Raw genomic sequence first — 72,089 nt, 5'->3', positions numbered from 1 at the left:
GTTCCCTCTCCCAGGACCAACAGAAGTTGCTCTCATTTGCCCCCTGACTGGACCCCAACAGCCACAGAGAACATGTCTAACCCCTGGTCCATACTGGCTGTTGGTGCTACACCAATGGGACCCAGGGTAAAAAAATAAGTGGTCTGTGCTACAAACAATGGCCACAGAAGAGTTATCCATCTGTGAATGAGGCAATTTGCTGGCCTGCTGTGATGGCAAAGGCTGTTTGCTTAACTTTTTCTTGTTTGGGCAAAAAGAAGGACTGAATGTGGGACTGAAACTATTCCATGCTCAAGCCAAAAATGGTACCTTTCCTGAGGAAAGCAAGCGTGAAGTGCCAGTAAAAAACAAGTGTATTCAAAAGTCACTTTTTCCAAAAGCAAACAGTAAAAAGCACATTAAAACACCGTGTTAGACCCATAAAGTAAACTAAGCACAATTTCTCCACAGAAAAAAGGGTTTACAGTTACTTTAAACAACTTTTAAACTGACAGGAAGAAAGAGTGTTCCTGCTTAAAAGTACAATACAGTCCTGTGACAGTTTGTTAAAACATGAACTCCTAACTTTAAAATATCTTTCCTGAAGAGGAAAGTTTTAATAGCACACAAAAAATAAATAATGGAAGTCCCCCCCAAAGGGAACTTATCTGCCCAGCAAAGGAACAGCACAAGCCAACTCTTGATCCTCAAAAGTCTCAGAGGAGTGTAGTCTTCGATGGCAGTAAAGCTCTGAAGGGCTTGGTACCTAAAGTTGTCCTTTAGTCAGCTTAGCTCAAGTTGCCAGACAATTTGGGCACATTGAAGGTGCCATGAAGCTTTGGAAGCTGGCCAGCTGTCATATCCTTGACAGGATATAACCTATATATATATATATTTATACACAGACACACAAACATTTATATTTACATACACATATACACACACGCATATGTAAATATACAGTGGATATAAAAAGTGTAGACACCCCTGTTAAAATGCCAGGTTTGTGTGATATAAAAAAATGAGACCACAATAAAACATTTCAAAACTTTTCCCACCTTTAATATGACCTACGACCTGTACAATTCAAATGAAAAACAAACAAATCTGTTAGGGGAAAAATATAAAAAAAAAAAAAACGTACAATAAGCTGGTTGCATAAGTGTGCACACCCTTAAACTAATAGTTGTTGAAGCACCTTTTGATTTAATTACAGCATTCAGTCTTCTTGGGTACACACCTGCCATCAATTAAAGAAACTCTGATTAACCCCAAATAAAGTTCAGCTGTCCTAGTAGGATTTTCCTGACGTTTACTCAGTTGCCTGCTACAGCAAAAGCCATGGTTCGCAGAGAGCTTACAAAGCATCAAATGGATCTCATTCTTGAAAGGTATCAGTCAGGAGAAGGGTACAAAAAAATTTCCACAGCGTTGGATATACCATGGAACACAGTGAAGACAGTCATCAAAAAGTGGAGAAAATATGGGACAACAGTGACATTGCAAAGAACTGGACATCCCTCCAAAACTGATGAAAACTGGTCAAGGAGGCTGTCAAGAGACCTACAGAAACACTGAAGGAGCTACAGGAATTTCTGACAAGTACTTACTGGTTGTGTACTACATGGGACAACAATCTCCCGTATTCTCCATATGTCTGGACTATGGGGTAGGGTTGCAAGACAGAAGCCTTTTCTTGCACAGAAAAACATCCAGGCCTGGCTAAATTTTGCAAAACAATACATCAAGTCTCCCAAAAGCATGTGTGAAAATGTGTTATGGTTTTATGAGACCAAGGGTGAACGTTTTTGCCACAATTCCAAAAGGTACGTTTAGCGAAAAAACAATACTTCACATCACCAAAAGAACACCATCCCCACGGTGAAATATGGTGTTGGCAGTATCATGCTTTGGGGTTGCTTTTCTTCAACTGGAACTGGGGCTTTACTCAAGTTAGAGGGAATTAGAAACACTTCCAAATACCAGTCACTTTTGGCCCAAAACCTTCAGATGTCAGCTAGTGGCTTCACTAGACGAAAATTAAAGTTTTGGAATGGCCCAGCCAGCGTCCAGACCTAAATCCAATAGAAAATCTGTGGAGTGACCTGAAGAGGGCTGTGCACAAGAGATGCCCTCACAATCTGACAGATTTGGAGTGCTTTTGAAAGGATGAGTGGGCAAATATTGCCCAGTCAAGATGTGCCATGCTCATAAACTCCTACCCAAGAAGACTGAATGCTGTAATTAAATCACAAGGTGCTTCAACAAATTATTAGTTTAAGGGTGTGCACACTTATGCAACCAGCTTATTGTACGTTTTTAATTTTTTTTTCCCTAACAGATTTGTTTGTTTTTCACCTGAATTGTACAGATTAAGGGTCACATTAAAGGTGGGAAAAGTTTTGAAATGATTTATTGTGGTCTAATTTTTTTTATATCACAAAAACCTGGCATTTTAACAGGGGTGTGTACACTTTTTATATCCACCTTATGTGTGTGTGTGTGTGTGTGTGTGTGTGTGCAGATATATATATATATATATATATGAAGGGGAGTGCATGTCCTCCCTGTGGTCGTGTGGGTTTCCTCTGGGTGCTCCGGTTTCCTCCCACATCCCAAAGACATGCTGTAGGTGGACTGGCCACTCTAAATTGGCCCTAGGTGTGAGTGTGCATGTGTGTGCCTTCTGTGGAAGGTTGGGCGCCGGGCTGGCAACTCGACACTGTAAACCTCCACTGCCAATCATGAGCGGACAGGTGATCCGCTGTGGCGACCCCTAACCGGGAAAAAGCCGAAAGAAGAAGAAGATATATATATATATATATATATATATATATATATACACACACACACACACACACACACACACACACATATATATGTAGAAATAAATATGCTTGTATTATTCAATATGCTGACGACGCTACTCTTGTTTACTCTGCTCCCACACCCCAAACTCCAAGATAAACTGCAAAAACTGTTTCTTGATATTGAAAATTATCTAAATGAACTTCAACTCATCCTAAACCCAAACAAAACTAAATTAACGATCTTCTCTAACAGGAAATCCAAAGCAAAACCACCTCCTCTCTCCATCTACTTCACTAATGGCACTATAATATTACCAGTTAACCAAACAAAACTACTTGGTGTCACGATAGACAACAACCTAACATTCATTAAACACATAACACTCACAATAAAGTTCACATCAAACATGGTGCTCTATATAGGGCCAAACCTTACCGTACTCAAAATGCCAGACTAACCACAGCCAGATCCCACCTCCTATCTACTCTCATCTACTGCTCTCAACTTTTCACTAACCTGCACAAGTCTGATTTACATCTATTTGATTCCTGCTATAAGAAAATAGCAAAATTTGCTGCTAATATACCAACGGGACCCATAATTGCCTTGATCTTCAAAAATTACACTAGCTTGAATTTCCCAATCAGCTCACCACTGCCCACTCTATTATCCACAAACCTGAAAACTGCCCTGCACTCTCCAACCTACTGCAACTAAATACTATCCTTAGGATAAACTTATACTCAAGGTTACAAAGTCACATAATTACTTTGGTGACTTTCTCTTCTCCTTAAAAGTAGCCAAACAGTGGAACCTATTACCCAGAATATCTTAAAAAACACAGATTGTCATAGCTTCAAAAAAACTCCTAAAGGAATGCCTTACTCAACAATGGGTATGCTCCTGTAATAATCCTGGCTAGTTTCCCATGCCTTTGATCAAATGTTTTCTATTCTACTATCTTCTTGTCTTACTTCTACCAAATGAAAATATCACAATGGTTTTTAGTTATATGTCTAATGAGTTTCATATTACTGTCTGTAATAAGGCTTAAGAAATGTAACATTTTCTGTTTTACATTCACCTTTTTGTAAATTGTGATTGCTGGCAACTGTCAAACTTTTTGTATATTGTTTGTAAATCTTTCAAAAATGTTTGTAATCTTTTTGTACTGTTGTTATGGAGCTTAGCTCCCCAGGTCTCCGCTGAAAATGGGCTACTTGGCCAGCCAGACTCCACCCGGTTAACAAATGTAAAATAAAAATAAATAAATAAAATGTATGTATATATGGCTTAGGCTACTGCAGCATTGATCAATATGAAGAACATCTACTGTTCATGGTAATTTCTTACACAACTATACAATGTCCTTCCATGGATCAGTGTTGTAGTATTTACAAACTGATGGAAGGACTCCAAACTCTGCCTAACAGGACAGGGAGACAGATTGAAAAGCGGAGCTAAGGTCTGAGAGTCTTTGAATGATGGGTCTAGCAAATCCAGCACGAACCCTGGAAAAAAAAAAGATTAAGCTTAAGTTCTGTAAAGGTGTGGCTAGGAGACCAAGTAGCTGCTTCTAGAATGGATTTAGAATCTAGTACTTTGAAATAGGCTTTAGAAGGTAGGGAACCATAAAGGAGTTCCCCTTCCATGAGAAAGACATGGCATCCACATTTCATGCGGGTAATTCTGTTGCCGTTTGTTTTGTGCATATCCACAAAACAAACAGCACCAGAATTTAAGACTTAAACCTTGCCTGTAATATAAATGGGACCTGCTGGAGAGATAGGTATGTATCCCAGAGACTACCCCGTCTATGGAACAGGATCTCCATCCATGTGAAGCAGAGTTCCTCCCTAACCCAACTGAAGTGCAATTTGGACAACTGGATGGGAAACCGGAAATTCATCCCTGGTTTGGCACCTAGTTTCTAATGGACACAGGCAACTTGTAAATGGTTCATCTCCCAGGCCCAAGCTTACACTTATCAAGGGTATCAGAACTTGTCAGAGATTTGGGATGCCTTGTGGTCATTAGCCTAGTAAACATCTATGAACCTATGCCTCTGGATATGGTAGTATGAAAAAGAGCAATTGAGGTGTCTGTTCTGAGAAGAAGTAAAGCGATTTATTTGACTACCCCATGGATGGGCAATATGCAGGAAGATCTATCAGTTTAACATTCATTTTTAAAAGTCTGCCCTGGATCTGCTCAAGAAGTCTGTCCCTGTGTTTCTCTCTGATGGAATGTAAACTGCGTGCAGAGAAAATATTATGGTGGATAATAATGTCCCAAGCAGTCATAGCTAATTTGCAGATACAACAGGACACTGTGTCTTCTTGTTTGTTTGGATACTACATCTCTGTGGTGTTGTCTGCATAAACTCAAGGCAAGGCATGGGATACAAAGGTGATTCAAAATCAAGATAACAGCCTTCATTTCCTTGATATTTATGTAGCCATTTTTGTCTCTGTTTGAACAAACACCCTGGACTTTTATGTTTTTGGAACTTGCCTCTGCCCCCATCCCACCCAATATCAGGTCTGAGGAATCTGTGTACATATCTCTTGGCAAGGGAAAGGAACCAGAAAAGGCACTCCTGGATAGACTGAGATGAGACTGATCCACCACAGAAATAAGTTCTTAAAGAAAGCAGAAGAATTGGGAAGTTCAGAGGTGGGAGTGCTGAGTTCAAAATGACTTCAGATACTAATGAATCTTCCTCATATGGAGTATGGCATAAGTTATCATAGGAATTATTGAAGCCATGTATGCCAGGAATCTAAAAATCTCTCTTGCTACGATAAAATCCAAGGGAAGAAGGGACTGAAGACAATTTGTCAAGAAGTGAACCTTGTCTTGAGGAAGAAAAGCAGTCATTGTTAAAGAGTACTGAGCTTGCATTCAAGGAATACCTGGTTCAAGGATGGAATCATAAGGAACACTCTGAAGTTCAACATGAATGTCAGAAGGTGTAAGAGCTCTATTGTGACAGATGTTCAATGTGTTAAAAACAACTCAAAAACCCCATGGAGCAAGCTACGAGTTTACCATATGTTAACACCGGTTCAAATACTTTTGACCTGAACACACACATCTATAGCTCTTTACACTTCCTATAGTTCTGATTTTTATTTATTTACTTTTATTTTACATTTGTTGACCAGGATAGTCCGACTAGATACTTGTCCATTTTCAGCGGAGACCCTGGGAGAAAAGCTCCATACATACATACATACATACATACAGAAAAACTGTTACATTAAACAAGTTAAAGCACTGTTACAGATACAATACATAGGATAAAAGTCATTCATTCTGTCATATGTAAATTTAATTTGTTATAGAGTAATAATCAGGAAGCAATGTAGGGGTGGCCAAAAGACCTCTTTAGCACATGTTTATATTGCCAGAGTAAGTCAGGATTAGAGCACGGATATAGCCATTGCCTTTTAAAGTACTGTTTTAGATTTTTTTTTTTAATTGGGTTACAACAGGTTCTGAAGTAAGCTCAGCAGGAGGTGAGTTCCATATTTTGCCAACAGAGTTGGCATATAGAGAGTCTCCAGATGAGTTGTTGCTTTTGAGGGTTTGGACTAGTAATTTGTTGGATGAGCTAAGTGTCTTGTGCTTGCTGTAAGGGGTGATAATTTTTGTAAGTACGGGTGTGTTTTCAGGTTGGTAGAGAATTTTCTGTGCTGCTATTAGCTGATTGTGCTGACGTTGGATAGGAAATTCTAGCCACCCTAGATTCTTTAGGTTCAGACAGTGGTGTGTTCTGTATGCTGCTCCAGTGGCAAATCTAGCAATATGATTAAAGCAACTAGAGAGTTTATTAAGGTCAGACTTACTCAAGTTCATGAACAGAGGGGATGCATAAAGGAGGGTGGAAAGCAGATGTGTATGGGCAATTACCGTCCTAGCTACAAGAGTGAGGAAAGGTTTGATCTTGTATAGTGAGCCAAGTTTTTTATTAACTTAATAGTTTGATTAATATGTATATCAAACTTGAGGTTATTATCAACTGTTATACCTAAGAGCTTGGTAAAGGGATCTGGGACAATGACAGTGCCATTGTTAGATTTTATAGTAAAGTTTGGAGCGGAGGCTTTTCGAGTGGGGGAGAAAAGCAGTAGCTTCGTTTTGTTAGGATTTAACAGGAGACATCGATTACAGAGCCAATTTTCAACAGTATTAAAAGCATTCTGGGATAGAGTCTGCAGACTTGAAGGGGAGGTGGCACAGCAAATCAAAGTGGAGTAATCTGCATACTGAATGCAGGTGGCTGTTGGGATGACTGTGTACAGGTCATTAATAAAGATAGAACATAATAGGGGTCCTAATATAGAGCCCTGAGGGACCCCAAGGGTGATAGGCAGAAGGGAAGATAGTTTGTTCTGCCTTAGTACAGCCTGCTGTCTACCACTCAGATGAGATTTGACCATTGGATAGCTTGGACATCTAGGGGAATAGTTTTGTGTGTGTATGAGTAGTTGGTGTTTGACCATGACAAAGGGTTTGGAGAGAAAGAGGGCAGAAGAAAGCTGATTGTTGTTTCGGTTTTGATTAATAACATTAGAGAAGGAGAGAAGGGCTGTGTTTGTACTGTGGAATGGTCTGAAACCATGCTGCGAGTTAGCCAGGAGATTGTGCTGAATGAGACAGCTCAGGAGTTTTGTATGGATGCAGTTCTCCATAATTTTAGCCAGGGGTGACAAAATAGCTATAGGTTTGTAATTTGGCAGTTCAGTGGAAGTGCCCCCTTTGTGGAGTGGAATAACATGGGATGTCTTCCAGATTGAGGGGATAGTGGCTTCTGATATAGTTCTATTGATCAGGATAGAGATCGGGTATGCTATGGCATCCGCAGTTTTTTGTAGATACTCAGCTGGGAGGAGATCTGCTGCAAGGGTGGTAGGTTTTAGTTTCTTGATTAGGGCACGAATAAATGATGTGGAAACTGGTTGAAAGTTTAAGGGTAGTTGAGAACTAGGTGTGGTGGCATTAAGACTTGGGCAACTGGGAGATAGTTGGCTAGCTAGTGTCTGGATAGTTTCTGTGAAGAAACTATTAAAGGAATTGGCAATGTCTTCTGAAGGTTTTTGGATGGTAGCCGAAGGAGTAGGAGTTGTGGATTGCCCTTGGTGAAAAAGTTTATTTATGCCTGCCCAAAACTTTTGCGGATTGTTTAGATGCTTCTGTTGTAAATGGCAGTAAAAGTTTTTTTTTATCTAGGGTTTTAGATTTTTTAAGTGTTGTTCCTTAGTTGTCTAAAGGGGGATTTTGTGGTATGCCAAGTGGTCCAAGCTTTGTTTCTAAGTAAGATCATTTGTCTGGTTTCTTTTGAAAGCAATTTTTGATATAGTTCTAATAGAACGTGCAGGTGCATGAGTATCAAGGATGGCTAGGAATTTGGTGTTGAAATATAATACAGCTTCTTCAAGTGGAAGATGTTTTAGGACTATCCAGTTACATGCTTTCAGTTCATTTTGGAAATTAACGGGGTTAAAGTTTTTGTTGTTTCTAATTGTTTTGTAAGTATGTTGGTGGGGGATGTCAGTCTTATGCCTGATTATATAGGTAAGAAAATGGTCACTTATGTCTTCAGGTCGGGTACCGGCCCTATACATGTGGGGATGGCAATTAATGAGTATCCAATCTAGGATAATATCTTTGTTGTTAGGACTACTGATCCTAGTAGGGGAGGCTATGATCTGAGTAAATCCGTACAGATTTACATGGATGGTCGGAGATTCTGAGGAACAAATATTCCAGTCGATGCTGAAGTCTCCTACAACAATGGTTTCTTGAGGGTAGTTACTAGACAGCCAAGAGTGGATATCTTTTAGGGTGTTTGCGTTATTAGCTGGGGGGATGTAGACACAGGCTATGTTAATACTTTTGTTTTTATTAATTTGAAGCTTGGTAATGGGAATTTCAACATTAACAACACGGGGTGGTTGTGTGGAATCAAAGGTCAAATCTAGAGTAGTTTTGTAAAGTACAACTACCCCTCCTCCCTTCCGAGTGGCACGGTCTAACCTTAGTATGTATTAACCTGGGGGTAAAACCTCGTTATCTGCCATTGATGGTTTTAGCCAGGTTTCAGTAAGACAAAGTATATCTGGGAAATGTGTATCTAAGAGTGCATGCAAGTGGTGGGCCTTATTATTTAAGCGACTAATATTTAGGTGAATGACCAGGAGTGAGTTCAAAGGTCTATTTAAAGTTCGTAAGTTAGTGGGAATAGTAAAATTGGAGCTAGGATCGACTAGTGAGGATGGGCCAGGGTTTGGATGAATGTCCCCGTCCCTTGTGAAGTTACCATGTAGTCTAATTGTGAGCTTCAGGAATTTAAATAATAGTATTAGGCAATTCTTCGTTTTGGGGTTGATATATCCAGATCTAATGGGTTGGTGGTATTTTGTATCCAAGGAGTTAGTCATAAGGGGGATTATTAAGTGCTCTAATTTAATTGTATTACTGGAGTGATGGTTTGGCTTCTTGGGTAGTAGTAGCCTAGGTAAGGCAGATTTTCGTAGGTGGTGAGAAAATATAGAATTATCATCAAGAGTAGTAGGCAGTAAATTGGCATTCATTTGAAAGGTTTCATGGCCAATAACAGAGGCATTGTCTAGCTATTAGCTTTGATTTTTGCCCAACTTGAGTAGAGGGATAATTAGGATAGGTAGGTAGGAAGGGTCCTGATAATGCCTGGAGAGTTGTTGATTGATTCTAAAAAGAGGGGGAGTGGTTTTAGAGCTATAAATTTAAGACTAGTAGGGGCGGGTGAGATTTGGGGGCAGGACAGGGAGCGGAGCGAGCCTGAGCGCAGTGGGGCTTAACCTGACCACAAGATCTGTTGGACCTGTATAAACACACAAGTACAATAAGACTTTTTTTAAATACTTTCTTACCCTTGTTTTTCCTTTCAGTATACAATTTTTACATAGTATACTGTTAGTAATCACTTTTTGCAGCCTTTTCGCACATTAAGCTTTCTTCTACCAATTTTCTACTATTTTTGTAGTTTTAGGGCTGCTTAGAAAATTAGATATATTCACTAGGAAAACCTTAGTGATGGATATAGGAGCAACCCAGTTTAGTATTTTAGGGCTGAGTGCAGGACTTTGAGGGATTACTGGTAGTGCTATAGACCCAGTATGGCTAAACATAGTACATACAGACAGGATTCTCATACATATATGGTTAACTCCACACACACTCCCTGCCCTGGTATGAAAGTAGTCATATGACATGGATAGTGCAAGTGGCAGAGGACTGAAGGATGCCAAAACTGGCACCTTTAGACAAGAAGTGGGTGTATTAACTTCTTATACTAACTTTGAGGCTGTGTGGTAAATCACATTATAGATGGAAGAATGAGATAACACACCAAGCTGCAGCTAAAAGCAGTTTAAAAAAAAGTTAATTGCAAAAATCATCAGCAAAATCTTCTTGCTCACTGTACTTTGGGACTTCATTGCTCATTACAGTATCAGCTCTAAAAGGAAGACTTAGTCCAGCTATCACTTAGTTAATCATGCAATCAATCAAGGATCAAGATGTTGACTTGAGTCGTGAGACATGATAGGTAATCAAGTTATCAATTACAAATGCATGGGTTATCAAACTTAAATCGTGAAGCACACAAGGAAGATCAGTTAACTAAGCAACAGTATTCACATATATACACAAGAGTAAACAAGTCATATTTGCTGACACAAAGACATTTGAATCGATATTTTTCTGGAAATCTTATGACTGATCAAAAATAGCATTTAGTTTCCTGGCTTGTAAATATGAGTATGTGATATTTTGCAAGAAATTTCCATTATTTTTTTTCAGTACATTGTACACACCTTAATCTTATAGACAATTTGCCTAAATAGGTCTCGGAGAATTACAGCTAGGCTCCCCCTTTTTAAGCAAGCTTTCTTGATGCATAGGCATTTTGTTGAAAAGGTCACAGCACAACCTGCATCAGATTTGTGAGAAAATATACCAGTTTCATATTTTACAGCTTGAATACAAAACTCTGAGCAGTCAAAGAAAAATTGTTAAAAAACACTTATTAATCTCACTATAAGAAGCTATCAAGCATGATATCTAATTATTGCAGATTCATGCTCTTGTGCTTCTGTTATTTATTTTACTGTTTCATGCCCTACCATGAAGGCACAGAGCTGATAAAATGGGCCCTATACAGAGCAGAGATGGAAAGATCACTGCTGGTATATTAGCATAAGAGCTGTTGTAGAGAAACTCACAGAAAGTATTGAGGAAGTTCTGGTTACTTTGCAACAGAGCAGTCTCCATAGCAATCACCAAAAGGGATTCATGAACAGAAGGAGCTGTCAGTCAAATATGAGCTAACTTCATGACTGAACTGCAAAAGGATGCATCAGGGAATACTAGTTCATGCAATCTACCTGGACTTAGCAAAGTCTTTGCTCATAAAGGAGGCCCCAAGGAAAACTGCAGGTCTGGGGTAAGACACACTGATGAATCAGATGGCAGTATGACTGAAAGATTTGTAGTGAGAGGGATGGTGATAGGAATAACAACAGTAGCCAAGCAGAGCACTGCAGGGTCTGCACTTGGTCCATTCCAACTCAACGTGTTCAATTTAGACATGCTGGAAAGGACAGAGAGCAAGAAAAGCCTATCTGTTGATAACAAAGGGTGGCACAGCAGTGGGGTAAGGGAAGGGGGAGTTTTTACAGGAAAGATTTGGGAAGGCTGGCTATCAGAAAATATGTGTTTTCTTGGATTCAGTACAATATGATACAATACAACACCATTTTCAATCATGCGTTAAAAGTCACTTTAGACTATCAGACCTTCTAACATGAAACCTCCTAAAACATGACAATGGCTTTCCTGAAACACTATAAGACTGTCACCGTCTTTTTATACCTGTAAGTACTTTGTTTAAACTATTTACCACATTTTCAGAAAACCAAATTGTTTCTAATTATCTTTCCTAAATATTCTTAACAACTTACTCAGTATGTTAGAGGTTATTCTTTTTTTTTTTCAAACACTCCCACAGGAATGAATCCTTTGTAGTCCTGTAACCTGAATTAGGTTTCAGTACCTGTAAGTCACAGAAAACAGCTGAAGTCTTTGTGCTCTTTCTTCATTTGGTACCATATTCAGACCGTTCATCATTTTAGTACAGTTCTCCTGTAATTCCTCGAGTGGGGCCTGGGACATGAACATGTAAATGTTCATCTTCCAGGCCCCTGCCTGTAAATGTTTCACCTCCCAAGCTCCTGCTTACACTTATCAAGGGTACTAAAACTTGTCAGAGATTTGGGATGCGTGACTAGGCTTAAAAAGACCCTAGTGGTGCCTAACACACATCTATGAACCTATGCAGTGTTTTGTGTTTTGATATATGGGAACCCCAGACACTTGACACATACTTACATTTCTGGCTTTATAGTCATGCTGCAAATTATACTCTCCACATTGATCTCTGGATTTGATAAATCTTTTTACACAACTTCTGATTTTATCACATTATTTGACAATATTATCTATGTGATGACCAAAACTTAATTTGTAATCCATCTCCTCTTTAAACATGGACACGTGTTCTATCCCCTTACCACAATCTTCTAATAGTTCTGTGTATGTAATGGACCAAAAGTCATACACTTGGTTTTCTCATTATTAATTGCCCTACTGTTTCTCCTAGCCGACTCACATAAGGCCGATAAGCACTACTGGAGTTTTCCTTGATCATCCTAATAGGTTATATATTAACGTACTTTTAAGGTCATCTGCATAAAAACAACAGATGTCAGAAGAAATACTCCTATCATAAATGTATACTTTTAAGAGGTTTGGGCCAAGGACAGATAATTGTGGAACTACATTACTATACATGATACCCTTCCCCATACTGAAGACTGTACTCTGCCACTTTCAGCTTTGTATCCAAAGCCTGATCTATTTTGTAAGTGATCTAAACATACCTATCGTGATCAATGTACCAATCAATAATTCATAGCTGACTTAATTGAAAGATGATATAAAGCTGTTATATACCACAGTAGTATGAATGCATATTTGAGTTGCTACAATAACATTATTCTAAAATGAATTATTACAGGTGGCGACTATTAGAATAAGTGTGCTAGTATATTCTGGACTAACCAATTGTTTTTAATTCATTATATTGGATAGTAAAGTAATTGGTTTATAGTTACTAATCTTTTCTCATGGACCCTTCCCTTTATGTACAGGAAAGCATAGAGCAAACTTCCAATCTTCAGGTTTATCAGCACTGTTATAACAATTCCTGAAAATACACTTTAAGGGTCTTGCTAGCACTCCCCATGGTGCTTTTAAGTTTCAAATTGTAATTCCACTTGACCATCAGGTTTTCTTATAATATGTTTTTAATAGTGTTTTGATGGCATTTTCTGTGACCTTAAGAAGGCCCACACTATCATACACTATTCCTATACTTAATATTTCAAGTTTGCTTACTGATGTTACATGTTAATACAACATGTTTTTTCTCTTTCTTAAAATGTTTTCTTTTTTTCTTAAACCTTAAAATAAAGTCACTCAGGATAGTCCATTTCCCTATCTCTTTCTCAAACATACTCCCTCATGTTGACATCATCTTCCAAAAACTGTTCTGCCTCTTTATAACTGGCAATGACATTAAATTTAGGCAGTAATGTACAGTTAGTAAAAAATGTTTTAAGAATGAAGCCAAGCAATTCTTCTCAAAACTAATCTAGAAGCAGAGCATCATAAGCACATTTTAAAGTATGCTTAGTCATCTGAGAAACAGCTGTCACAAAAGCATTTAATTAGTTGTTTACCTGAGATGAAGAAAGGTTAACCATTAACTTCTGCATGTTCTCAAAGGACACAAGTAAAAACTTCTGACAGATGAGCTTGGCAATTTAAAATCCTGAAAGTTAAACTGCTAGAAGAATATGTATTTGTCCACCAACTCACATTGCTTTCTCATCTGTCAGAAGGAATGGGGTCAGCAGCGTTAACCTGTTTATTAGCAGCAGACTTAGAAAATGACTATTGGGTCTGCTCTAGGATTGGAAAACAGGGCTTGTGTGTGTTGTATAATCTGTCAGACCTCTTAGGAGCAGAAGGTTGACCATATGAAAGACTGATGCAGTGGGGAAAAACATTTTCTAAAGCAGACAATACATGAGCAATAGGTGCAGCTTTAGGCATTTGCCACTGTAAAAAATCATAATAAAATTCTATGCCACTGAAATAACTTTCATATTAGTTAAAATGTCTGTGAAGAAATTTCGTCTGAAGGGAAATCTGAAGCAGTACTTTCCTCAGAATCCAAATGCTCCTTAAGTACACCAATCCCCCTGGCTCTACTGGTTAATAATTCATGTTAGAATGAGAAGGAACTCTTTCTTTTCTTGCCTGAAGATTCTGAAGGCAAAGAAAAATTAGTAATCAGTTCCTTGGAAAATCCCAGTAAATGTGTCCTGTTCCTTGGAAAATCCCAGTAAATGTGTCCTGTCCATGAAAATAGAAAGAGGATACTGAACAATTTTGCTTACTAAGCACATACTCCCTGAATAAAGCCAGACCCTTAGGAACATTGCACCCTGCATCCATAATCCTCCTCCTAGCCAAAGGAATACCCGACACCCACCCCTTCTCCAGACACTCCAAAAATAAGGAGAAAGTGGGATTCTGGATGTAGATCCTTAAGGAAAATAATAACCGCCATAAACAATATTATACTTCATGAAGTTGCAGAAAGTATTCTAAAACCTAAGCCAACATAGGAATGGAGAAAGGAGTTTTCCAACCAGGATGACAGCAAGTAGGCGTACAACAAATAGGAAAGAGAGGGTAGAATTTACTGGAGAAAACTGGCAAAGGAACCAAGGTATTGGGAGCAAATAACTTGACTGGTAAAGATAACAGTTGGAAGAGGCCAGTAAAAAGTTTGCACTGCAAAGATTGATATCAGAGTGAAAGTAAAGGGATAGGGAGTCTTAAGTGAAAGGCCTGCTCTGGCAGACTTTTAGTCAAATCTAAAATAAAAGCTGCTGCAACTAAAAAGGAAAAATTAATGGGGGTATAAAATATTGCATGATAGCTATAAGACTGTGGATGCAGGGTGCAATGTTCCTAAGGGTCAGGCTTTATTCAGGGAGTATGTGCTTAGACTCCCATAAGTGATCATCTCCCCACCTCTGTTCTAAGGCACTCTAACCAAAAACACAAATTACAACTTTTCAGAGACTGTCATAAACTTACTAACTTTAATATCACTCAGTTCAACTCCATACTAATATTGACTGGTCCATACTTTGGCAACTCTCTCTTGATGACGCAGTGAGCAAATTTAATAGTATTTTCCTGGACACTCTCACCTCCCTTGCCCTATCCAGGAGAATTAGAATCAAACCAAATTATGCTCCCTGGCTTTCCAAAGACACCAGATCCCTTACGCACAAAAGACAATGGTTGGAAAGCCCAGGTTAAAAAAAAAAAAAAAAAAGAACTACCCCCTGTTACATAATTTAGAGAACTACTACAGAATCTTGTCAAGAAACAAATCAATAAGGACAAAAAACCTACTATAAACTCTGCACAACTCAATGGCAAATCCAACCCACCTAGGTTCTGGTCGACTCAAAACAATATTCTTTCTCCAGGCTGCCCTTCCAACCCCTCCCCTTTCCCAAATAAATCTCAGCTAGAGACAGCTACCCTCCTTAACAAACACTTCATTGATATGATCCAAAAGCTCACCTCCTCCAATTCTAACCCTACTTCTCCTCCTACACCCCCACCCTCTCAACAAAAACCTCTTCACCTTTCAACTTAAGTTTAACCTTCACTGACTTCAATATATTAAAAAAACTCACCAGAAACTAGGCTTACTATATCTCAACAAAAAATTCCTAAACTCCAGTGCCAGACTCCCTGGCACAGGCTCTCCTCCTCCCCTGCCTTCTATACACTGTGCCAATTCTAACCAATATTCAGTCCACATCCTTGCTCAAACTTCAACAAACATACCACAAAATAGCTTAATTCATTATGAACTCTCCTTACAACTCACATCACTGCCTAGCACTAAACGCTCTCCAATGGCTTGAACTCTCTCAACAACTCCTACTATCACAATTTCAAATATTGCACACTATTCTATACAAACCATCTTCCTGCCCTGCTCTATCCTCCCTCATATCCACCTACTCCCCATCTCGAACCCTATGCACCTCTAACCAGCAACTTCTAGATATTTACCATCCAAACAAAAAAAGTGGACACACTTCTGTATAAATGCTTTGTTGCCCAAGCTTGGAACAAACTTCCTATACACATTTGCTCCATTACACATCCACTACAATTAAAAAAAAAAAAACTTCACCTTTTCAACACCAAGACTTGCCCCTGTCATGACCCAACCTAATCTCCACTAATTTCTTGTTTCATATTCCCACCACTTGTAAATTTATATTATTTTATCCCCGTTTTTTAAACTAGTACCTACTATGTGTTTACCTGGTTAACTCATCCTCACAATAGTGAAGACTTGAATCTTGTGAAATATATTACCGTATATCTCTTTGGACAAATGCTATTTGTTTATGCACTACATGTTTTGTTCCTAACTTTTTACTTTTTCAGTCTTATATGTCTAAATTTGTACTATCTCGAAGTGTGAATTATTATATGTACTGTAAATGCTTTTAAGTGTGAATTTTAATCTAAAATTTCTTTGTAATCTGGACCTTTTCTCCCCGGGTCTCCACTAAAATGGGCTACTGGCCCAGTTGGACCAACCTGTTTAACAAATGTCAATAAATAAATAAATAAGTATCAATCAGAGGAGGTTAGAAAATATTGGACCGAAAGACTGGAAAAGTAATTTACAAGGGAACAACGGGAGGACATAGGTATGCAACAAAATCCAGAAGGTTTAGGATTGTTGCTTGGACTTTAAAGATTGTTTTCCACAGGTAGACAGCAAATGCTGGAGGTGTGATGGGGAAGAAAGATATAACTGTAATGAGTTGGTAGATTTAAAAAAAATTCTCTACAGAATACTATGTCAGAAATATTTGTGAAGCAAATGGTTGCAACTAAAGAAATTATTCTTTTGAGCTGGGACACAGCATTTAAATTGCCTAGACATAGTAAGGCCTTATTAAATTTAATTTTATTGGCTGTTAAAAAGCAATTGCTAGAACGTGGAATCAAAATCTAAATCAACTGTATCTGAATTACTGAATATTGTAAAAGAGATAAATGAACTGGAAATGGGATCTTCAAAAAAAGAGAAGAAGCAAACTATACTGAAATAAATGGCACTTGTGAGAACAATAAATGCAGAATAATGTTTAGGGGAGGAGTGAGGTATAAGGGCAGTATGTAAAGTGTAATACATTTAAATGAAAAACAATGATAATATGGTTTATTTTATTTTCTATTAGTGTATGTGTGCATAGCTCTTAAGTGATAATTTAATAAAAGTTTTAAAAAAATAATAAAACATGGCTGATTTTTCCATTTTGGGACTTGAAATTCCATGCATGCTCTTACAATTGATGTTAAAATAAATAAAGAAAAAAAGAGATGCCTTACTCGGCAGGGGTGTTTTCTAAACATCAAAGCATTTAGATAAAAGGCCCAACAGAGAAAAATAAGGTGACTTTGCCTTATTACAGGCCCTTCTGTTATTATTGGGTAGAAAAAGCACTTTAGTTAGAGTTGGTTGGGCTGCCACAGGAAGCAGCAACCAGCTGTCTTCCACTGGTTCATTCTCTGCACTGGGTATCTAATGCCTGAAACAGTCTTGATGAAAGTGAAAGAATGAAAGCTGCATGGAAAGACTCAAACAGCATAAGCATGGGGAACATATTTTCTTTGATTAAATACTTCTTACATTAAATTATACTGCAGTCCACTCTGCTGTGTGGCCACCTGTTAACTTGCATTCTCCTGATAAACAATGTCACAGCAGCCAGCTCTGTGTGTTCTTTTTTTATTTATATTTATACATTTATATTTGCGCAAGCAAATGTGCATGTTGCATGTGTGGGGGACAGAATTGCAATGTACATGTCTGACAGCAAAGAACTGAAATACGTTACTGTGGCCATTACTTGTTACACATTCACTCATTTGATCGCAATCAGATATCTGAGGTTTACAAATTCAGTGTAGTAGCTGTAACTGATGAGTGTGTGTGTGTGTGTGTGTGTGTGTGTGTGTGTGTGTGTGTGTGTGTGGGCATGCACTTGCTCATGTACATGGAGAACAAGACTGAATTGCACTGCATGTGTCTGAGCTGAAATACATTACTGTAGCCAACAATTATTTATTTATTTCTTTATTTTATCAAAATCAAACATCTGAGGTATAAATAGTTAGTAACGTGTTTGTAGCTCGTAGGCACATCTGTGTGGAGGATTGCAATGGGTTGTAGTATAGTCGGATAGTCACAAGCTCAAATATACTACTGTGACATTACTCTTTTTTTTCATTCATTCAGTCGATCATCATAAACAAGCATCTGAGGTACACACAGTAAATGAGATGACTGAAACTGGAGGGCACATTTGTGTGCGTGTGTGTGTAAGTGATCAGTAGTGGGCTTACAGTGTACGTGTCTGACAACAATGAGATGAAATATAATACTGAGGACACTATTTATGTATTCTCTCATTCATTTTATCACAGTCAGACATCTAACATTTACAAAGTCAATAAAGTAGTGGTAATTTGTGAGCTCATGTATGTGGCCTCATGCACATAACTTGAGGGTTGAAATGGGTTGCAAAACAGTCTGACACTAATGAGATGAAATACTTTACTGTGGCTATTTTTTTATTTACTTATTCATTCATTTAATCAGACTAGACATCTGACTTGCACACAATAAACAAACCGACTACAACAGTTGTGCACATGACACTTCTATGTGTCTGTTTAAGCACACGGTTTGGGGGGGCTGCAATGTACTGGGTGAAAGCATCAAGCTGAAATTCATTACATTGGCCAATATTTATTTATTCATTTGGTCATAATCAGACATCTGAAGATTACATAGTCAATTGAGTGGATGCAAATGACAGGTAGACAGGCAGTCTGTGGATGAAACTGACTGACCTATATGACCCCTGCTGTCATTAGATCACAGTGAAACAATCACTGACTTGGCTTGACACTGTGTGTTTGAGTAAAACATGTGGAAACACTTCTCTATAACCACTATTATTCAGTACTTATAACAGGATTAATATAAAACTAAAGAATCATGGGTATAATTCCTAGAATGAGTTCACTTATAAGGTTTTGTGGTATTATTGTTAAACCTATTCAGCCACCTCATATGAGTGAAATTAACTTACATTCTAAAAAAATAATTCGCATGTAAAGTGGTGCTGACCCTCCCCATAATATAACCCTACTCAATTCCAGTTAACCTCAACCATTCAGCTGGCTGTTCAGCCCCTCCTCCTTTGAAGTCACCAACTGGTACTAGTAAAAGCTAGCCCAAAAAAGGTTATGGATCTATGTTACTGGAGTGCAGGCAGCTGGATCAGATCCACTGCAATGAGTCACAAATGACTAAGGGGGCAATAAACATTTAAAAGCCCATGGCCTTGTAATATACTTCTGCCAGCAAAATGCAAAATAGAATCACAGCTGGAGTGACAGTGCCTTCATTTCAAGAGCTTACAACCTGAATTCTCTAAAATAAGATGTATTCAGACATGAAAAATATGAAAGCTAACTATAAAGTGCTCATATGCAGTGAAGCATTCATCAGTGTTCCATAAAAGCTGGAAATAAACCACAGGTAGGAAGCAGGGACATTAATAGTGTCATCTGGGAAAAATGGAAAGGATTTAAGATGATGAAACAGCACATAAACAGCAGTGTTACTTCTTTCGAACTTAAAATTTCTCAAACGCTATTTAAGAAGCTGGGAATCCAAGATTCCCTGTTGAATCACATTTAACTAATTTATGAAGATACTGCATTTTTTTACTAAGATAGAAAACAGCCACACTACAAATGAATACATTTGAAATTATACAGACTCTAATCACCAATTATATACTTGTATTACTGTGATCTTTTTGAACCAATCTTTCACTTTAAATGAACTCCCATAGGTAAAACACCACTGCATTCAGACAAAACATCCTCCAAGAATACATTTAGTAAAAGATATATACTAAAAAAGAAGCATGGGAAATTTATTCACCCTGCTGGTATGAAAGACACATATTTAACTGCTGTAATGAATCAATGGTACATATACAGAACTGCCACAGTGTAACATTTTAATTGAAACTGACCAACTTACCTAAATGGATTACAATTTCTAACCAGTCAAGGTTTTCACTCACACCATGTTATAACATTACAGCCCACCTTAGAAATTTCTCTTGCTTTTCTTAGTAGTAGTACGAAGGTATACTACTTTGTAACATAACAGTTACACTCATTATATGCCTAGGAAGAACATTATCTTAGCAGTGTTACATGATATAAAGATTCTCTCAGCATGCTTGCCTAAAACATTCCTCCTATGGTTTTCTCCACTGTTAGTAATATAGTCTAGTACAGATTATGACAACTAGCAGTAACAAAAAACATTCAAAATGTGCACATTATGAGGATGAATGACTGCTGAACTCTAACTGCACCTATGTGATCATGGATTCACTATACAATCTTGAAATACTGAAATGTCGACTTTCAGTATTTCGAGACTGAATAGTCGAAAAACCATATACATGAAAACCCACAATCACGAATACTGCTATCGCAACCATTCACACACACACACACACACACACACACATACATACACACACAAACCAATACATAATCACACACACACATACACCTACCTAACAAAACAAACATAACAACACACACAAACACACTTAACCTACCTATAAGCAGGGGGGAAAGCCCCCTGTGCCCCCCACACCCCCCTACTTATATAGTCTAACTCTGAGGTCGCACTAAACACACAAACACACAAAAAACACCACCGCACACACTCACACACACTAAAATCCCTACCCATTATCCTCAAATACACAACACTTACCTGAAACCCCAGATAAATCCACAAACCGCACCACACATCACACGACACCATGATAGCGACGGATTCGGCATAGTGTAGTTTCGGTTAACTGCACTTTCCACTATTCGGTCTCGACGTATTGAATTTCGACATTTCAGTACATCAAGATTGTCTAGTGTATCCGTGATCATGCGGTTATAAAATACTCAAAACTATCGCCAGAAAAATGGAAACAGGAAGTGCCTGCAGTTTAAAGAAGAATATGGTTCTGTACCCATCAACAGTAGCTTAAGTTTACTAATGTGCTTTCAACAAAGCACCATAATAATAAATAAACATATTCAAAAGATCATAGGAGGTTCTTAGGCTTTTTTAAGGTCACTCTAGCTCTATGAAAGATATGGAGGGGTTGGGTCACCATGAGAGCCTGCAACTCAGATGCTCACCTAGCTGAAGTCAGAGCAATGAGAAGAGCAGTCTTCCATGTCAAGAATCTCAAGTCAGCCTGATGAGTTGGTTCAACAGATGGAAACAAAAGCTTCTCTAGAAAAAAAAATATGATCTCAAGAAGACACCACCTGTTTTCTTGGCAGCTGGGTATGCAAACCACTTTCAGAATTTGTTTTACCTGCTATAAGGAGAAAATGGGGCTTCAAAAACAGACAGAGATGGCAAAAAAGAGTTAAGGCCTGAACTGAATATTTCATTCAGATACTGTAGAACCAGAGGGGCATCTGCCTTGACAGAATCTTGGTTCTCCTTCAGGCACCAAAATAGAATTTTTTTTCCATTAAGCCCCACAAGATCTAGTATCAGGCTTATTAGCCTCCTTTAACTCCTGACACAACATATTCAGGAAAAAAAGGTGCCTTAGTGGGATCAGAATTCTATCACCCAGGCAGTCAGTTGTCTCTGGAGATTGAGGTGGACCAGTGATCCCCTGTACTGTATGAGCAAATCCATTCTGTGAGGAAGATTATGGTAATTGCTATTGTTCTTTTCATGAGAAGTGAGAACGAAGTTGCCTGAGCCAAAAGGAAGTTACCAGAATTATCTTTGGCATGTAGTTTTGGATCTTTGAAAGAAAAAATAAGTTATTTATTTACCATAATGTTCCAACTGTGTTGCCGATCTTCAGCAATTCTTGACCCTTGGGACATGGTTCCAATCCTCAGAACCAGCTCGGCCATTACACAGCTCACGCCAGCCAAAAATCTCTCAAGCTAAAACTCTACCCACAATACCCCTCTCTATATTACCTCAGAACAAGTTTGCAGCTGCATGGAAAGACAGGAAGAGTTATAAACAAAACTGAAGAAGCCATGTCCAAGGTGTAACCTAACAAGGTAACCAGGACAAGTGTCCAATCCTCCAGGAAGTCATAGGAGGGGGAAGAAGGGCGGGATGTCAAGAATGGATGAATATCGACAATACAGATGGAATGTTATGGTAAGTGCATAACTTCTTTATCTGATGTTGTCAATCTTCATCAATTCTTGATGGTTGGGACCGAGTTCCCAGCTACTTTAGGTCCTTGGCAGACTTATGGAAGGATATTCTTGAGAACCATAGAACCAAAGGAGGCTCTTGCCCTGGAGACCAGATCCAATTTGTAATGAGTGATAAAGGTACATGGAGTAGCCCATGTTGCTGCTGCGCATATCTCATTCATGAAAGCCTTGGAATGGAAAACAGCTGAAGTGGCTACTGATATGGCAGAATGTGCACTCACAGGTGCTGGTAACTTGGGATTCTTATAACTGTATATGTATGTAATACAGTCTCTTAGCCATTTCGACAAGGTAACTTTTGAAACAAATTTTCCTAAGGCTGGGCCAGAAAAGGATACAAACAACTGGTCTGATTTTCTGGATTCTTTAATTCTGCAAAGGTAGAAACGTAACTGCCTGTGAACATCCATCAAATGCGGGCAATATTCACCTTTGTTGCAAAAGTTGGGAAAGAAAACTGGCAAATCAATGATTTGATTAATATTGGATTCTGAGACCACCTTTGGAAGGAAGGATGGGTTAGTTCTAAATGAAACTCTAGATTTATGAAAGACCAAATAAGAGGGGTTCAAACATAAGGCTGGAATCTCAGACATTCGTCTTGCAGAGGTAATAGCTATGAGAAAAACAGTTTTCCATGAGAGAAATTTTAAGTGACATGTTGCTGCTGGTTCAAATGGGAAAAATACTAGAGACTGTAGAACAGTGGTCAAATCCCAGGGGACTGTAGGGTCTTTAAATGGAGTTTTTAATCTCAGAGCTCCTTTGAGGAACACTTTACATAATCTATGTGAAATTAGAGGAAGATCCTCAAAACCATCATGAAAATTTGAAATAGCTGCTAATTGGACCTTAATCGTGGAAGCGGAAGCTCCTTGATCAAAAAGCATGACTAAAAATTCTAAAGTTTTTCTACTGGTGCAGTTAAGGCTGTTAGCATATGCCCAAAATGAAAATCTCTTCCACTTGCTAAGGTAGAGTTTCCTGGTGGATAGCCTATGAAAAGCCAGTAGAATTTTTTTATACTGAGGAAAGTAAACGATTCCGTGTGGTGACTAATGGAAGTGGAGGAACCAAGCAGTCAGTCTGAGGTTTTGAAGGTTTGGATGTACCAGTCCCTAAGGGTGAGACAGCAGATCTAGAAATGGATCCAGAATCCATGGATGGTGAATGACATGAGGCCACAGAAAGGGACACCAAATTTGTTGAGGCCAACAAGGTATATCACCTTGCTTCTCAACCTGGCTGTTTTCTTCAGAAAGAGGGGAAAGGGGGGAAATGCATAGATGAGACCTCAGAGACTCCCTCTGAGGGGGGGATTAGGGCAAAGTAGTTACTGCACTTGTTGTTCATGGGTGAAATGAAGAGGTCGCAGCAAGGCTGGCCCCACCAACAAAAAATCTCCTTCATCACTCTGGGATTGAGAGACCACTCGAAAGCCAGAAGTATGGGCCTGCTCAATTTGTCTATAATGTTTCAGCTCCCCAGGATGTGCATTACTATCAAAAAGCGGTTGGAGGATATCGCCCATTGTCACACTCTGACAGCTTCTCAACACAGGGGATAAGATTTGGTTCTGCCTTGTTTGTTGTTGTACCAGACAACTGACATGTTGTCTGACTGAATTGCAATCATTCTTGAGAGAAGGACAGAGTGAAGGACTTGCAATACTGAGAGCATTGCCCTCAACTCCAGAACACTGATATGCAGGTTGGCCTCTAACGGGGACCAAGTGCTTTGGACTGTTCTTCCCAGATAATGCCCCCCACCCCATCTGGGAGGCATCCATGGTCACTATGGCCTTGGGTTGAGGAGAAATAAAGGGATGGCTTAAATGAATCTCTTCAGATTCCATCCACCAGGATAAGTCCTACTTGCAGCAGCTGGTGATAAGAATCGGGTACGTCATTGGATGGGTTAGAATGGGCCATTGTAGTAGCCGCATGTGGAATCTCGCTACAGGAACCAAGGTAATGGATCCCACCATGGAGTCTAAGGCTTGGAGGACTAGAAGTGCCAGAAATTTGTCTTTTCAAAGAATGGCTTGTACCTGGGATTTTATTTTCTGTAACATGTGAAGAGGAAGGGAAGCCATGCAAGAGATAGTGTTCAGACAGGCTCCTATGAATTCTAAATCTTGAGTGGGACTTAGTTGAGATTTTGATGCATTCACAGTGATGCCCAGACAAGCGAACAGCTGTAGAATGAGGTCTGTTGTTTGAAGCAGTAGATACCTGTTGGGAGCGGTGTTGAGACAGTCATCTAGCTAAGGAAATACCCGGAATTCATAGTAGACACTTGGTGAACACCATGGCGGCTGTGGTGTGACCAAAGGGCAGCATTCTGAATTGAAAATTACTGGCTCCCAGCCCAAAGCTGAGAAACCTTCTGGACAGCGTGTCCATTTTTATGTGGTAATATGCATCTTGAAGGTCTATAGAGCACATCCAATCTTTTTCCTCTAGAAAGGGAAGTATAGACTGAACCATGACCATCTGGAATTTCGTTTGCTGAATAAACTTGTTCAGAAGGCTGAGATCTAGAATGGGTCTCAAGTCCCCCATCTTTTTAGGCACTAAAAAGAATCTTGAGTAAAATTTGGATCCTATCTGGTCTGGCGGGACTTCTTGGATGACTCTCTTCTCTAGCAGCTTTTGGATTTCTAAGGCTGCTTGGTCCAGCTGATTGGGTGCAACATCGGGGAGTCTTCTTATTGATCTTGGATAAAGGGTGAAGGGAATAAAGTAACCTCTGAAAATAAATCTCAGCACCCAAGCATCTGAGGCTATTTGTCGCCAGGCTCTTGAATGCATATAAAATCTTCCCCGATAATTTCCAGGTAAGCAATCAGACTCCCTTTCAGCAGTGCTAGAAGGGTTGACCAGGGAAAAAATCTCTGGACTCCTGATTCTGCGGGCCACCTCTGCCTCGGGGTCAGTGTCTTCCATTACATCTCCCCCTCTGCCCTGAGGGGAGCCTCCACCGCGTGTCCTGAAAAGACCCCTGGGATTTTTTGAACCACATCTTTCCAATACTCTGATTCCTAGAGTAGAACCATTGGGGAGCAGAAACATGTATGCCCACTGCAGGCATGATCTTTCTTTGACTCTGGGGCCAAACAAATAAGATCCGTCAAAGGGAGCATTGATGAAGGAAAACTTGAATGGCTCTGCAAACTCACACAGGCACATCCAGGCATGTCATCTAATAGCTGCACCTGAACCAGCTGACCCGGGCACCCCTTCAGCTGTATGTGCAATGAACCTTATGGACAAGTTGGAAATCGACTCCAGGGTCTCTGACAGGGCACCTTATCTTGGACCCCCTCAATACAGCTCCTGCTAGTGTGTCTGACAGCTCCTTGATCAGATCCCTCTGGAGTCTAGTAAAATGTGCCATAAAGTTCAAAGACTTTAAAGTGAAGGTTGATGATGCGTACACCTGCTTTCCAAATCTGTCCATCACCCTAGACTCTCGGTTAGGGGGATGAACAAAGGAACTTTCCTCAGCTAGTTCCTTTTTGTTGGCTGCCGCCACCATCATGGCATCCACTATTAACCCTTTTGGCCAGTGTTGGTGGTCCTCAGGAGCTGATAATATTTTGTCCAGTCTCTGGGGGATTGGTTCTATGGAATCAAGAGCCTTTCAAGCCTGCTAAGCGATTGGTTTGATGAGATCATCAGTGGGCGGGGTCACACAAGAAGTAGATGGTCAAGTACCAAAGGCTTGCAAGTACACTGACTCCTTGGAGGTAGGGTCTTTGGGCTTCCAGTTACCTATCTGTTTAAGAATTTCCTGGATGTCTCTAAATGAGACATCTGCCAGGGGTGATGGGGGGGTAACCCTCCCTTTCATCAAAGTATGTGACTTCTGTGACAGATTTCACAGGAGAATCCAAGTGTTTCTTCTTACATTTTTTCTTCCAAGGAGGCTCTTCAGTGGGCATCTCTGAAGAGGACTCAGAAGAAGGGGCATCCTTTGCAGGGAGATCTTGCAGCCTCGGTGCTCGCAGTCCAGACGTGGAGGTTGGTGGAAGCTCTGGGTAAGAAGGGATCGGGGAATGAAACTCTGACTCAGAACGGGCTACCTAAGAGGTTGCAGAGGCCAATGACCTCTCCACAGCAGTCTCTCCCGAGAAGGGATGGGAGCCCAGAGCTGAGAGAGACAAACTTGGCACAGAGATCACACCCTGCCCCGAGAAGCCCACCAACGCAGAAGCCAAGGAAGTGCCCCCAGTCGCCAAAGTTCCAAGAGCTAAGGGTGACTCCGAATAAATAGGAGCCAACCCCAAACCCTTGTACTTGATGACTGAGTTATGACCTCAGGAATCTAGCAGTTCCAAAGAAACCGAGGGAGTCAGAGCTGACCCCAGAAATGAAGACGGAAGGGCTGTCGGCACCGGAGCAACTGGAACCTGAGGAGTCAGAGTGGGGAGCTCTAAGGCCTCTGAGGAGGTTAGATGAGGAGGAATGGGTGGAGTCCTAGGAGAGTACATCCCAACTCTAGCAGAGAGCGGGATCTGGGAGGAGACAGACCCCTAGCCGTTAGGAACTGGTCCACCAACCTCACTAAGTCTACTTCAGTGACACTTCTGGATGAGTGGACAGACATCCTTGAAGGGGATTCTGGCCTTTTCAGGATTGGCCTGGGAAGCTGAGCAAAGAAAGGGTTAATGGCAGGGGAGTACCTTGTCCTAGGTGTATAAAAAAGTTCCACTTTTGGCACCGGAGTGGGTAGAGCCTGTTGTGATGCAGAAGGAGAGGTCGGCACCAACTGGGAAGCTAAACTAGTCAGTGCCAACACTGGAGCTCTGGGTGCCAAAGTAATGGACAGTGCAGAGGTAGTCTGCTCCGAGAGCTTCAGAACCTTAGCTTTCAGTTCCGAGGAAGCACCTGCAGAGGAAGATTTACGTTTCTTTGTCACAGGTGCCATTAGTCCACAAGTAAAATACAAGGTGGGGAAGCAGTAAAAAACAAAACCAAGGAAAAACAGTCCACTTCCAGAGCCAATAACTAGTCCCCGAAGGTCACAATAGAACCACACTTTAATAATGAAATTGTAAACTCCACACAGGTCGGTCAAGCGCTTTCGTCAAAATGACTTCATCAGAACAAATTTGAATGGCATTTCCTCATTGTTGCTTTAATAATTTTTTAATTGGTTTATTAATCAATTAATCAAATTTATATATCGAGATGTGATTTTAATTAACTTTGTTCTGATGAAGTCATTTTGACGAAAGCGCTTGACCCACAGGTGCCATTAGTGCCAATGGAGATTTCGGCACCGAACGACTAGTCTTAGAACCAGAGACCGTAGGAACCATGTCGGCCTTGGATAAGGCTTCTTCAAAAGGAGTCTTAATAAGACCCTTCAATACTAATTTATTTCTGTGCATTCCTGCTCCAGACGAGAAGGACCTAAACAGTAAACACAGGAGGAGTGCATGTCAGAGTTGGGCATCTTATGCCTGCAGTCTTGGCACTGCTTAAAACCAGTACTGCCGTTATATTTGTCTGCCATACCGACAACTAAAAAAGAAAGGTTAACAGGCAGAACTCCAGCAACACACATACCGGTAGAAAAACTATCTAAAAATAGGGGAAAAAGGAGAAATTTTACCAACTATGGTAAAAAGACCTACTTAATGGTAGAAAAGAGAGGGAAAGGGAACTACCAGTAAAGGTAGAGAAGGGATACCAAAAGGTATAGAGAAAAAAATGCACTCACTCGTAAAAGGTGGGTAGAGAGAAAAGTTTGAAAGGAATTAAGAGATGGACAGAAAAATATACAGGCTAGCTAATAAAGTTTATAAAATTTACTTAGCTGCAAGAGAAGGATTGGCTACAAGGGCGGCAAATGAAATCCGGGGTAATACAGAGAAGGGTATTGTGGACAGAGTCTTGGCTCGAGAGATTTTTGGCTGGAGTGAGCTGTATAACAGCCAAGCCAGTTCTTAGGATTGGAACCGTGCCCCAAGGGTCAAGAACTGATGAAGACTGACAGCATCAGATCTCTGGTTATCAGAAGAAAGAGTGGAAATGATTAACTTTCCAACCACAAGAAAGAAAAGGCATCTCTCTTCCACACCATTGTGCAAAGAATCGTTCAGTAAAATTTCTTTAGTTGCCTGGAAGTAAACAGATTTATTTGAGGAGTTTTCCATAATTGGATTACATCCTGGGAGATGCTGGAGTGTAACTCTCATTCACAGGGGGTCTGCTTTGGAGCTGCTCAAAGTATCTACCACAATTTTCTGCTCTCATGGAAAGTAAAAAGCCTAAAGGGATAGACCACGCTGGCCTGAATTCTCCAGGCTTACATGGCTGGTCCCTAAAGAGTGTAAGATTTGATTCCCCCTTTCTTCTTTGCATACCACATCACAATGATCTTGTCTGGGATCAGTTGAAGAGGTCATGCAGTCTGCAAATGATGTACAGTTTTCACAACATTTAACAGGGCTATAATTTACTTTACTTCTTCCTGAAGTGAGTGCCCCATATGGTCTGCACTTTGCTCCCCTTGGACACAGCTCCACAGGCCAAGTCAGAAGCATCTATGTATACAGACTGAGAAGGAGGTGGACAAGAAATCAGAAGACTCAATTTCAGTTGCATTTGGCCCATCTACCAAGACATCTTCTTCCTGAAAAATAGCAGCCTAAAAAGAAAGAGTATGCTTGTGCTGGGTCCATACTAATTTCAGAAACAACCGAGTTTTCCTCATGTTTGATCTGGTTAAGAAACTGTTAGAATTGAGGAGGCCATGAATCCTAGAATCTTCAGGAATGTTCTTGCTGTAGTCACTGTCTGAAAAGAATACTGAAGAAGCTGATCATTATAACAGATTGTCTTGTCTGGGGGAAAATAGACCATCATTAGAACTCATTGTTTCCTACAACAGTACAGCCATCAGGAAAGCAGAATTCCTGTGTATCCTGTAACAGCATACTCATCTTTACAGGAGACTTCCTTATATCTCAGGAATGAGTATACCCATCAGTGTTTTTATAATCTAATATCTGAAATCCTGGTTCAGAAGCACGCCTAAAACTAGGGCAGAAAAGTGACATCTAAAACCTGACATGACTTAGCCATGCATAGTGAAATGGTCAAAGCAGGAGTTTTCACAAAAAGACATGAACAATATAACCAATTATCCATAATTACATTAACCATGTAACAATGGTATGTGATACTGTCATGTTTAAACTGGTGTTAGTAAAAAAAAAAAAAAAAAACATTAAAACTTGAAGGATAATGTGAAGACATTCTGACATACATCTGCATTTTTGGTAAAGCAGTTATGACTATTAGTTATACGTTTATAACTGCATTAATTTTATAAAAGCAGCAAGACCTACAGGTGAACAAATGGTGCCATCTTATACAAAACATTAAGGCACACAATATCACCACTGATACTTTCCATCTACCATGCAAGGTTTTGTAGATAAATATTGTTCTGAAATCTTGTAAAAATGTTATATGCATAATTTTCATAGATTTTGCAATATCACAAAACAGTAGCATGCTAACCCCTCTTGTCATGCATCATTATAAATCTCTTGAACAGGTGAACAATTCTCCCATTGACATCCTGAATCTATCTTGTATACTTACACAGATACAATGCTTTGTTTGCCCACGGCACCAATAATTCTTGGCAAATAAAATCCTATTTTGTCTTTCATAAACCTACAGTATAAAACCAAGAGCTATAAACAGAGTTATGTGCTATAAGGTCTACAGAAGAAATTTCATATTTTACATGTTTTGTAACTCACATAATTTATCAAATATTACACATCAAATGAAGTGTGTTTTAGTAGATGATTTTCAAGAAAAGAACTTAAGAAGCAAGTAGTTTTCTGGCTTAGAAAACCACAATAAGCAAGGGCATTAATTAGCCTCTTGCAACTCAGGATTATACGAATTAAAGAAGTGTCTAGCAAACAACTAAAAAATATTGTCCTATAAGATAGAGTAATGGATGACTTCTCTAGGTTTAGAAGGAATCCTATGTTTTGTAAGGTCTTTATACAAATAGCAAAGAATCTAGACAACTTTGAAAACAGTATGCAAAAATAAGGCAATTGTCTAACTAAGAGATGATATAAATGCCCTGGAGTATCCAGAAAGCAACTACTAGAGCCAGACACTTTATAAATACCTTTGGAGCTTTGGGAAGATCAAAGAGTAAACAGACAAACTGAAAGAACCAGCAACAAAAAATCTTAAGATACTTACTTGACTTTCGGCTTTTCCCAGTCAGGGGTCACCACAGTAGATCACCGGTCTGCTATTGATTGGCCGTGGATATTTATGGTGTGTATTTGCCAGCCCGGAGACCACACACACACACACACACACACACACACACACACACACACATGCGCATGCACATACGCACACACACACACAAACACACACACACACACACACACACACACGTGCACGCACCTACCTACATGTCTTTAAAGTTCACTCAATTGACACACACACACACACGTGCACACGCATGCACGCACACACACGCATGCACATATGCACGCACGCGCGCACACACACACACACACACACACACACACACGTGCACGCACCTACCTGCATGTCTTTAAAGTTCACTCAATTGACTGAAATTTATGCGAATGGGGATATGGTGGTAAGCATCTTTCAGATCCAGATTCACCATGAATCAATCATAAGGGATGAATCAGAAGAAAAAGAGTTTAGAAGGATAACATCCTGAATTTTGGAATGTTTATATGAAGGTTTAGGTAGGTAAAATCTATCCCTGGTCTCCAAGTCCCTTCCTCTTTGGTGAACAAGATCCTCGAGTAAAACCTTCATCCTATGAAAGAACCTGGAACCAACTCTATGACTCCCTGAAATAACATGGGAAAGAATGGCTGGAAACAGATTAATTTGGTTTAGTGGATGAAGGGGAACTCCTGACATAGGAGGAACCCAATACCATTTGTAACCATTTCGGACGATGTCTAGCAACCAAGCATCTGATGTGATCAAGATCCAAAAGGAAAGATAAAGAAAAAGAATTGTCAATAGATTTGAAGATGATGATTTCTTTTTTTTTGTTGGGGGGGGGGTGTTTGAAGTACAAATATAGGCACTATTTTTGGCTTGTCTTTGATACTAGGTTGTATCCACTTTCTTTTTGGATTTGCCATGCCACTTTTTTTTAAACACTGCTTATCACCTTTTTGTTGAGCAGATTTCCTGAAAAAGGGGCCAGGCCCACTGTATTTAAGAATGAGAGACTGAAAAAAAATCAGTTTTACCCTTCAGACAAGTTTGTCTCCATCAAATTTCTTCAGCTGAAGAAGGAGACAAATAAATTTAATCCATGCCTTAATGTCTTCAGGCAAATTCTGAGATTTTAACTAGGCATACCTGAACATAACCAATCCAGTGCTATCTCCCCTGGAGACTGCATCTGCTACATCATAAGAAATTTTCAATTAATGTTTGGTTACCAGAAAGACTGAAGATATACAATTAAAGAGGAAATACTTAGCTTTTGAAGAAGGAAAGTCTTACAGAACTCTATTCATTTCTGCAAAGGATGCAGGTAGGCACTTCTCCATATGAGCATGTCATTAAATGTACTAAAGGCAAGAGAAGAGTACATACAAACTTTTTTCCAAAATTATCAAATGTCCTTTCGTCTTTATCAGCTAGGCTAAGATTAAATAACTGCTGGCTCTGTCACAGAATAACAAAGAGGAGCTTAATGAATTTTGGCAGTTTGCAAGTCTATAAGGGTTCTTAGGAGCAGGGAGATGACTATTAGGTGAAGTACCACCTGCACTGAAACCATCTTCCAGGACACCTATTACAGGAAGAATAGCTGAAGGCTTAGAAGTGTCTACCAGCATACTCTCATAATGCCTTTTTGAGTGTTTGTGATTTCTGTGACCTCCCACTGGAAAACATATTTTATTGTAGTAGTGGTGTCACAAAGAGAGATTTCTTCTGCAGGTGAATCAGATGAAATATTCTCCTCAAACTCAGATTCTAGGGAATCCAGAGTGGAATCTTGAGAGGTGAAGTCTAAACCAGTTTCTTCCACATCAGACTAGGAATCAAATCAGAAGGGAATGGAGATCACTTCCTTTTATGAGTGGGAGAAAAAGCAGACTGCAAGAAATGAAATGCCTTAAATAGGTCCTTAGAAAAAAGTACCACTCTTCCTTAGATATCTGGAAGGAGGAGTAGTGGGTGGACTGGCATGTTTAGTCTTTTGAAATTTCTTTCTTGGGGTTTCAGAAGAAAGAGTTAACTGAGATGTTGTAGGAATGGACTGAGGGCTAAGCTAGCTCTTTCTTCATCTGAACTCGAGGACTGCCATTCAGCTGCTAACAAGATTCCCCTTCTCAGAAGTACCACATGTCTGGCCTTTGAGGGCAAGCTCTCCTTCACAACCTTAGTGGTGTTCCTCGGAGCATCACCAGAGGGGTCAGGAGTAGGAGATACATACTCAGAGGACTTCAAAATGGTACAGTGTTCACCTCCATCACAGACAAGGTGACAGAAGAAGCAGATGCTTCAGTCACCTGTCTAGATGTCTTTCATTTTTCAGGGTCCAGAGGGGGGACATCTAAGAAAGCAGCACCCAAATCCATCATTTTAGTCAAACCCTTAATGATGCTGCAAAAGCATTAACTTCATGATCCTGAGCCAAACAAAACAGGCAAGTTGTGTGACTGTCTCTATATGGAATTTTACTGCTACATAGAGACTTTTGCTTTTCATTCAGATAAAACAAAACTCCAAATTTTAGTCAAAAATTGAAGGAAAGTCCACAGCAGTGTATTTATCTGCCAAAAATGTTGATCTTGAAGCTGGAATTTTATGAGCAGGGCAACGGAAGCCATTTACATTCTCTGATACAATAATAAGGTTAATTAGGAAAATAAATGAAAGATTGGAGGGAAGTTTCCTCTGTACGTTGTGGTTGAAGAGAGGAACCATGCAGGGATGTCCTCCTTCCCCTTTGTCATTTGCTTTACATTTCAGCCAATGGAAAAGAAAACAAGGGACTCAGAAAATCAAGAATGCAATCGGTATGGTAATCAAGAAAAGTTGGCTTTATTTGTAGGGGATAAAATTTTGTACCTGATAAATACAGAAAATGACATTCTCAGTACTGTGGAACATTTTGAGACAGTTTCAAGTATGTTTTGGAAAACAAAATTAATGTTCAAGACTCTGTGTGGTATGGAAATCCCCGTAGTGTGAGAAACAAGCTTTTCATCAAAAGGGGAAAAATGCTTTTATTTAAATTCTGCTTAAATATTTTAAGTTGCATTTATAGACTCGTGCATTGTACTTTTCTGCTTTTTTCATGTTTTAGCCAAAAAAAAAAAGTTCTCTGCATTTTTTTAGTTTGCTCTGGGACCTTAGTCTTGTGGCTTAATTTGCTGTTGAGGGAAGATTGTGTAGTACTGCAAGATTTTAGAATTGCTTATACACTATACTACTCCACTTATAGTTCCATAAGTAAAATTACTTGTAAAAGGTAGCTGTTTGTACTTGGAACCCTGTCTGGTACCCTAATCTTGTACCTACATTCATAGGTGTGCCAGAACTGTGAACCACTACCAGATATGAGAATCATTTAGTCATGTATTACAACATTTTCTTCATAAACAACAACATTACTGGTACTGCAGAGTATGGTGCCTTATTCTGTAGTGGAATTGCTGTAGTGGCAACATTATGAATTTTGCTACAGGATTTGTTCTTCAGTACTTTTATAGTTGTTTGTTTTCAAGTTTTTTTCTACTAGAATCTTCTGCTTATCATTTATCTAGTTAAAAATTGCATGCCAGTGCCTTTCTGTTTACTTTTCTCCTTTTCCCCCTATTCTTTTTGTCTGTCCCAGCCCCCACTGAGAAATTAAGCTAACATTTCTAATATTCTAACCATAGGACTAGAGCTCCAATATTGAATTTCTCTATAGGAAGCCTGCTTCTTGCAGTTTGAAATTTTCTCCAACCCTTTCATCTTTTTCCAATTGTGGTATTTAAAGGCTGTGTCTCTGGCTCCTGCCTCTGACTTCCAAAGTCCCATACTTCCCTCTTTCATTGCCCTGTACAGACACAAATACTTAGTACATTTTATCAATAAAACTACCTTAGAACTGAAATCTGTAACTTAGTGTGGCTAAAACAAAACCATTCTGGGGAGACAAGCTTAGAGCAGCTAGTTTGTATGTTAAACAGCAGTACTATCAAATCTTAGCACAAGCTAACCTAGTCTAGTATCAAACCTCAGGGACCAGCCCAGGAGACTTTTGTTTAACCCAGTCCACAACCCACTGCAGCCTACCCAAAAACAGGTTCTGACAACATGGATATGGGTAGTATGACACAAGGTAGCAACTGTCTCATGTACACAGGCAACTATTTAATCCTTAAAGGAACAAGCAGAGTATGCAAGAGATGCACATACACAATTTCACTGGAGGCAAAAATCTCACATACAAACAAGGCTGTCAAGAACACACACACATTACATCCACTACACACAGTGTCCACCACATTCATAGGTCAATTTATGCAGAGGCACTTAAAAGCAATCTTTCCAAACCTCAAAGCCCTCCTAAACCAAAACTGCAATACCTACCCTCAGTAATCACTAAAAGCAACACCAAACATACACTTACACAGTATGAACAAAAGATGATCGACTTAAATAATGGGCTTAATTTCTGGTGTCTTTCCAGGGGGAATTCAATATTTGTTAGCATGGGAGGGCATGGTTATTAACAAACCACACTGTTTTGCAAAGAATGGTCTGCACCTGTTTCCCCTAGGCTTCCAAATATTGGCTAAAACTTTATCTGTCCCTTAGAGCCTTTTTAGGCAATACCAAATTGAAAAACCTACCAACATAGCAAATAAAATTCAAAGAAACCTAAAGGTGTTACTGCTCAATGCTAGGAGCCTCAATAAGAAATTCCACACCCTACAAGCTCTTCTCACTCTAGAGGATATAGATATCTGTGCCATTAGAGAGACATTGTTTAAATACATAGAAAGTACTCTGCCAGTGCAAGGCTTTGGTGCTTTCCACACATTTCAACAATCAAATATAGAGATAGAGACAAAAGGTGGAGGAGTCTCGATCAACATTAGCAACAAGTATGACTTTAAGCTGGTTAAATAGGGTAATGTCCTGGAGTTTATCCAGGTACAAATCACTACAGACAAAGTCACCTACCATATCCTAAGCAAGCTATAGTTCATCCGCTATGCCCCATGAATCCCATAGCTCGTACATAGACCTACTGGAGACACTCACCATTAAACAAAATACCCTATTCATGGGATACTTTAACTACCACTTCATAGACTGGAAAACAAACACTGCCACAAACTTGAGGGCACAATTCCTGGACATTATTAACACAAGTACCCTTGACCAGGTAGTGCCCCTATCCAACAGAGGTTCAAACATACTAGATGTACTCACCAATATAGGAGAACACTGCAGCCCCCCTTCCCCCAGTGTCACTTCCTCACTGATGAGGTAGGACCACAAAGCTGTCTCCTTTAAAATAAAAATCAACTCAGTAACCCCAGCAAACCCTATAACAGTTGGGAACTGTTCCAAAGCAAACTACATCCTATTAAGCAATAGTTTGATAAAATTAAATTCCCCTCCTAACTGATGCAGAAATGTTCACAGAGACCCTGTACAACAATGTAAAGAGGAGTATAGAGACTGCTGTATCTACTAGAAGCAAGCCCTGAACAAATTCTAAAAACAAACCTTACTGGTGGAATCCTAATGTTAATACGGTATATAAAAAAGTAAAAAAGTTATGGCAATGGAAATCAAATTATAAACCAACTGTCTCTGAGGTATTAAATATTATGAAAGAGGTAAAAGAACTGGAAGAGGGTTGTCTAGAAAATGGAAGGAGCAAATTACATAAAAATAAATGGAAATTATGGGGACAATACATGGAGAATAATGTTCAAGAGGAGGAAGAGTGAAATTTAAGGTAAGGCAGGAATTGAACAAATTATGTAATGTTGGACTGATAAGTTATAAAGAAAGAAAATATATGCAATGTATAATATATGTAAAAAGAAAACTTAATATATTTTTCTTATAGGTTCATAGGTTCATAGGTAGATACTAGGCTATCTGCCCTAGGGCATTTATAAGCCTAGCCCGAGTGTATTTGGCTTTCACCTCCCTATTAGATTAGCCTACTGTGCCTCTGTATAGTAGGTTCATAGGTTGGTACTAGGCTATCAGCCCTAGGGCCTATACAAGCCTAGCCATAACAATTCCCTGGCTATTTCTTCCCACATTATTTACTTTCCTGGACCCCTGTCTAGCAGGGCGACTGACGTGATCCCTGGGGTGAATTTCCTTTCTCCCATCCAATCGTCAAGGTTCCTCTTGAAGAGGTCCAAAGAGGCACTCTGCTTGACATGTATGGGCAATCTATTCCAGAGTCTGGGAGTCTCTGGGTCAGGAACCTATCCCTCCAGCATGTTTTGTTTATTGTGATGACAAGGTTTAGATCCCTGAGGTGCAGCTCTGAGGGATTGGGATTTCTTTAAGTGTAGCATGTCCAACAGCTCTGGGTTTGACATGGCCTTGTATGTTAAGCAGAGATCGCCTCTGAGTAGACGATATGCGACAGAGTATAGCTGGAGTTTTTTAATGCGGTCAGCGTAGGGCATCTGCTTTAGGCCTGTGATTCTTTTAGTGAGGTATTTCTGAGGCCTTTCCAGTTGTTGCAGATGTCTTGAGAGGTACATACCAAATGGGGCGTTGTATTCTATAATGGGTCTAATGAGGGATGAGTACAGTGGGACAATGACCTCCTTTTTTCTGGATGAAAAGCCCTTCGTGATGAGGTGTGTCACATAGAAGGATTTCCTGACTGTTGTGGCGATGTGGTTATCGAAGGTGAGACCACTGTCCACCTGTGTCCCTAAGTCTCTTATCACACTTTCTGTGTTTAGTGTACTGCCACCTATATGGTAATTCATGGATACATGTTTTTCCCAAAGGATAACAACACATTTCTTGGCATTGAGCTTGAGCCCATGGCTCTGGCACCAAGCATCTGTTTCTGTAAGGCCCTTTTGTAGTGTATCCACATCATTTGGGGATTCAATAATATCTCCCAGTTTGCAGTCATCTGCAAACTTTGTTAGCCAGAGTCCCTTAGTGTTGACCTGTACTTCAGAGAAGTAGATGCCAAACAAGAGCTGCCCCAGGACTGAACCCTGAGGTACCCACTTGTCACACTGAGAAATTAAGCTAACATTTCTAATATTCTAACCATAGGACTAGAGCTCCAATATTGAATTTCTCTATAGGAAGCCTGCTTCTTGCAGTTTGAAATTTTCTCCAACCCTTTCATCTTTTTCCAATTGTGGTATTTAAAGGCTGTGTCTCTGGCTCCTGCCTCTGACTTCCAAAGTCCCATACTTCCCTCTTTCATTGCCCTGTACAGACACAAATACTTAGTACATTTTATCAATAAAACTACCTTAGAACTGAAATATGTAACTTAGTGTGGCTAAAACAAAACCATTCTGGGGAGACAAGCTTAGAGCAGCTAGTTTGTATGTTAAACAGCAGTACTATCAAATCTTAGCACAAGCTAACCTAGTCTAGTATCAAACCTCAGGGACCAGCCCAGAGACTTTTGTTTAACCCAGTCCACAACCCACTGCAGCCTACCCAAAAACAGGTTCTGACAACATGGATATGGGTAGTATGACACAAGGTAGCAACTGTCTCATGTACACAGGCAACTATTTAATCCTTAAAGGAACAAGCAGAGTATGCAAGAGATGCACATACACAATTTCACTGGAGGCAAAAATCTCACATACAAACAAGGCTGTCAAGAACACACACACATTACATCCACTACACACAGTGTCCACCACATTCATAGGCCAATTTATGCAGAGGCACTTAAAAGCAATCTTTCCAAACCTCAAAGCCCTCCTAAACCAAAACTGCAATACCTACCCTCAGTAATCACTAAAAGCAACACCAAACATACACTTACACAGTATGAACAAAAGATGATCGACTTAAATAATGGGCTTAATTTCTGGTGTCTTTCCAGGGGGAATTCAATATTTGTTAGCATGGGAGGGCATGGTTATTAACAAACCACACTGTTTTGCAAAGAATGGTCTGCACTTGTTTCCCCTAGGCATCCAAATATTGGCTAAAACTTTATCTGTCCCTTAGAGCCTTTTTAGGCAATACCAAATTGAAAAACCTACCAACATAGCAAATAAAATTCAAAGAAACCTAAAGGTGTTACTGCTCAATGCTAGGAGCCTCAATAAGAAATTCCACACCCTACAAGCTCTTCTCACTCTAGAGGTTATAGACATCTGTGCCATTAGAGAGACATTGTTTAAATACATAGAAACTACTCTGCCAGTGCAAGGCTTTGGTGCTTTCCACACATTTCAACAATCAAATATAGAGATAGAGACAAAAGGTGGAGGAGTCTCGATCAACATTAGCAACAAGTATGACTTTAAGCTGGTTAAATAGGGTAATGTCCTGGAGTTTATCCAGGTACAAATCACTACAGACAAAGTCACATACCATATCCTAAGCAAGCTATAGTTCATCCGCTATGCCCCATGAATCCCATAGCTCGTACACAGACCTACTAGAGACACTCACCATTAAACAAAATACCCTATTCATGGGAGACTTTAACTACCACTTCATAGACTGGAAAACAAACACTGCCACAAACTTGAGGGCACAATTCCTGGACATTATTAACACAAGTACCCTTGACCAGGTAGTACCCCTATCCAACAGAGGTTCAAACATACTAGATGTACTCACCAATATAGGAGAACACTGCAGCCCCCTTCCCCCAGTGTCACTTCCTCACTGATGAGGTAGGACCACAAAGCTGTCTCCTTTAAAATAAAAATCAACTCAGTAACCCCAGCAAACCCTATAACAGTTGGGAACTGTTCCAAAGCAAACTACATCCTATTAAGCAATAGTTTGATAAAATTAAATTCCCCTCCTAAATGATGCAGAAATGTTCACAGAGACCCTGTACAACAATGTAAAGAGGTGTATAGAGACTGCTGTATCTACTAGAAGCAAGCCCTGAACAAATTCTAAAAACAAACCTTACTGGTGGAATCCTAATGTTAATACGGTATATAAAAAAGTAAAAAAAGTTATGGCAATGGAAATCAAATTATAAACCAACTGTCTCTGAGGTATTAAATATTATGAAAGAGGTAAAAGAACTGGAAGAGGGTTGTCTAGAAAATGGAAGGAGCAAACTTCATAAAAATTAATGGAAATTATGGGGACAATACATGGAGAATAATGTTCAAGAGGAGGAAGAGTGAAATTTAAGGTAAGGCAGGAATTGAACAAATTATGTAATGTTGGACTGATAACAGTTATAAAGAAAAAAAATATATGCAATGTATAATATATGTAAAAGGAAAACTTAATATATTTTTCTTTTCTGTTAACATATGTTAATCTATGTCTTAAGTGATAATTTAATAAACGTGTTTTTTAAAAAGGCTACTAAAAATGCACAGAAAACAAATCTATCTGAATTTTCCAATGGCAAGAATGTTCTGTTTTTGTGCCTGTACATTTGTGTTTATATGTCTGCAATCTTGTACACCAATAGACAAATGGCACAAGTGCAAGTAGTCCAAAACCATTTGCATTCAGGCCAAACATGCAATCCTTGGTAGAGTAGTTCCCATGCAGCTATATGCTACTGTAAGTTATCTAATGATGAATGCTTAGAAGTACTGTAAGTAACCATTCAGCAGAGTTCTGTACCAGCTGTTATTTGTTTAGTTGACTTTCTGGAAGTCCCAGATAAGGAAGTTACAGTAAACAAGATGGGAAGAAAAACAGGCAGGAAAAAAAGCAATGCAAGTGGTTTTTGTTCCTTATGCAAAAGAATAGTAACTTGGCAAAAGATGATACTTGGCCCTAAGTGTTAATCTGCCACCAATGCCACACCTAGTCACCAGTTCTTGTTCATCACCACCATTAATGGTGGAAGTTTTTCTTGCATGTGTTAAGCTTCAGGTCACTGCTAGTGATGCAGATCTTCACTAAATGAACCTGTCAATCCCTCATGTTCTGACAGAAAGAAAGGTAAAGCTAAGGCTACTGCAGACTTTTCTCTCTAATGAGTTATTCCAATAGTAACACATACAAACAAAACAGTAAAGGACCCAGAATGGAAGCCTGCAAAATATTATATGCAAAAGACTGAAAAGATGTACTGTTTATCCCCAATACAATCAGCTGAGTACTCCATGAAAGTTAGGAGACAAACTATTTCTGGACACTACTGGTAGCCCTACAATAGGTTTGCAAATGGTTTAAAATAACTTCATGATCTACCACATCAGATGCTGAAGCAAGATCAAGGAGGACTAGTACAGGAAAATTGCCAACAATCCCATGCCATAAAAGGTTTCACTGTTTACCCATGTGAGAGCAGTATTGGTCCTGTGTCAAGTGAAAAACAGACTGGAATAGTTGGTGAGCTTGATCGTACTGCAACAATCAAGCTGTAAGTAAATTAGGCTTCTTAAACTAATCAACAAATGGAAGATTTAAGCTAGGGCATTACTTAAGAAAACTGTCAGGCTGTAAATTAGACTTCTTCAAGATAAGGGTCACCAAAGCCTCCTTTACAGCTAGCTATGCATAGATATATCCACACAAACACACAAGTGTACATGTCCACACATGAACACACAAACATACTCACTGACATATATATTACACTGCTTAAAGTAAATACCATCAGTTTATCACTAGGTAGGAAAGAACTTTCTAATCAGCTAAATGATCTCATTGGAACAATTAATAACTAAATTAATTTCTGCTCAAACATTATCTGAACTTTCAGTGTTGCTGATTTACCTTACAATTTACTAATTCTCCAGTCATTTGCAAGTATGACATACCAATGGTCTGTATGAAATGACAGATATCTGTTTCATTATTCACACAGTCAAAATTTAGCCATTTCCTCCCACAAGGTATTTTCTAATCTGCACTGCTGGAATGCCCTCTAGTGGCCTTACTATCCTCTACAGTAGCCCTAGTACAACACAGTGGAGGTCCACAGACATACAATTGATTTCAGTGATTAATGCTGTCATTTATTGATAAATATGAAAAATTACTTACTGGAATTAATAATTTCTGCACGACTGCGCAGGACTTAGTTTTACTTTTGTGCTTCTCATGAGAACAAACATGCCACCCCCTCAATGAGCAGTTGCTTTGGAATAAGCCTCTTGCTGTACTACTGATTGTAGGGCTTTGAAAGCCACTTTACACCGCACAACAGTCTGTTTTTCCAGGCTCAGCATTATTTCTGACCCCCCCTGAAGCCTCTATAAGTACTAACTTGACTACTGTCCTGTATTCTAATACATTGTTTATGCTGTCTGCTTTTATTTTATTGCACTTGATTTTAACTGCAATTTCAGTATGTACTTCTGTACCGGCACTTCACTGGGATCATTTATTTTGTTGTGACTTGCTATTATTTTACCTATATCAAAACTCATGGCTGAGTATGATTTTTGGCTGTTTCACTTTATTAACATTTTCTGTTACTTTGCATGCTACACAAATGGCTTCAAGGTAGACGATTAATTTATTGAAAGATGCAGTCCTTTATTCCTTGACTTTTGTATAGAAGTGGATATACAGAGTAGTGGATGCTGTCTGCATTTTTTAAAGTGGAATGATTCCACTTTGAACATACACTCACATTTGTATTAACATAATCTCAATACCACCTTACAACCAACTTATTCCATACATCCTTCCTTTGTCCTCATACAAGTAAACTCGCAGCACAATCTTCCTTCATTCTTTGGCACCACTCTTTCTTACAGGCTCACCACTTGCCAGTCATGATCTTGTGCCTCTGTTCCTAGACTGTTAGGTACCTCACTGCTTGCTACAAAGATCATTTATCATGTAAGAAACATTGAAGACTAACATATTTTGATGAGAATGTTTAATTTAAGTCATTTCTGTACTAACATTATCTGAATTTTCAGTATTGCCACCCTGCCTTAGAATTTACTAATTCTCAACTCCTTTACAAGTCATTAAGTGTGCCCCATATGGGATGTCAAAGATCCCATCACTGTTAACTCCATTTCAGTATTTGCCATTTAAAACTACAATTCTTTGAAAATCCATGGTATCCCACAAGGTTGTTTTCTAACGAGTATTGTTGGAGTGCACTCTAGTGGCCATTTTATTATCTGCAGTACCTCTTGTTAACAGTGGAAGCTTGTAAATCCTGCTATTGCTTTTAATGATTACTGCAGGCATTTTTTGACATAGTAACAGCAATAGTTTATGAATGCCTAGTTAGGACTTTTGTTTTATTTTCATGCTTTTCAAAAGAATAAAAATGTGCTAATGTCATTTATAGCCACCTTGCTACCATTCTGCCTCCCCATTATCACTTTCCTAAATAAATTTAGGTCAAGTAACTCAGTTATATGCCATAGTGTCTTTTCTAGTCCACTTGCATGCTACATCATTAAACTTCATTTATAAATTCTGCTCCTTTACTCAGAGAACTTTTATGTTTTATTACTGACTGCACAACTGATGCTACACACCCCAATTCCATCTGAAAGACCACAGCCTAGAAATTCTCTATGCTAGTGACATTCTTAGTTACAAAATGGTAATAACTAATTCCATTATGAGTCTAAACCCAGAATTCCCTTAAAAGCAGTACATGTAATAGAGAAATATATGCATGCACACACACACAGAAATATATATATATATATATATATATATATATATATATATATATATATATATATACAGGTCCACTCTCGTTAATCCACCATAATTCGTTTTTTGAAAATTCGGCGGATTAACGAAAAAAAATACCTTTTGCTGGGGCGCAGTGTATACACTGTCATGAACAAAACAACTATGCGCTACGCAAACATTAAACACAACACTGTATACTGTGTTGCAGTATTGTTTCTTGTAAAAAATAATTGTAGGCTTATACAGTGTACTAAACATGAAAAAAGAAGGCCAGCACCTTGGAAGCATGAAGATTTATTATAAGAACCAGACCAGTTTCAGCATATAGCTTTCATCAGTGATACATCATTTATACAGTGTACTGTACTGTAGTTTTAATAAACATTACTTCATACTGTATGCATTAAGTACTTGTTGGCTTGTTGTTTTACTGTCTAAGCATATTAAAAAAGCCAGTTATTTTTGTCTGGCATAAGTTTTTCATGGCTCTTTCTTTCAACATCTTATCTATGTCCATCACTTTGTCGATCTCATCCTCAGTAGTGTTGTTGCTGCTCTGAAAATATCTGAGCACCACTGTCAGTGCTTGCTGTGCCTCACAAAGTGATGGTGGTGGTGCAGGGCCCAGTTTTTCATACTCACCGTCATTGTAGGCCACTTCATCAGGGTTATTAGCTTCATACATCACTGCTTGAACAATTTCTTTGTCTGACATTTCCTGTTCCGTCAGTTCAGCAGCATCAATGTCTATAAAAGACTGCCCACAGCTGGAAGTTTCATGAGGATAGCCTGGATATCCGACGACTGAGCTGACGTTGCAGCTGGCACACTTTCAGTCATATCATGTGTGTTAGTTGCCAGACTGCCTTTGTCAATCAATCCGGCATGTGCTCAGCAGTTCTGAATAACAAGTGGACTGACATTTTTCCATGCAGCCTGGATAAAACCGACAGCTTGTTTCAGGTTAACATCAGGATCAGAATCAGCATCCATCATCTGCACGATGTGCTGCAGCTTGCGATAATGAGATTTGAAGCACTTGATGATACCTGCATCAAGAGGCTGCAAATGGCTAGTGGTGTTTGGTGGAAGGAAACAGAATGTCATGTTGGATAGTTCCACATCTGCTGGATGACTACTGTAGATGCATTGTCCAATAGCAACAGTATATTCCGGGCTTGGTGTAGCATGTCTGCATTAAGTTTTGAAACAAAGTCTAGGAACAGAGAGGAATTCACCCACCCCTTTCTTGAGTGGATGTAGTAGACGTAAAGCTGGACATTGAAATTCTGGAAGCACCGTGGCTGTTTAGATTTCCCAATCACCAACACCTTTCTCTTGTCGGTTCCAGTTGCATTGCAGCAAAACATCACTGTTACATGATCTTTATAGCGCTTTGTTCCACGCGCTGGTCCAGCTAACAAGGTTTTACCAGGTGGCGTTTGAAAGAAAAGAGCACTTTCATCGCAATTGTAGATGTCATTCGCACTGTACTGGCTGATTATCTGACGAGTTTCGTAACTACCAACAGCTACAGTAACTAGGTCTATGCCCTCACTTTCACCACAAATTACTTTCATGGAAATGCCATAACGTGCTTTGAACCGCGATAGCCATCCTGTTGAATAGGTAAAATCTGTGACACCCATCTTACTGCCAAAATAACGTGCCTTTTTAGTCAATATAGCATCTGTAACCACAGCATGTTTGCCTCTCATTTGTGTAAACCACAAGAACAAGGCTTTTTCCATTTCAACATTTTCAGCATTTCTCATGTGCTTTGGTTCAGTTCTTGCACCACAAACTGACTGTCCAACAGACCACTTGTTTTTCTGGCTCAGAATATCACCAATGGTGCGACGCGAAATCACGGTCTTCCATTCGCGGTTGAAGTGAGCAGCAATTTCCTCTTGACTTGCTCCTGGATTTTTGTCTTTATATAAACATATTTCGTGTTTTTGTGCAATTCCTAAATCGGTCTGCTTACGTTTTGTAGCCATTGACTTGGATGTTACTTGATTAAAAAAGAAATAATAGCCTGTAGATTTACCACATTTTTTTTCAGCGGGTTGGCGGATTAATGAGTACTAAATCAATAGGTTGGGATCAAAATTGTTTTGGTGGATGGCGGTTAGCGAATTGGCGGATAAACGAGTTGTTTTACAACAGGATTGAATTAGTTCTGGGTACTTTTAGGTGGATTAATGAATTTGGCAGATTAACGAGTGGCGGATTAATGGGAGTGCACCTGTATATATATATATATATATATATATATATATATATATATATATATATATATATATATACACACACACACACACACACACACACACACACACACACACATACAGACATGCATTGATAAATATATACAAACATAAATATATATAGTGTAAATCAATGCAATCCTACCCACCAGAGGTGTTGTCCTCTACATCTTGACCTCACAAATCTTTCATCCAATTGCATCACCCTACCTGCTATTCCTCCCTTGTCAGATCTGACAATCTCATTGTGACCTCCTCTATGAAAGACTGCTTTACAGCCCCTAATAAATCCTCTACTTACAGAAGTTTATTACTATTTACTAATCTTTCTGATAATCAGATATGGTATAGCTCCCCTGGAAACCCTGTACCTGAGGCTGACCTCTACTCTAGCAAATTTTACTCCCCTTTGGATAGATATATTGAGGCATATGTACCCATATGACATATAAGCATAATGACAAGTTTAAAACTAAACCAATACAACACAATTTCTGCATCAGCATACTTCGTATGAAATGAAACAAACAACTGCTAAGCCCCTCAAACTTGCCATTAGGAAATGCAAACCTAACTATAAACTTAGACTTGCAAATAATTCAAAATACAACCTTTAAGGCTCCCTTCAGCTATAATAGGAAGTTTACGTTGCCCGTTCGATTCTCAGTTAGAGAATCTTCTATGTGGTGACATGCGTGAATGGGCGTTCCTTCATTGAAGGTTGTGCGTTAGGCCTGGCAAGCCAGTATGTAAAAATCTACTGCCAATCATTAGCGGACCGGAGTTCCGCTCTGGCGACCCCTAACCGGAAAAAGCCGAAAGACTTTTTAGAAGCTATCACCAGTTCTGTGCTTCTCATTTCTAATGGTGCTGCATTCTCTGACCAAGTGCACTACTAATATTTTTGTTGACAAACCCTCTTCCAACTTCATCCTACACCCCTCTCTCTGCCCCCCACCCCACCCCCATACCTGCCCTCCTGAAATTACTTTAGACCAAGTCCTTTCAGAATGTCCTTACAATAACCCTTGATGTCTGTCGAGAAAAGTACAGTTGTGTAAGATCTTAAAATGATAGATGTCCTTCTCTTCATTGTTGCAGTATTCATTACAATAGTGACCCCCTCCCAAGGGCAGCCCGATGTCCAACCAGTATACCAAAGGCTTTAGGTTGCTTTAAGGTATGCCATACATCACATGTATGCTCCTCACATAGCATACGGCATAAAGGTGACATCCTCAGAACTAACATCCCCAGTAGGAATTCCAGTCCAAGGAGAAAAGAGGTAATCAGTACATCCAGAAGAGAAAGGACTGGGGGCGGAGGGAGAGATGGAGTGAATACTGCAGCAGAGCTCTCTAGGAACCCATGAAGGATGGCCCTAGCAAAACCACCTCTAGCTCTGGAAATTCCATCTAAATTGTAGTGCCTGGTAAATGTATAAGTTCAGGTAGCTGCGCTCAAGAATACAGTTAGTATTTAAACCCTTTAAAAAAGCACCAGAAGAGGCCACAGCTAAAGTAAAATGAGCCTTAACAGAAGAAGGAAGGCTCTTACCATGAAAGGAATAGCAAAGAAATGGCTTTAGAAATCTTAAAAGAAATAGTTTGCTTGAACACAGCCAATCCTAAGGACCTAGGATGAAAAGAAACAAAGAGCTGCTCAGATTTACGAAAAATCTTAGTCTTGTCTAAATACAATGAGTTGTCTGTGTACATCTAATGTGTGTAGCACCACCTCACTAGCAGATAGGACAGAACGGAAAAAAGTGGGTAAATGAACAGACTGATTAAAGGACAACTCATTCACCAACTTGAGCATAAAAGAAGGACTGGTAATGTATTGACACCCTGTCCTTATGAAACACCAGAAAAGGAGGACAAACCAGAAGGGTTTGAAGCTCAGACACCTATCTGGCAGAAGTAAGGGCTAACAGAATAACAGCCTTCCAGGAGCAATGTTGCAAGGAAGTTGAAGCTGCAGGCTCAAAAGGAGCCTGGGTCAATTTTTCCAAAACAAAATTAAGATCCCAGGGAGTAGGAACAGGCTTCCTGGGAGGTCTAATATGCAGGAAGCCTTTAAGGAATTGCTTAACTTCAACTCTAGAAGCTAAAGGAGGTAATAAAGGCAAGCAAGCAAAAATAGCTGACAAGTGGATCTTAACAGAAGAATAAGCCGACCCAGCACTGAGCAGTTCACACAGGTAAGAGAGAACCAAAGGAACATCCACAGAAAGTGGATCCAGTCTATGAGAAAGACACCAAACAGAAAACATCTTCCATTTGGATAACTAGGATTTCCTAGTTTTGGGTTACCTGGGCTCCTGAAGAACCTTAAGCATGTCCTAAGAAAAGAGGTGTCTATGTGGAATCAAAATCTTATCACCTACATTGTCAATTGAAGAGTGGACAAGTGGGGATGGGTTGCCTTGTTTGAGTAGGTCCACCTTGTGATGTAACTTGTGATGATTGCCCTTGGCTAAATGCAGAAGAAGAGGGAACCAATGCTGCCTCAGCCAAAAGACAATCACCAGCAAGATTTTTGGAGCATCCTGTTGTATTTTGAACAAGACTTTTGCAATGAGGGGAAGGGGAGGGAAAGCATAAAGAAACATCCCCTTCCAAGAAAGAGAGAGGGTGTCCACCTTCCAAACCAGAGGACCTGGGACTCTGTCACAAAATATAGAATGTTTTCTGTTCAGAGGGCAGCAAAAAAATCCATTTGAGGAGTACCCCACAGGTAGAAAATGTCCAGAAACACATCTGTGTGAATCATCCATTCATGAGATTAAGTTACGGACCTGCTCAGAGTCTCTGCCACAATATTTTGACCTGAAGGAATGCAAACTGCTTAAAGAGTTGCTGGATACTGGATAGCTAGTCCGTGCAATCAGCAAGGAAGATAAGACCTTGACCCCCCCCCATTTGTTGGCCAATTACATCACTGTGATACTGTCTGTAAACACTATGAGAGGTCCTGGGGAGAAGAGAGGATGAAAGATCCAGCAGAAGAGCTCTCATCTCCTTGACGATGATGTGGTCTTTCTGAAGTTGAGGCGACAGGCCTCCCTGCACCATTAGGAAGCCAAAAGCTGCTCCGCATCACATGCCTAAAGCATCTGTGAACAGCTCCTGAGAGAGAAGAGGTGGATAAAAAGGGAGCCCTGGAATGAGAGTCAACTGCTGAATCCACCACTGAAATTCCTGCTTCAGACATGGAAGAAGAGGAACTAAAAATTCAAGGGGATGAAAATGTTGAAGCCAAACTGACTTTAGAAACCACTGAAGTTTTCTCATGTGAAGTTTGGCAAAAGGAAGCAAAGGAATGGTGGAAGCCATGAACCCCAGAGCTCTCAGAAATTCCCTGGCTGTTACTGAGGCCAGAAGAAGAACAGATTGAAAAAAGAAGTTATGTACTCACCACAATGTTCCATCTGAGTAGTTGTACTTCATTTGTCTTCAACCTGTGGGTATTCGGATCCGGATTGGAACTGAGAAGGCTGCATCCCCAGCTTCTGATCCGAGCTCCAAGCACCTCCCCCTATGCATAACACCACCCCCCCATCTCCTTCTTCCCTCAGATCGAGTTTTCTGAATCAGAAACATAAGTCCGACCCAAGAAAACCTTACCACTAATGGTTCAGATAATCTAGAAAAACATAAGCAGGAGAACCACAAGTATGTATCTCTCCCAAATATCAAGGTAGGACAATTATGGCAAGGGTAGGGGGAAGGAGGGAGGGAGGGATGGTTGAAGACAAATGAAGTACAACTACTCTGATGGAACGTTATAGTGAGTGCATGACTTCTTTATCTGAAGTATGTTACTTCATTTGATCTTCAACCTGTGGGACAGAGTCCCCAGCTAACTTATCTGGGTGGCCCTCATGGAAGGATATTACAAAACACTGCAGAGCCAAAGGATGCTCTACCCCTTGATACCATGTCCAATTTGTAATGTGAAATAAAGGTATGAGATGAGGACCAAGAAGTTGCAGAACAAATGTCATCCAGTGACACCTTGGACCAAAAATCTGCCGAAGTAGCCATAGATCTAGTGGAATGGGCTTTAATCAGCCCCTGCCGGGAGATACCTTTGTCAGAGTATGCCCATAGAATGCATTGGGAAATCCATCTTGCAACTGTAACTTTCAAAGCCAGTTTGCCTACAAAGGGTCTCGAATAGGAAAACAGTTGATCTGATTTCTGGAAGGGTTTTGTTCTGTGCAGGTAAAACCTCAACTGCCTATGTACATCCAACAAATGTAACTTGTATTCACCTCTATTTTGGAAGTTTGGAAAGAAATCAAGCAGAGTGATGGTTTGATTAATATTGTTCTCAAAGGCTAATTTAGGAAGGAAGGAAGGATGGATTTGTGTGCAGGGAAACCCTGTCCTTATGAAAAACCATATAAGGAACTTTAATGGATAAGGCTTGAAGTTCCGATACCCTCCTGGCCGAAGTAATAGCCACCAAAAAGGCTGTCTTCCAAGAAAGGAATTGCAAGTCTACTGATGCCGCTGGTTCAAAGGCAGGAGAAACTAGAGCTTGCAGGACAAAGGTGAGGTCTCAAGCCAGAGTTGTATCTTTCACTGGCAGTCGTAACATAAAGGTTCCTTTAAGAAAGGTCTTACTGAGCCTAGAGGAAGCTAAGGAAGCCAATGTTTTCACCCACATGGAAGTTAGAAATAGCAGCCAGTTGAACTCTCATAGTAGAAGAACTCGCACCCTGCTGAAAAATACCAAATAAAAATTCCAGAATGGCTGAAACTGGGGCTGAAAAGGGGTCTAGATTCCATTGAGAGGCCCATATAGAGAAACGTTTCCATTTACTATGGTATATCTTTCTGGTAGAAGATTTACGGGCCGCCACCAGAATGGCTTTAACTGGAGAGGATAAACCGGGAGTCCTAACCATTACTGGAACTGGAGCAGCCAAGCTGTGAGTTTCAGACTGTCCAGGTCTGGGTGAGGGACCCCAGAGGGGTGAGAGATAAGATCCGGAACCGGATCCAAGCTCCATGGAGGAACTACTAGATTATACCATAGAGAGGGGAACCAGACTTGACGAGGCCAGAATGGGACAATGAGGACAACTGTCCTTCCCAGCCTGCGAGCTTTCTGAAGAAACTTCAGAATGAGAGGTAATGGAGGTAAGCATAAAGATGATCAGGAGCTCAAGCATGAACTAGAGCATCTCTGGGGGCTTCCTCCTGAGGTGGGTTCAGCACGAAGAACTCGCTGCAATTCACATTGGAAGGAGATGCGAAAAGATCCCAGCAAGGCCAGCCCCACTTGAGGAAGATCTGTTCCGCTACAGAAGGATTCAGAGACCACTTGTAAGGCACAAAAATGCAGAAGAATGTTCCGTTTAAGCTTGCTCAGCAAAATCACAACAATACCTAAGAGATGAGCGATGCACCACACCATAAAACGTATCTCAACGATTTATTCAGAGCTGTATCTCAAGACAAAAAACAATAAACAAAGCACTAATACGTTGTTTATTGTTTTTTGTCTTGTTGAGATACAGTTCTGAATAAATTGTTGAGATACGTTTTATGGTGTGGTGCATCGATCATCTCTTACCACTTGTAAGGCATCAGAATGGTCCTGCTGAGCCTTTTGGACCACCCTGGAATGTGCGTCGTCACCAGAAAGCCACCGGTGGAAACTGCTCATTCCCACACTCGCATGGCTTCTCGATAAAGTGGGTAAGATCTGGTTCCTCCCTGCTTGTTGATATACCAGACCACTGACATGTTGTCTGAATGGATGACAATAGTCCATAGAGGAACATGAGCAAGAAGGGCCTGCAATGCTAAAAGAACCGCCCTCATCTCCAGGGCATTGATATGCAAATTGGTCTCGGAAGGGGACCACATGCCTTGGACTGTCCTTCACGAGCAATGCCCCTCCAGCCTAGCTGGGAGGCATCTGTGGTCACTGCGGTTGTGGGAAAGGAAGGAAGAAATGGAAGTCCCTGGACAAGTTTTGGGGAAAGAGCCCACCAGAGAAGTGACTTTCTGCAAGCCCAAGATATGCGTATCGGATGAGACAAGGGTAGGTCCTATAGGGACCACTGGAGGACCCTCATGTGAAGACATGCGAAGGGGAGAAGATTGATAGTGGCTGCCATGGAACCCAAGGCCTGCAGAACTGATTCCGCTGATGGGTGGTGAGAATAAAGACGGTAAAATACATGAAGTTTCAGATTGTTTACCCTTTCCGGACTGAGGTAGACTTTCATTTGTATAGTGTCTAGCTACGATCCAATGAAATGTAGGCTCTGGACTGGAGTCAGCAATAACTTGTTGATGTTGATTGTAATGCCCAGTCTGTTTGGTAGGAGAAGGAAGTAATCTCTGGCTAGGCATAGTAGATGCTTGGTTGGGCAGGAAGGAGTCAATCGTCCAAGCAGGGGAAATCCTGGATTCCCTGAAACCTCAGGTGAGCCGCTACCACTGCCATGACTTTGGTGAACACCCTTGGGGCTGTAGTGAGACCAAAGGGTAGGGCCTTAAACTGATAATGATTGGCCTGCAGCTGGAAGCAAAGAAAAGGAGTGCCTGTTCATTTTGATGTGATAATACATGTCCTGGAGGTCGATCGAGCACATCCAATCTTCTGCCTGTAACTAAGGCAGAATGGACTGCAGCATGACTATTCAGAATTTCTCCTTGGCTACTGACAGGTTCAGAATGGAAAGATCCAGAATGGGTCTTAGGTCCCCCATTTTCTTTGACACCAAAAAGAACCTGGAATAGATGCCCAATCCGGATTGATCTGGGGGGATGGGTTGGATGACTCGTTTTTCTCACAGCTTTTCTATCTTCAGAGCTGCTTCCTCCCTCTGTGCAGGTGGAACATCCGGGAGGAGTTTCGGTGGGGGGGGGTGGAGATACAAATGGGATGGAATAACCTCTGGATATGATTTTTAACACACAGCAGTCTGTTGTAACGGACTCCCACTCCGTTGGGTGCAACGAAAGACGGCCCCCGACTGCCTCAAGAGATAAGCAGCCGGGCAACCCCTCAGGGTTGCTACACTGATCTGCCAGAGAATGGTTCTCTAGACCCGAAGTTCTTTGGACCTCCTCTGCCTCTGGGCCGGCATCTGTCATAACCCCCTCTGCCTATGGGGGAAGATGAGTCCTGAGTGTCCTGGGAGAACTGAGAATTCCAGAACCACATCCTCTTTGCCACTCGTTGATTCCTTTAGAAGGATCTCTGAAGAGCGGAGAAGCGGATCCCGATGGCAGACAGTGTCTTCTGTCCTTCTCACTCTGGACTAGTGTCTCACGCATGGACTTCCCAAACAGGGAAGAGCCATTGTAGGGAGCATTTGCAAAGGACACCTTAAAGGGTTCTGTGAACTGACAGAGCTGAAGCCAGTCGTGATGTCTCATGGCTACACCAGACCCAGCCGTCCTAGCGGCCTCTTCTGGAGCATGGGAAAGGAGACACATGGACGTATTCACAACCGCTTTAAGAGTGGCCATGCTCGCAGAGAACATTTTCATGCTCGCTGCTGATGTGGGCTCTGGAGGTGACTCAGCAACCTCCTTGACCAAGTCTCGCTGAACTAGAATAACATGTGTCGTATAGTTCTGCGCCCTTATGGAAAAGGTGGCTGAAGCATAAACTCGCTTACCCAGATGATCCATTGACTGCGACTCTCTGTCAGGGGGATGGACCATAGAGCTCTCCTGAGTGAGCTCTTTCTTAGTGGCAGCTGCCACCATCATAGCATCTACTGGGGACCCCCTTACTTCAACTGACTCTGTCCTGTGTGGGGGGCTAAGGACTTTATCCGGTCTTTTTGGAATTGGCTCCACGGTGTCCAGTTTCTTCCATGCCCTAGATGTAATAAAATCCACCAGTGGATCGTGGGGGGGGACATCCAGGAGGTAGATGGGCCAGTGCCTCCAGAAACACGGACTCGTCTGGGTGTCAGTTTTGGGGCGGACCATTCTCCTTTTTGGTGGAGAATTTCCATGATGTCTCTGAAGGTGACATCCTCGGGGGGGGGGGTGACCTGGGGGAGCCTTCCCCTTCTTCCAAGTCCATGCCATCTGTGAGGGACTCTGTGGAGGAGTCCAACTGCCTCCATTTACACATGCGTTTGCGAGGGTTACCTCCTCAGTGGGACTCTCTGTGGAGGACTCACAAACAGGGGGTTGCTCTCCAATGGGTGCTCCCTGGGGCACATCAGGCACGGGCTGTCCTTGAGAGGACAGAATGGTCGGAGTAATACCCAGAACAGAGGGGGTCAGGGTGGATTCCGAAGTGAAGGAAATGGTTAGTGGCCTCAATTCACTTGAGAGGACCCTCTAAACCACGTCAAAAGCCGAGGGAGAGCGGACATCCCGGGAAATAAACAATGGAGCCGCTCTCCGCGGATCCAGTGGAGCAGAGTCCACCCATGCCGAGATACCGAGGGAAAGGCTGCGCTCCGACAAACTCAGAGCCGACAGCACCTCGGATCCAACACCGAGGCTACAGCTCTGAGAGCTCGGATCCGACCCGATCGGATCCAATCTGATCAAGGCCATGGCTGAAGTCAAGGTACTAGGTACCATCGGTGCCGGCACTCCGACCCCGAGGGTTCTAGGATCCAAGGACTCCAAAACCAAGAGCCGGATTGAAATAGGAGCATTTGGGGCGAAGAAGGGCTGAGAACCCCCCGCTCTGGAGGGAGAGGGGGGGCTGGTAAGACCCCCATCTGGATCTGGGTGTGGATAAACTTCTGCATCATCCTGTCTATCTCTGATTTGCTCAGACTGCAGGTGGAATGATGCCACTGACACCAGTCAGGAGTGCCAGTGTGGGGAGTCTCTCAAAGGGGGCCGAGACACCACCGGCTCCGGTGCAAACCTTGGAGAACGGAGCCAAGGGGTGTTGGGCCTAGGAGGAGTTTTAGCCTTAGCTGGAGGGCCCGACTGCACAGAGCGTTCAGGGGACCGCTTTCTGAGCCTGTCCTTGTGCCTCCTGTCAAGAGTCCAAAGGGCTAGAAATGGGGGTTTGAGCCCCAAGGGCCTGTGAGGGAGAATACACGGTAGCAGCTGCTACTGTGGAAACTGAAGGGGGGATAGCCGTCCCCAATGCTGGTAAGAGGCCTTTCATAATTAACTTAGCCCTCCAGTCCTTAAGGGCTCTGGGATTAAATCCTGAGTAGGCCATGGCCAGATGGACCTCACCTAAACAAACAACGCACAGAGTGTGACCATCAGCAGGGGAAAGCTTGTGGCCACACTCTGTGTATTTCCTAAAGACAGGCTTGGGAGCATCTGCCATGTCTAAGGAGTCACACACACACACACACACACACACACACACACACACACACACACACACACACACACACACACACACACTCTAGCACTAACTGTAGGAAGGGAACACAGGGCAACACAACACTTACTAATATCTTTAAATCTAACTTTTTTTGTACCGATGGTCAACACAGGTGTAGGGGAGGTAAGGGTAAGAATATTAGGGGAACCTGGATAACCAAAAGGCTAAACAATAGCCACTAAACGCCTGGAGCTTGAGACCATGCTGCTGGGCTGGAAAGCAGCAAACGAGATCTGAGGGAAGAAGGAGATGGAGGGGTGTTATGGGTAGGGGGAGGTACTTGGAGCACGGATCAGAAGGTGGTGATGCAGTCATCTCAGATCCAATCTGGATCCAAATACCCACAAGTTGAAGATCAAATGAAGTAAACTACTTCAGATTGAGACTTAGGGGCTTGGGAGGAGGCAGGCTTGTCAGCATAGTAACAGTCTGGATCCTTCACCCCAGAAAGACATGACCCTGTGAAGGAGTCAGAAAGGACTTTTTGAAATTTATGGTGAACCCCAGGCTATGCAGAAGGAAGATGGCAAAATGAAAATTTTGCAACAAAGTTTCTGGAGAGGATGCCTGAAATAGGAGGTCATACAAGTAGGGAAAGACTTGGATCCCCCCTTAGTCTGCAAAAAAGCAATCACAAGAGTTAGCAATTTAGTGAATGCCCTTGAGGCAGTAGAAATACCAAAGGTCAAAGCAGAGAACTGAAAATGCCAAGAAACAGAGAAATTTAAAATCTTCCTAAACAGGGGATAAATCAAGATATGAAGATAAGCATCCTTGAGGTCCAGACACACCACATAGTTTTGAGGATGCAAAAGAAGGAACAAAGTCTGATGGGACAACATTCGAAAAGAGGGGACCTTCAGAAAAGTATTTAGATGACAGACGTCCAGAACAGGTCTTCAAGTGCTCTTTCCAGGCCACCAAAGACATTCTGGAGTAAAACCCCTTCTTCCTTTGGGAAACTGGATCTTCATGAATAGTTCCCTGATTCAAGAGATCCCAAAGCACCCCTGGAAAGAAGGGCAACTGCTCCTGAGGAGGCTGAGGAATGCCTATAAAAGGAGAAAGATATTGCAGACCATGAAATACCCTAGGCGGATAATGGACAGAATCCAGGATTCCTGACTAATCTTTAACTAAACAGGAAGAGAAAGGGAAAGACAAAAAGAAACAGGAATTTGGCTGAGAAGAACAGGATAGTCAGACAGCATCTCGTTTGTCAGGAAAAGGAAACTTCTATGGCAAAAAGTATGGGTTGCTTTAGCAGGAAGAGTCCACTTCCCACCCTTTTTAACCCTGGGGGAGGGCTAGACTGCCTACAAATAAAGGCTGGGCTTACTGGGACAATTTCTCTGAAATTTAGGAACAAGAGAAACAAACATTTTTATGTTCCTGCAAGGCCTTGCCCTTATCCTTAAGAGACTTAAACAAATCACCAGCAGCTTCAACAAACAAGTGTTTGTTGTCCAGAGGTGCATTCATCAACTCAGCCTTAATATAATAAGACAAAGGTTGAAGCAGAAGCCAGAAATATCTCCTCATCACAAAATGAGAGGCAGCAGCCCTAGAAGAAGCATCTGCATAACTACACTTAATGGAATGGTGAGCCACTTGGGATGAAGTCCCTAACAGAGAAAGAGCAGAAGATTTCCCTTCAGAATCCTGGAGATCAGAAATTACCTGACAGGCCTGGGAAAGAAGAGCCAAATGTAAATGCACATATGGGTCTGATAACTGACAGCCCTAAAAGCTAAGGAAGCAGAGGTACAAATCTTCTTGCCTAGCCTTTCCATAGTTCTACTGTCTTTAACAGAAGGAAGTAACTTAGTTGAAGGCAGCAACTGAGATGGCTTGTCAAATGCCACAGACTCCACAGAAGGATAAGCAGAAGGACACCAATATAAAGATTAACAGTCCTCAGGCACCCTATAAAACCTATTGGGTTTCTTGGGGCAGGGGGCTGGGAATCAGGAGCCTTAGATGGAAAAAGCATCCAACAAGGGAGCCAAAACAGGAGGAACAGCAGAAGGTCTAGGAAAGTCTATCTGTAGGAATTCTTAATACCTCCTTTATACCTCAGAAACCTGGACACAATTCCATTTAAAAAGCTCCATCATTCTGGAGATTGTGTCCTCAAAATAAATTTCCTCAAAAGGAGTGTCAGGATTAGTAGATTTCTCTTTCTCAGACACACAGTCTAAAGGACAGGGAATGGAGATGAATAAGCAAGGGATAACTCATCCGAATCCAGCTCCTCCTCGGAGGAATCCTGTTCCCTGGGTCTTTTAAGGTGGTGAAGGACCAAGTGGGAGCGGGAACAGAGATTACATGAGGAGGTTTTAAAGCCATCAAAGCATTAAACAACCCATGAGTGAAAACATTTAATCTGTGGGTCCTTAGGCCCTGGAGAAATATGCTTAGGCTTTTGCTTTTTCTTCAAGAGGACATCCACCTTATAAAACTTAGAAGGCTCCAACACTGGACAGCAGTAAATAATAGTAGTCGGAACTTCCTCCCTGCCCAAAATCTGAAGAACACCCCTAGGCCCCTCAAAAATAATCAGCCACAGTTCCCCCCAGATATCCAAAGTGGATGTCTGCAGGGCCTCCAAGGATGTGCGTAAGGTTGAATCCATGCCGGCCACCGAAATGGTCGCAGCAGAAGAATCCAATGGCAGAGCTGGGTGATCCGACGGGCTTTCACATGCCTCAGTTGAGACGTCCGGTGGAGGGTGCATAACAAAAGAATCAGACCTAGAATTCTTGTCCTTTTTCTTCATGGACAGTTGTCCCTCAGAGTGGAAAGTTCCTTCCATCATGTCTTTAGTTAAAAGTTTAACACGTTGGTTCTCCAAATACAAGGCCAAAGAGGAAGGCAGACTATGAAGAGTCTTAGGAACAAAGGCCTGGCAAACTGAATAGGATGTATGGTCGTGGGAAGTGCCAAGACAAAACGAGCACTGCTCATGACAGACTCTATGGGGAATCTGTCTCCAACACTAGCATTTACCCTTCTTGGATGACATGAAACCCCACAAGTGACAATAGAAAAGAAAAAGATAAGATCAAAAAACCTCAACGGGGCACTTATCTGAAATGGCTTGGTGAACAAGCAATGAAATAGGCATTCAGACCAGCAATCAAGAGATGGCATTCGGACTGGTGGCAAAGAAGTTCTGAAGATGGTACGTCTGGACGTTACCTTTATGCCCTATGTGACGCCCCTGCACTGGCCCAGTAATCAAGGAGCCTCAATCCTCACCACTATCATCAGTGAGGGACATACACATTGAAAGGATGATAAGTACACACACAGTGAAGTACAACTTCCCTTAAGAGCACACAGGGATTACAGTCAGTCTGGGACTGTTTTCTCCCTCTTTCTCCAGATCCCCAATAAGACTCCCCACTGGCACAGCTATAGGATTAAATCTCAGCCGAGTGGGCAAGCAAAGACCTCCAGCACCCTCTCTGTCCAACCAGTGCTTCGTTGTCCCTGCCCAAGTAGCTGACACACACACACACACACACACACACACACACACACACACACACACACACACACACTTTGAGATGTGATTGATATACAAACAGACACACCTAGGAAAGGCTGGCACAAGTTTACTAGCTATGATCTCTTCTGCCCAGACTATAAAGTAGTACCAGTTGCCACTAGCCACCCTTACTTATCAGCTGCTATAAGGCCTTTACCAAAGGGTGCCCAATCCCACTGTGTAATGTTACGGTTATCTAAATGGTAAGTGTGACCAAGACCTTTAAGGCTATTTAGGAGTGGCCTGTACAATGCCACCAAATACATATGCAAATACTCTAAGAGCTTAAATATCTCTAAACAAACCAGCCACAATTAAAAGGTTTAAATATATTTAATAATAATAAATAAAAGAAAAAGACAATACTCAAACAACACAGTAACTACAGAGTTCAGAATCACAGGAAATACTTTAAAACAACATTGCAGGACAGTCTCAAATAAATACAGAAAACATCTAAATTAATCTTTATTATATTCCTATCTGTATCTAAAAGATATTACTGTACCCTAGACTTACTTATACGGTAAGGCAAATGCAGATGAGTGCTGATGATGAGTGCATGTTTCTAGGTCCAAGACAAGACACAAAATGCCTCGTCTCCCTCTCTGAGAGAGTTCTTAAATTAATATCACATATTACTGCTGGGTTAGCCTGGATGACATCACTCTTTGTCACCTGCCTTCAGTTCCCAGGCTAACAGAAACTAACATAAATTTAATATCTCAATGTGAGAAGTACATCTCTCTCAGAAGTTTGCAAAACTTGGAAGTCGTATAACAATAAAACACTTTTACATATGAAACCTAGCAATTATTTCTGTTTCAAGACAACAGAAAAACCTCTAGCGCTAAACATTGTGTCTGTTTCACTGAAACTAATTGATAACACAATCATAAAACAATTTTAACTTATTTTCTTGAAACTTTGCAAGTTAATTCTGTACATTCCAATCTTCCAGCTTCTACTATTAAAACATACATTTGCACAGGTGTATAGTTTATATACATTTCTGCTCTATTCCAGTAGGGTACATAACATACAGTTCGCTTACACTTGTATGACAAGCATATGAATCATATTACTATTCACAAATGACATATGATTATTTACAAAATTCCAGATAGCTGGGCTGGCAGTTTCACATTTCCATATAAATCATATTAATATTTTCAAGTGATATATAATTATTTACAAAATTCCAGATAGCCGGACTGGCAGTATTTCCATGGTGTCACACCCTACACTACGCAAGGAGCATACATGTGACATACGGCATACCTTAAAGCAACTTAAAGGCTTTGGTATACTGGCCGGATGTTAGGCAGGGGATCCCTATTGTAATGAATACTGCAATAGTGAAATGGAAGGACATCACTAAGTCCCACCTAGTAAACCCCCTATATCAACTCTTCAACACAAATCTTTCCAATGTTTGCAGCCCGAAGGAGTGGAGAAAAGTTGCTGTGATGCTATTACATACAGGTGAGCCCTCTACTGATCCTGGACATTACTGGGCTATTAGTTTTACTAGAATAATTTGCAAAGCTTTAGAATATACTACAGCTGAACTAATAATGACACATCCCTGGATACATACCAGTTCAGCTTTGTAAACAGCAGATTATGAGTGTTCAAGCTACTTGAGTTCTCTGAAAAGGTTACTGAGCCCATGGATAAGAAGCATACAGTCTATACTACCTATCTGGACCTTGCCAAGGTTTTCAACAATCTCTCCTATTGCAAAATGAACCCAAACATAGCATCTTACATATCCAGTGAATATTTGTCAGAACTCATATTAATAAGGTTGGGAATATTTGCTGTACACACAAAAAAAAAGTCACTAGTGATACCTCAAAGGACTCTGTCCTGTCTTCCCTAGTCTATGGTATATGTTTCTCTGACATGAAAGCTGATATCAAGGGATTTTGGTTAAAAAGAAGTTATGTACTCAACATAAAGTTCCATGTTTCTAGTCCATCTCACCCTTCATTCTTACATATGGGATCGGAGCCGATCTTCGGCTCAGACTCGGCCTATTTACAAGCTGGAAGACTTCTAGTTGGCTCGTGGCTAGGTAGGTATCCCATGGTGCACCATTACAATCCCCAGATCTTGTTTGCTGCTAACTAATAGACATAAGAACAAAATGCAAAAAGAAGTCCATAATTAAACGTCTCCAGTGAAAGACAACAATCTATTATCTGTCTCCAAGTACTTCCAGGATGGGTTCGTAAGAATGAAGGGCGAGATGGACTACAAACGAGTACATAACTTCTTTATGTTCTGTAGTCCTATCTCGCCTTCATTCTTACATCTGGGACAGCGTCCCTAGCACCTTATTCTTGGGTGGCTCAAGGAAAAATACTCCTGAGTACCATGGAACCAAAGGATGCTCTACCCCTGAAGGTTAGATCCAATTTGTAATGAGTAATAAATGTGTGAGGGGTAGCCCAAGTTGCTGCTGCACAAATATTATCAAGTGGGACCCTGGCCTGAAAGGCTGCAGAGGTAGACTGAGATCTAGTAGAATGAGCATTGATTTTGAAAGGTAAAGGTCTACCCTCAGAGGTGTAAATGTAAACTATACAGCTAGAAATCCAATTTGAGAGGGTTACTTTAGAAACTGGTAAACCTGACCTGGATTTGGAGAAGGAAATAAATAATTGATCTGATTTCCTGAATTCCTTTGTCCTGTGCAAATAAAATGTAATTGCCTATGAAACATCCAACTGATGAAACCTGCATTCTGCTGCATTGGAGTGGTTTGGAAAGAACACTGGAAGTTCCATGGACTGGTTCAAAGTGTTATGGGAACAGACCTTGGGGACAAAGGAAGGATTACTACTAAGGGATACTCTGTCTTTGTGAAAAATCAGATAAGGGGGTTTACAGATAATGCTTGCAACTCTGACACCCGTATGGCAGATGTGATAGCCACCAAAAACAAAGTCTTCCAAGACAAAAATTTCAAAGGTGATGAATGAGAAGGCTCAAAGGGTGGACACGTCAATCTGGATAGCACAAAATTGAAATCCCATGAAGCAACAGATTCCTGAAATGGGGGTCTCAATAAAGTGGCACCTTTGAGGAAGGTTTTGCACAGCCTATGTGACGTCAGATTAGAGTCTTGTATGCCTAGATGAAAATTAGAAATCGCTGCCAATTGAACCCTGATAGTGGCAGCCGCAGATCTCTGGTGGAAAAGCTCAGACAGGAACTCCAAAACCACCAGGATGAAGGCGATATAAGGGTCAACATTCTTTTTCTCAGCCCAGATAGAGTATCTCCTCCATTTAATGGAATATAGTCCCCTAGTGGAGGGTTTATGAGAGAACGTTAGTATATGAGTCACAGAGGGTGAGAAGTAGTGAAGCCTGACCAGGGATGGAACTGGAGCAGCCAAGCTGTCAAACTGTGGGTGTGTAAAGCGGGATGAATTGAGCCTGACATGTGTGTCAAGAGATCTGGTACTGGGTCCAGAATCCAAGGATCGTCTAGGAGAAGAGGCCCGAGAAAAAGGAAACAAACCTGATGAGGCCAGTAAGGAGCAATGAGGATCAGTTTGCTTCCCAGTCATTTCGCTTTCTGAATAACCGTAGGTATGAGAGGAAAGGGAGGAAAAGCATAAAGGAGACCCAGGGGCCAATCGTGAACAGGTGCGTCTCTGGGTGAATCCCCCAGAGGGGGGCTGAGGGAGAAATGGTTGCTGCATTTGGCATTGATCGGGCTGGCAAAGAGATCGCAGCAAGGCTGTCCCCATCTGTGGAAAATCTACTCCGCTATTTCCTGTTTCGGAGACCACTCATGAGGCATCAAGATTGCCCGGCTAAGCTTGCCGGCTATCATGTTGGTTGTCCGTGGAATGTGCATTGCCACCAGAAAATGCTAGGAAGATATCGCCCATTTCCAAACTTGAATGGCCTCTTGACAGAGTGGGTATGATCTGGTTCCGCCCTGTTTGTTGATATACCATACTACCGACATGTTGTCTGATTGTATCGCAATCGTCCTCAGAGGCAGAAGGTCGTGAAGTGCTTGCACCGCCCTCATCTCTAGAATGTTGATATGCAGATGAGCCTCGTGATCTTGCCATGTGCCTTGGACAGTCCTGCCTAGATAACCGCCGCCCCATCCGTGGTCACAGTGGCAACAGGTTGGCAAGAAACAAATGAAGAGCCCGTGGTTATCTGATTGGGTAGAGTCCACCAAATGTGGTCCTTCTTGCAAGAGTCTGTCAGCAGTATGTGATGCACTTACTAAACGAAAACAAAGTAAAAAACAGAAAAAAAAATGAAAAAAAGTACAGTTTTGTACCTACCATAAATGTAGATGTTCAAGTGTTCACACTGCTGCAGTCATTACACTTGGGTTATCCTGCCGTCAGGCGGTCCAGTAGTCGGCCAGAGTTCCAAAGTCTTGATCCGGTGTCAGTTGCTGTCGCTTCTTCCCTGACGTCAGTGTGCCAGGGGTATATAAGATTCATCCGACACATTTTCTTCAGTTTTTCTTGCCCCAGATGTCAGGTGCCCCCAAGCAGGTAGGCAATACATATTGCTAGTAAAAAATATACATAGAAAATAAAAAACAATACCTTCAGTTACAAGCAAATACACCTCAAAGGTTGTATAGGATAGAAAGGTATAGATAAGTCCATCTAGTTCAGAGGGGATGGAGGGAGGGTAACCTGGACTGCAGCAGTGTGAACACTCGAACAACTACATTTATAGTAGGAACAAAACTGTACTATGTTCATCGTGTTACACTGCTGCAGTCATTACACTTGGGTAGAATCCCAAAGCTAAGGTTGAGTGGAAGGTCTATAAAGAGTTAGGATTGGCTATGAGGCCCTGCAGAACTGCAGTGGCAAATCCTGCTCTGGATTTAGGGTAAAGAGGCAAGTGGTAATGCTTGGTAAAGGTGTGCACTGAACTCCAAGTTGCAGCCTCCAAAATTTCCTTGGTAGGTACTCCTCTGAGAAAGGCTGTTGCCCTGGTGGAATGTGGCCTGATGTTATTAGGGACTGATTTTCCATGCTGTGTGTAGCAGTAACAAATACAGTGTCCTATCCATTTGGATATAGTCTGCTTTGAGATAGCCTTGCCCTGTGATCTTGCAGCACATGCTACAAACAGTTGCTCAGTTTTCCTGAAAGCTTTTGTTTTGTCCAAGTAGAAGCGTCGCTGCCTATGTATGTCCAAAGAGTGCAGAAGTTTCTCCCCTTTATTCTGGGGGTTTGGCTAAAAAGTTGGCAAATGGATGGTTTGGTTAAGAGCCACACTAGATACCACCTTTGGCATAAATGTAGGGTTTGTCCTTAAAGAAACCCTGTCCTGATGAAAAATTATAAAAGGTTCCACTGCTATTAATGCCTGTAGCTCTGAGACTCTTCGTGCTGAAGTTACTGCCAGGAGCAGAGCTGTTTTCCATGATAAAAATTTTAGATCGGCTGTATTGGCTGGCTCAAAAGGTGGCAGGGTCAGTTTGTCCAAAATTAAATTGAGGTCCCAAGTTGGTGTTGGTGCTCTCCGGGGCGGTCTTATGTTTTTAGCCCCTCTGAGGTACTGCTTTAGCAAGGGGTGAGAGAATAAAGGATGATCCGTGTTGTAATGTGCTGAAATGGCAAAGGCATGGATCTTAATTGATGAGAAGGGTAGGCCTTTGTCCAGCATCTCAGTTAAGTATTGTAAAATCTGAGGAATGTTTGGGACAAGAGGGTCAAGGCTTTGAGCCTGGTTCCAGGTGCAGAATCTCTTCCATTTTTCTGAGTAAGCTTTCCTGGTGCTAGGCCTCCTGGCCTCCAAAATGACATCCATAACAGCTTTAGAGAGAGGTGTTGCCTGTTTGACTAATGAATCTGCCATGCAGCCAGGTTTAGGGTTTTGAGCTAACCGTGCAGAATCTGATTGTTTTGTTGAGTCAGAAGGTGTGGAATTTGAGGCAAAATCCATGGTGGGCCTTGAGCTAAGTTCTTTAAAATTGGGTACCAGTGCTGGTGTGGCCAGTCTGGAGCAATCAGGATCATCTGTGGTTTTTCTTGTCTGGCTTTTAGGAGTACCTTTGAGAGGAGAGGCAGTGGTGGGAAGGCATAAACTTTTAGGCTTTTCCAGCTGAAGGAGAGAGCATCCACTTTCCATGCTTGTGTGTGATAAGTCCTTGTGCAGAACTTTTGTAGTTGGCAATTCAGTGAGGAGGCAAAAAGATCTACGTCTGGGCATCCCCATTTTTGCGTTACCATGCTGAAGATTTGTGGATTCAATTTCCATTCGTGAGGGTCCATGATATTTCTGCTGAGCTCGTCTGCCAGAGTATTTTTCTTTCCTGGCAGGAATTGTGCTTGCAGATGAACTTGATAAGTTAGAGCTGTGTTCCACAAGGTCATGGCTTGCCTGCATAGGGGATAAGAATGAGTGCCCCCTTGCTTGTTTATGTACCACATTACTGTGGTGTTGTCTATCTTTAGTAATAATTGTCCTGGATGCAGAAGGTCCTTGAAAGCTGTTAGGGCATTTTTGAACAGCCAACATCTCTTTTTGATTGATGTGAAGATGCATCTGGTCTGTGGTCCACTGGCCCTGAATGCATTTTCCTGCCATGTGTGCTCCCCAGGTGTTATCCGAAGCATCTGTTGTTAGAGCCTGCCTGGCTATGGGTAGGGTAAAAGGCTGACCCTTGTTTAGGTGACATGCCTGTGCCCACCATCAAAACTCCTGTTGTAGGCAGGAAATCATTAGTATTACTGCTTCTAAACTGTGAGAGTGTTGAGTCCAAACACTTTTTAGGTACCATTGTAATTTCCTCATATGCAGTCTGGCATATGGCATTAGTAGTATGCAGGATGCCATGAATCCCAGGGCCTGCAGAATTTTTCTTGCAGGGAGATGGGACTTTTTTGCCAGTAATTGAAAATATTGAGTTAGTTGAACTTGTTTGTCTGGCGTGAGATAAGTCATCTGGGCCGTTGTATTTAAGCTGGCACCCAGGAATATAATCTGTTGTGAGGGCACTAGTTTTGACTTCTTTTCATTTACTGTGTACCCTAGAGAAATTAGCAACCTTTTTACAAACGCCGGATGCTATAGAAGGATGTCCTTTGTCTCTGCTTGAATGAGGCAGTCGTCCAGGTATGGATACATTTGAATTCCTTTTTGTCTGCAAAATGCAATTACTGGTGCCAGTCACTTTGTAAAGACCCTGGGCGCAGTAGATAAGCCAAAGGGCAGTGCAGAGAATTGGTAGTGCATTGTACCAGCTTTGAATCTGAGGTATCTTCTGCAATTTTGTCTGATACGGACATGCAGGTATGCCTCTTTGAGGTCCAGAGTAACAAGCCAAGCCTTCTTGCCCAGCATGGGTAGAAGCTGCTGTAATGTCAACATTTTGAATTTTGGAATATCCAGGTAAGTATTTAGAATTGAAAGGTCTAGCATGGGACTCCAGGCCTTATCCTTTCTGGGGACCAGGAAGAGTCTTGAGTAAAATCCTTGTCCTTGTTCCTGTTGTGGTACTTTTTGAATAGCTCTCATGTCCATGAGGGCTGAAATTTGTTTTTGTGCCTCTGCCCATTGATTTTGTGGCAGGTCTGGCATTCCTTTTAGCCTTGGTAAAGTATGAAAGTGGAACCTGTAACCTTGAGACACAATATTCAGAACCCATTTGTCTTGGGTGATTGTTTGCCAGTTTTGAGAAAAAAGTGCTAGTTTTCCCTGTAAGGGGGCTGCCAAAAGGGAGTGCTTGGCGTCTGAAGGGGGAAGTCATTGGGACTGTTTCCTGTAAGGTTGAGACTTGTCCTCACCTCCTTTTGGGGTTGAGGTGCCCCACTGTCGTTGTCTGTTAGAGGCTTGGGGTTGAGATCTGCCTCTTGGGTGTCTGTATCTGCCTCTCTGTGGCCTGTCTGACACTGGAAAGGACCAATTCTTTGTTGGCCAATTTCTGCTAAATCGAGGTGGCTGTACCTGTAAGAAATCCTTGACTGTTTGCATAGATTTAGATTTATCCTCCATTTTCTTTAACACCTCTTCTGCCTTAACACCAAACAAGGTATCATGCTGTAAAGGAGCATCCAATAATTTTGCCTTAACATGATCAGGTAAACTCTGTTCTTTTAACCAAGCATGTCTTCGAATCACAGAACCTGTAACTGCAGCTCTACAAGAGGCCTCTAAAGAATCAAAACCACATTGCAGAGTATGTTTTCCCACCTGTTCAACTGCATGCAATAAATCCTGCATTTCTTTACAGTCAGGAGCTTCTGAGCTTGTAAGCATTTTCTGTTTTAACTGAGCCATTAAATATTGTTGGTACATAAGCATGTGAAACTGGCAATTTAAAGCCCTTATTGCTAAAGTTGCAGAAGTGTAAACTTTCTTCCCCCATCTATCCAAAGCTCACACCCAAGCAACCGCTACCCCAAAACAAAACATGTGCAACACATATCTCACAAAGCCAGTGTGCCAAACAGTCACAGCCCTTAAGACTAAACAACACACCTGATACACTTGTAATAGGTGACTCTATCGTCAGGCACACTGACGTCCCGCTCACCAGGCTGAACAAGGAGAGGGTTATGGTGAGCAGCCTGTCGGGCGCTAGGATCTGCCACATAATACAAGCACTCAGGTCACTCCAAGGCAAGTACAAATATGACTCAGTCATTGTCCATGCTGGTGTGAATGACCTGAGACGTACCTCCCTGGACTACATGAAAAGAGACATAAAGGAGCTCTCTGAGCATGTAGCCCAGGCCGGTATGACCCTGACCTTAAGTAGCATCTTACCCTCACCAAGAATGATGCCACAATATGAAGACAAGATGATCAATTTCAACAATTGGCTTAAGTACTGGTGTCATTCAAAGGGGATCCAATGCCTGTCAGCTTGGGATGATATGCTCGACAAGCCATGATGCTTCACTAGGGCCGGCTTGCACCTGTCACCCCTGGGCTTTGGATACTGGCAAAGGCTCTTGCTACCCCATAGTGCCTTTTAGGCAAGGCTCAAAGACAAACCCACCTCCATAGGTATCACAAGGGATAAGAAACTAAGAGTAATGCTACTCAACGCCAGAAGTCTAAACCTCAAGATGCACGCACTTGAAACTCTCCTTAGCATGGAGAACATCGATATCTGTGCAGTAACAGAAACCTGGTTCAGGGCTCCCGAGAGCACCACCAGCACTACCAGGTTATACCTCATACCATGCTTTTCGGCCCCAAAACATGGACCAAACCACAAAAGGAGGGGGAGTATCGATATTCATCAAAGATACCCACACCTCCAGGTTGGTGGCAAAGCACGAAGCATCAGAGACTATCCATGTGCAACTAACAGTGGGTAAAACTGCCTTCCAGTTTATAGCCTGCTACAGACCATCCTCCCAAACCCAGGAACCCCACTTGGCCTTCCTGAAAACACTGGAAAATATGAAGGTCTTTCCAAACACCATTATATTGGGCGACTTCAACTACCCAAACATAGACTGGGAGCATTACTCTAGCTCCAACACCCTAGCCCAAAGGTTCCTAGAATTTATAAACTCAAATGCTATGGAACAACTTGTTACCACTCCCACAAGAGGAAAACATACTGGACCTGATCATCACCAACATGGGGACTCTATGCTCCAGACCAGAAGTGTATCCCTCACTGGTAAGATCAGACCATAAACTAATCTCACTGGATATTCACATCCCGACCCCACCCCTGCCCAGAAAACCACAGTGAAAAACTTCTCTAAAGCAAATTTCACACTCCTCAAAACTGAGGTGGAATCCTTCAAAGCCCCCGGGCCTGTGGAAAATACGGCCCAGACCGCAGAATCCTTTATAAACGCATTCTATGAAGACCTTCAGGAATGCATGGATCATGCGATCCCAAATAAAACCAAGACCCAATCTTCCAAAGGCAGACGTCCTGTCTGGTGGACCCCAGCCATAAACAAACTATACAATAGAAGGAGGAAGCTACTAAATGACAGAGAAAAATCCCAAAAAGGGAAGGCATCACTGATCAGTATTAGCAAAAAACTACGGGCACTCATAAAATTGACTAAGGCCAGCTTCGAGAGAAAAATTGCACAGGACACTAAGGATAATCACAAGGCTTTCTTTAGTTATGTTAGGAACCTGGGTGGTAATAAACAGATATGCTCAGAATTAGTCCAAAATGACAAAAAATACACTGAACCCACAGACATTACCAACATCCTAGCTGACAGGTTCAGTGCAAACTCCCCCCCCCACCAAAAGGGCAAATATCTATCCCAGCAGAGTGCTGCCCCCCTGACATCTCAGATGCTCAGGTAAGAGCAGCCCTCCAAAGCAAAAACACAGCATCAATGGGACCAGGCGGTGTCCCGGCTGCGTACATGAACTCCAAGAAGAGCTAAACCCAAACATAAAACTACTGTTCAATCTCAGCCTTACTACAGGATATGTGCCCAAAGAGTGGCGTACAGCAACAGTGGTCCCTCTCCATAAAGGTGGTGCCTCAACGGATCCTGGAAACTATCGCCCATAAGCCTGACTAGCTTGGTCTGCAAAGCTATGGAAAGGATCATCATGGACCTCATATATAAAGATACTGGGGACCTACAGACACTGGATCCTACCCAGTTCGGCTTTGTTAAGGGCAGATCCTGCCTCTTAAACCTGGTTGATTTCTTTGAAACAGTCACCAAGGCCATTGACGAGGGGTAGGTGGTCCACACAGCCTACCTGGACCTCGCAAAAGCCTTCGATACAATACCCCTCTCGGGCATTATAGATAAGCTCACCAGCTTAAATATAAACCCCTATGTCACTAGATGGGTTGCAAACTGGCTCAAGGACAGAACCCACATGGTTAGAATTGCTGGAGCTATGTCAGACTCCAAACCAGTTACAAGTGGTATCCCACAAGGCTCAGTCCTGGGACTTCTCTTGTTCGGTATATATTTCTCGGAGGTACAGGCCAACACGGAAGGACTGTGGCTGACCAAGTTCGCAGATGACTGCAAACTGGGCGCCATAATCGACTCTCCAGCCGACACAAGCATCCTCCAAAAGGGCCTCATAGAAACAGACAACTGGTGCCAGAGCCATGGCCTCAAGCTAAACGCCAAAAGGTGTATAGTCATCCCCTTTGGCAAAAACAAAGTGCCCACAAATTACCACATAGGTGGTAATCCATTAAGTACAGAAGAAGTAATTAGGGACCTGGGGACCCAAGTTGATAACAATCTCTCATTTGACAACCACGTGGCCAAAGTGGTTAGAAAAACATTTTATATAGCCCACCTAGTCATGAAGGGATTCACATCTAGATCAGGGGAGGTCATCGTGCCTCTTTACTCATCCCTCATCAGGCCCATAATTGAGTACAATGCCCCTTTTGGGATGTACCTTACCAGACACCTGCAGCAACTGGAAAGACCCCAAAAGTACCTCACCAAGAGGATCAAAGGGCTCAAACAGATGCCATATGCTGCCCGGTTAAAGAAACTCCAGCTCTACTCAGTGGCATACCGCCTGTTCAGAGGCGACCTGTGCCTGACGTATAAAGCCATGTCCAACCCGAAATTAATGGACATGCTGCACCTCAAAAAATCCAAATCCCATCGAGCTACATGCTCGAGAGGCTTGAACCTCAGCCCTGAAATAAATAGGACATGCTGGAGGGACAGATTCATAACCCAGAGGCTCCCTCCACTCTGGAATAAAATCCCAGTCCAGGTTATGCAGTCTCTCATTGACTCTCTTCAAGAGGAATCTTGATGAGTGGATGGGAGATCGTAGGTTTACCCCGGGTATCACTTCTGTGTCACTGTTAGACAGAGGCACAGAATACTAACCTCAAAAAAGGGCATAGCAAAATTAATTTAAAATGGGTGGCGAAAGCCAAACATACTCTGGCTAGGCTTATAAATGCCCTAGGGCAGATAGCCTAGTATGAACCTATGAACCTATGAAAAGACCAAAAGCATAAGGTTCAGTTTAGGTATCTTTATTCTTGCGCAAGGAGACAAAAAATGCAGTTACAGAGTTTGTCTGACTAAATCAGGAAGTGTCAACAGTTATTATACCTTTCTTTCAAGACATTGCCCACTACGACTGACGTAGTAGATCACCAGTTCACAATTCTGTTACTTTACAGATGTTTCTCACATTTCTAGCTGACTCTTCAAAGTTTAAAAAAGATTTTTTTAGTAAACAGGATGGCCTTGACGACCACCGGTCAATTATAACTTTCTTGCTATGTGATGTTACAAGTCTAGGTACTATGGCTAATTCAAGTACAATGCAAGTACAGATTTCTGAAGCAGTTCATTGTTTATAGTATCTAACTATCTTGCAGCTTGTGCACTTTTTCATCAACACGAACAGAGCTTATTGTCCATAATGAATGGAGCTACAGAAATTATTATTATTCTCCATTTAATTTCCTGACATAGTAGAAAATCACCTGCTTTCCAGTATATTTCCAAAGCATAAACATGTATTTTGCTGTGCTAGCAAACTAGGTCAGAGTGCATCTTGCAGTGTCAGAAAGCACAATTTCAAAAAAGCATGTTTTCAGTTTCAAATAGAACTAATACGGCATATAGAATAAAAACGTGTTAATCTTCCCTTATTTAAAATAAGCATTGCACACATATGTTAATACATATTTTTCTAACAGGTCCTAATGGTCAAAGTAGCCGAAATGCATACCTTCTTACCCCATCTGTCTAGGGCCCTGGAATCTCTATCAGAGGGGGTAGGATTTTTGGCAGTAGTAGCCTTAATACCTTTGAGTCCCTGTGAAATGGTCTTTGGGTCCACAGTAGGATTCTTAAAGAGGAACTTGTGAGAATCAGGTACTCTGTAATACTGGTCAGGTTTCCTGGGAGCCGGAGGTTAGGTGTCTGGGGCCAGGCTAGATTCCAAGAAGGCATCATTTACAATGTCCAGTACAGGGGGGATAGCTAAAGGCCTGTGTTGAGGCAGGAGTAAGAATTCCCTAAGCCTCTTTTTGGAATCAGCGTAATCCTAGCTTTCCCAGCAGAAATGCTCCCTAAGAGTGTGCAAAGTTTCACCAAATGAAAAATCTTCTGGAGGGAAAGCAGAGGGAATGGAGTCCTCTGCATTAGAATCCTCATAGGTAGATAAGGGCAAATCCTGGTCATCAGAAGAAACAGAAATTTCGGAATCCTGATCAGAAGAATCAGAAGGAAAATCAGTTCTAGGTCTCTTAGAGGGAGAGGGGTGGCTTCCCCTAATTAGAGTAATAAAGTCTTCAGCCATTCTTATCATTTGTTTTTTAGGCATATGGGCCTGACCATACGGTTTGGACGTCAGTTTTCTAGGCGTGGATTGAGTCTTAGGGCCTGAATACACCCTCAGAAGCCAGTGCCTGCACAGCAGCTCCGCAGCAGGTTCCATAGTCGAAGAAGCATCTCGCGGCATGGGTCTCAGTAGAGGCATGCAAATCTGAAGTAATGGATATCAGGGGCTGCGAAAGCGCCTCACTGAGTACCGGTGAACTGGCGACTAGCTTAACGGAAGCATCGTCGGCAGCTTTGGACCTATGCAGTCTGTCTATGTCTTTATCTTTATGTTTTTTCGGAATGTTGGTAGTCGGATGGCTTACCGAAGCCATTTCTGGATAACTGAACAGAGTACCGAAATA

The sequence above is a fragment of the Protopterus annectens genome, chromosome 17.part0 (assembly GCF_019279795.1).
Source record: "Protopterus annectens isolate FY-2018-M chromosome 17.part0, PAN1.0, whole genome shotgun sequence".
Classification (NCBI taxonomy): Eukaryota; Metazoa; Chordata; order Ceratodontiformes; family Protopteridae; genus Protopterus; species Protopterus annectens.
This window is presented reverse-complemented; position numbering follows the sequence as displayed.